The 72,089-nt window shown below is 38.0% G+C and overlaps 3 protein-coding genes and 1 non-coding gene across 5 annotated transcripts; 3 read left to right on the plus strand and 1 right to left on the minus strand.

Moving 5' to 3' along the window:
• Positions 1-34,967: 34,967 nt before the first annotated feature.
• Positions 34,968-35,074, plus strand: LOC141618090 (small nucleolar RNA R71). Its single transcript, XR_012531299.1, has one exon. It is a non-coding gene; the product is annotated as a small nucleolar RNA R71 (small nucleolar RNA).
• An 11,148-nt stretch (positions 35,075-46,222) lies between these two features.
• LOC141606267 (CASP-like protein 4B1) lies at positions 46,223-49,935 on the plus strand. Its single transcript, XM_074425333.1, has 3 exons — positions 46,223-46,735; positions 47,253-47,388; positions 49,521-49,935. The coding sequence occupies exons 1-3, from the start codon at positions 46,461-46,463 to the stop codon at positions 49,710-49,712; spliced, it is 603 nt and encodes a 200-aa protein (XP_074281434.1). The 5' UTR covers positions 46,223-46,460; the 3' UTR covers positions 49,713-49,935.
• Positions 49,936-50,221: 286 nt separating this feature from the next.
• On the minus strand, positions 50,222-54,624 carry LOC141606259 (putative WRKY transcription factor 26). Of its 2 annotated transcripts, none has more exons than XM_074425317.1 (5): positions 54,183-54,624; positions 53,925-54,059; positions 51,231-51,757; positions 50,811-50,972; positions 50,222-50,720 (listed from the first exon to the last, which is right to left on the minus strand). In XM_074425317.1, the coding sequence occupies exons 1-5, from the start codon at positions 54,462-54,464 to the stop codon at positions 50,345-50,347; spliced, it is 1,482 nt and encodes a 493-aa protein (XP_074281418.1). In that variant the 5' UTR covers positions 54,465-54,624; the 3' UTR covers positions 50,222-50,344. The 2 variants fall into 2 exon arrangements, with proteins under 2 accessions (XP_074281418.1, XP_074281427.1); XM_074425326.1 differs by having other exon boundaries at positions 51,231-51,753; positions 53,921-54,059; positions 54,183-54,577.
• A 4,327-nt stretch (positions 54,625-58,951) lies between these two features.
• On the plus strand, positions 58,952-62,448 carry LOC141648362 (protein FAR1-RELATED SEQUENCE 5-like). Its single transcript, XM_074456946.1, has 4 exons — positions 58,952-58,958; positions 59,773-61,712; positions 61,816-62,109; positions 62,422-62,448. The coding sequence occupies exons 1-4, from the start codon at positions 58,952-58,954 to the stop codon at positions 62,446-62,448; spliced, it is 2,268 nt and encodes a 755-aa protein (XP_074313047.1).
• Positions 62,449-72,089: the final 9,641 nt, after the last annotated feature.

The following is a 72,089-nucleotide window of genomic DNA, read 5'->3' on the forward strand; positions in this document are numbered from 1 at the left end:
ATTTCATACGAAGAACAAATCAATAGTATCGCTCGTCGGTTTATGTCGTCCAAAAAACTATGGCTTGCCCCCTACAATGAGAATATGTATGTATAGTACGTGATTATTGTAATGAATCACGGTTCTATAAATTTATTATTAACATGCTTAAATGCGTGTAAATGAACTAACAGTTCAATGTACCAAATTGAATAGGAAGCATTGGGTGCTACTGGCAATCTAAGTGGAAACAAAAACAGTGTACAGGATTGACTCTCGCGAAGGGAAACCCTCTGACAGTTGTGTAAGGATGATAACTGAGTAAGTTTACAACCTTCAATAATGTCATTTGTTATTGTATGACTTGAGACATATATATATGCAAATAATAATGGCATGTGTGTATATTTATGATTTAGTGTTTTTGAAGCAAAAAAAAGATAATGTCCACTTGGGAAATATGAAAGTGACGTTGTTCCCAATTTTATCACGCTATTAGTAAGTGTATTCTTAATAATTACTCGTATCATTTAATTAATGTTTATGCGAGAGGTTGATTATCTAATTCAGCTGATTTGTGTGTGATTTATATAGTAGTCTCCTAAAGCACCAGACGACAAACAAAGCGCCTTACGTTTGCCATCCATGTGGGAGGTTATCAACAGAAAACTATCTACCATTCCGATACGGGTTAGTGTGATTTAAAAACTATTTCAGACGTAAATTGAGTTCAATTCTGTATACTTCCATGTATTATATCTATTCTGATTATGTATATTTTGAATTGTAGTTTCCACTAATACTCAACAAAGCCCCAGAATATTCGCCAGAGGACATCAACCAGATGAGAAATATGTGGGCCAATTATGTTGTTTCATTAGCGGAGTCTCAATAGTTTTCTCATGCTTTATGTACGAGTGTGTATCTATAGATCCATTGTGTATTGGTTTCTTTTGTTTTCTCAATAGCAGTTGTGTTTTGGCTGTTGATCATCCTGTTTGTACTGTTTTTAAACTGGGTTTAATTGATTGCGAGGTGTAATATTTTGATACAGGACTGAATTTTTGCACTTTGCACACAATTCTTTGGTATGCTATTTTTCAAAGAAGAATTTGAAAAATAGCATTTCAAAGAAGAAGACTACAAACGCTCGCTTGAAAATATAGCATTTCAAAGAAATTTGAAAAAGCTAAAATCATTTTTTAAAAAAAAATTAAAAACAATAACGGTTAAAAATAACCTGTTGCAAACAATTATTTGACAACGGTTTTATTTAGATAAATAACCGTTGACATATTTTCCCTCTCATTCAAACCGCCAAAAATATAAGATAACGAACGATAACCGTTGCCGAGTTCAAAACTTTTACAACGGTTTATTTAAGCAGAACCGTTGACAAAATTTCATCAATATAAATAGATAACGGTTACATACCGTTGTCAACAGATGAATATAACAACGGTTTTGCACGCAATAAAGTCGTTGTTAAATTTTGACATTCAATTAAATAAGATAACGAACTGAACCGTTATCATATATACTCCCTCATATTCACTATATTCTTCCCCTTTCCTTTTTGCACAAGGAATAAGAAACCGATTTTGGACCACACAAAACACACTACTCCACATGGAATTTAATTTGGATCACACAAATCAACCCAAAAAAGGAAATAGGGAAGAAAACCCGAATAATCCGAATAAGGAAATAGGGAAGAAAATGATGAATAGGAGGGAGTAATATTAAAAAACGGTTTTGGAACGATAAGACGTTGTCAATAGTAAACTACGACAACAAATTTGAAACCGTTCTAAGATTTAACAACGGTTTCTTAAAGGATTTTATAACGGTTCTTGATGTTATATAACGGTCGCGTGTTATTTGTACAACCGTGGTATATATTTAACAACCGTCGTTGCAATAACGGTCCCGTGTTTCTATTTAAAAATGGCAATTGCATTATTTGACCGTTATTGGATGTCTTATTTGGCGTAATGTTCACTCCGTTTGGGTAAGGTTAGTACTCCTCTTCTACAAAGGACCTCAAACCTCATAGAATATGCATAATAGGAAGCTAAAGACAAGAAACGACCCTAATAGACACTCAAAAGCATAGGAACTAGGCTAGTTAAGGGACTAAATGTGCGTAAATATGAGTCACATCAAACATCCCCTGTCGAGTAAGTGTTTATGAGTGTCTTGATATTGGATTTTTCTAGTGGATAATATGTTAGTAAGACGAAGCTAGCTGTGTTGGTGGATGGTATTTGGAAGTGTATGAAGTTAGTGTCGACAGACTATAATGTGGTTGATACTATATCGTGAGCTATGCTGTGGAGGTAGGCATAGTTGGTGGAGTTGGTGTTAAGATTTCATGTTTTATAGGTTGGGTTTGAACTTCGGGGACGAAGTTCGTTTTAAGGAGGGAAGACTGTAATACTACGGTTTTCTATGCTTTTGGGTACTCTATCGAGTAAGGCTTACTCTGTCGAGTAAGTAAGTTTTGTTTACGAAACAGTGTTCTGCTGATGGGTACTCGATTGAGTAAGTTGGGGACTCGATCGAGTAAGGGTCACTCAATCGAGTAAGTTACTTACTCGATCGAGTAAGTTGGTGTTGCGGGTTGTTTTAGCCGGGTTTTGTTAGTAACGCGTGATTCATATTTAAAGCCTTCCGTCACTTTCTTCATCACTTTTATCTTTTCTAAAAACCTTTCAAGAGAGAAAACATGTTACGTTGCATTTATTCGCCGCGTTGCTATCAAATCCCAAAGGCTTAAGGTGTCGGATCCTCGTGTTCTTTACGCCGTTGAGTTTGTCGTGTCGTGGGTAAGATCCTTTTATAGTTTTTATACCTTTTCGTTGATTTTATTTAAAACCCTAATTGGGTATTTTGGGGGATTTTGGGAGTATTATGTGTATTAGATAGTGATTGTATGATTGTGTGATTATAGGAGGTGATTGCGTTGAAGAACGGTTTTGATTAGCTGATTGTGGCGATCTTGGTGTTTGTCTTTCCAGGTAGGATTTCCTACTCAGTTATTGGTTACATGTATGTTGGTTGGTAGATTAATTGTTGGTGGTTGTTGATTAATAACATTTGTCTATATCATTTTGGAATTGGTGATAGTTGATTTTGTAGTTGGTTGTGATTGTTTGTCTGTGGTTCTCGAGGTGCGTCCTCGGCTGAGTGGAGTCACTTGTGGGAGTGGCTTTACGCCTTGATTTGCCCTCTATGGAACCCGCCATAGAGGGGATGTGCACATTAATGAACATGGGTTATCGCTTGGATGAGATGAGCGGGGCTTAGATGGGTACGGCTGCGGTCCCCCACTGGCGGCGAGGAATATCTGTTGCAATGGGTATTCTGGTAAGACTACACACTTTAGTGTGTAGTCAGGTGTGTGGAGTTGTGACGGAGTTTGGGCAATGTGTGTGTTGTATCTTATATATTGTGTTTTGCGTAAACAGTAACTGACCCCGTTTAAATGTTTTAAAAACTGTGGTGATCCATTCGGGGGTGGTGAGCAGTTGTCTAGCAGGTATACTATGGATGCGCACGGGATTAGCTGGGGATGGAGTCGCCACGAGTCTGACAGTAGTCTTCCGCTGTGTTATCATAATACTTTTGTTACTTTAGTTGTAGTTTGGTTTTAGAACAGTTGTACTTATTTATCTAAAGTATGTTCTTTTATGGTCAATTTGATATACATTGCCTTGAGTAACCGAGATGGTAGCATTCGCATACATTAGGTGATCCTGGTAAGGCACTTGGTGTATGGGGGTGTAACATTACAATCTCGGTTTCCCGAGGTAGTGTTTCAAAACTTCAATCAAAGAAAATTTTATTAATGTAATGTATTAATGATTTACATAAACATAAACAAAGGAATAAAGTACAACTCATGACAACTATACTCTTCTAATCAACTAGACTCGTCTCGTGACTCATCAAGTTCGTCCCGTCTCCCGCATGCTATCCAAACAACGAGTACTTAACCTGCTCCCCATATGACCAAAGGATATCATATGGATCGACACAGGCCACCCCAGAGATTGGTGACAATTACACAGACACAACAAACGTCAGTTTTATTTAAATAAATAAAGTGTGACACGACTCGAGTGTGTGAACATACAACATTACTATAACATGAATGAACCACAGTCAAGCAACCTCATCCACGGTACCGGGACACGCCCAGACATACCGACAACCACACTGGTACCTGGACACGCCCAGACATACCGATAACCACAAACAGGTACCGGGCCACGCCCAGACGTACCGGGTCCGGAAGCCAACCGGATCCCCTGCCAGACGATGTCTCAACCACACGAGTCCCTCCGTAACTCAAGCCATTAATGTGCACATCCCTCTTGGAGTGGGAAGCTCCAAGAGGCGACTTAAGCGCAAGACGGTCTCCCAACCGTCTTACATTTCCAAAACAACAACAACAACAACAACAACAACAACAACAACAACAACAACACGAATCCTCAAACATATACGATCACAACCGTCACAATATGAAATGTATGACAGAACATATACACCATGACATGCCAAACATGTCATGGATACCAGTTCCTGAATATCCCGACTCGTCGAGTCGTCAAGACCAACAACATGAAATACGACTCATTCAATGCAAATGAATGATAAAAGAATCATTTTATAAATAAATGCAACAATGAAACTGAGTAGGATAAACCTGCCTAATAGCAAATCCGTATAAGCAAACCGTCACACAAGCTATGCCCGTCTCATAAAACCGTCTCACAAAACCCATTTCCTAAAATACAATAATAATACAAATACAAATACGTATAAATATACCAATCTAGGACATATACAAATACGTATAAACGTACTAATCTAATACGTATACAAATACGCATATAACTAATTAAATACCCGTCTTACACAATTACCCAAAACCCGACTCAAGCTCAAGCCACCACCACCATCCACTACCCACTGCCACCGTGGACCACCACCACTGGCCATGGTGATCCACGACAACAACAAACGGCAACAACAATGACCCCACACCCGACACCCTTCAACGTCACCACACAAACCACCAACCGTGGCCACCACCGGCCATGACTGACCACACCAGTATCCCCACCGTGTCCCCCACCATTAGATGACACCAGCCCCTATTGCCAACCACCAACAACCCCCAACGACACTAGCAATAACAAGCACAACAATGACGAGAAAACAGGCTGTACCACCCCCTTTTGGCCCTCGATTCCGCCACCTACAGCTACTCTACCCACCACCCAAGACCACTACTAGCTCCTCCTCACTACCCTCGATACAACCCACTCAAGGTCCGCCCAAAACAGCCATGAATGGTGGGTCAAAATACCGTCTTAAGACCGTTGCACAAAACAGCTATAACCATGTATATAGTCGGTCAAACTCAGATTTAGGGTGGTCAACGATGGTCAAACCTACGGTCAAGGGCGGTCAGAAACGGGTCAAGGTCGATGCGGGTCAATGGTATAAAATAAATAATATAAAGACTAGTATAAGACGGTCTTACCTTACGAACTCAAGGCGGAGGGTGAAATCTCCACTTTCTCTTCCTTTCTCTCTCTCTTTCTCTCTTTTCTCTCTAAAATTTGGTGAGTGAGGATTGTGTTGAGATTTTTAGGGGATAAGGGTGATAGTTGGATAAGGGTGGAGTATATAAGGTAGGTGGGTGGAAGTTTCTAGAAACCGTCACAATTACTACCGTCTCAAGTTAATTATTATCGTATATGATGATTATTATTATTAATTTTTTTTTAAAAAAAAATTCCACAAACTTTTATTAATCAAGAAAAAGTTGACAAGAAATTAGTGGGCAGCCGAGATACAATCTGGGCCCCCACTCCCTTAGCGATAACAAAGCTAAGTCTAGTAAAAATATAAGCGGCCGCGCGAGCCCCTGCATCCTGAGAAACAGAGAATTTCTGGATCCGCTTGAGCAAAGCCACAACATCAGTATCCAGCTCTCCCAACGAAGAGAAAGAGAAGGGTAGAAAACCCTAATCAGCCGTCATGCACAAATCCCGGTACTTGGCACACTTTCGCTAAGCAACATCAATAACAACCCGACCTGGCACAAAATCGGACAACCCAATCTGAGACAAGGGGGAAGACCCCGTCAGATCGACACACAAATCACCCCCCATGTCCCAGGAATTATTATTATTATTATTATTATTATTATTATTATTATTATTATTATTATTATTATTATTATTATTATTATTATTATTATTATTATTATTATTAAATACGAAGTATTACAATCTTCCCCCCTTAAAATAAACTTCGTCTCCGAAACTCTTCCATTTCCGACTATTCCCTCAATTCTCATGTGTACTCTCTTTTCAAAGTTCGGTGTTCCATTCTCACTACTTCCTCACAACTCTCACTATTTCCTCACAATTTGTACTTTCTTTTTCCTAAACTTCCGAATTTTTACATAACATCACTATACCACCATCTTTCGTATAACAAATCTCTTTCACTCACTCCTAAACATAACAGTTCATTTCTATTTCGGTTAACATCCCAATTATCAAACAACAAATCCGTCAACAAAATTTACCTGAACATTCATTCTAATTCTATCCTTAATTGTATCGTCACCCAACTCACCACCAAAATCTCATTTTGTGCAAATACTTTACCAACTTTTTAATTTCCTTAATTCCTCGAAACTCATGGCTAACATGTTGTCCTGAAATTCGTAAATAACCATTAACTTACACTCTCTCATGATGTTATCGTACATCTCCATGATTCCTTACTTTTATGCTCCTTAACTCTGGTCAACATTCTCCCAGCTTACTTCCATCCTTCTTTCCCGTTTTTACTCAATAATACCAATTAATAATTCATCTCCTTGCTTCTTCTACCTAACTCTTTAGTTATCCGGTTACCTTCTCGTTACTCCACAACTCAAATTCTATTAATTCATATCAATATATTCTCATTCTTTCTTAGCACCGATCCTCTCTCATCATGCTACTCACTCACACTTGTCACCATTAAGTCCACACAACCAACAGTTACTTTTCAATTAGTTGTATCTTCCTTTCGTATCCCTAGAAAAATAAAAATTCACCTCATACCATTAATTGCCCAAAGAATTACACACTAGGCTCACCTCTTAATAATCCAAATTCTCAAACTCAATCACTATCTACAAATCCACGTCGCGGCATAAGTCAATCTAAGTTCACTATATACCATTCTTCTCCATCCCTTTACAACGACCTTCCATTATATATATTCTTAACCAACCCAGTTATAACTATCTCCCTCCATAAATCCTTAAACATCCTGAGTTACCATCATTCGCATCCCTCATTTCAATCTTTCCATTCTCACGTTCCTTAGACTTACATCACCCCTTGCCCGTATTCACTTACCTTTACATTACTCAAACTCGCGATTATATCACTCACCACATCTCACAAAACATGCTCCTTGCCTCGATAAACTCACTAATCTTCCCTTTCCTTTTCCACTATCCCTCACAACCACATATAACTCATGTCCTCCCCACCAAACTCATAGCCACCATAAGGGGCCAGTCCTTATATCATAAGATTGGGTAACTTACGCATCAGGACCAACACATATGTAAAACAATGCATAAAGAAGCAAAAGAACATCTTTGAAATAATTATGACATGCAGGGAGGTCAAAAAGATAAGCATAAGACCAATATAGAGGTCACTAGATCGAATACGGCCTACTCGATCGAGTAGGTGAAGATCAGAATCACGTACAATAAATTGCCAGGGCTACTCGATCGAATACGGGGTACTCGATCGAGTACCGAGGGGTCTACTCGATCGAGTAAGGGGTACTCGATCGAGTACCCTACGCAGTTCTCAACACTGTCCAATTTTCGTAAAACGATCATATCTCACTCGTTTCTTGGTCATCTTGGGCGTGTGACCTATTGTTAGAATCGTAAGAGAACAAGCTATCACCTCCAAGTGGAATCACATCAATACCATATATGCATCTCAAGTTATAACAGTTTTAAGACAACTTCTTTATAATCGGACAACATAACTACTTGATTTTTCCTTCCAAACAACTTAAACATCAACAAAGTAAACAAAGCGACTCGATGCTTGTAAAACCAGTATCCCTAACCACATGTTACTATCTAATAAAGCCAAACAATAGCACCCATCATGCTCATACAATATTCAACTTATAAATCATGTACTACCCACATACTTTTATTGTATAACTTTACGTAAAAACAATAACATAATATACGACATCAAATCCTCTATTCACATGTTACTAACATAACAACATTATAAAATCCACTTCCATCACATAAACATGTTCTCCACAGGAATTTCATATTCTCACGCAATTACTTACTTCATCTTTTCCAACCAATTCATTGATCATATTCATCCAACGTATTCATCCAACATATTCGGTGGTGGTGTATGACGGTGGTGGTGTTTGTCGGTGGTCGGACTAAAGTTACGCTCATAAAAGGACCAAAGTTACACTTGTAAAGGACCAAAGTTACACTTGTAAAGTCCAAAAGTTACACTTGTAAAGTGCGAAAGTTACACTTGTAAAGGACCAAAGTTACACTCGTAAAGGACTAAAGTTACACTAAATTACATAAGCTTGGCTAAAATTACAATTTCAAATTTTTATATACAAAATGACCCAAAAAGACTAAATTTACACTCTTAAAATATCAAAGTTACACTCGTAAAGCAGCAAAGTTACACTTGTAAAATGTTAAAATTGTATAATTTCAAATTTTTATATACAAAATCGTCTTAAAAGGTCAAAGTTACACTCGTACAACATCAAAGTTACACTCATAAATATCTGAAAGTCAAAAGTCAAATCACTAAAAGACAACAGTTACACTCATCAAGCATCAAAGTTACACTTTGAAAGTATGTGGCTGAGAAGAGGAGTCAAATACTCAAAAAATATGGTGGACTCAAAAAAATAAAAACAATATATATATATATATATAATGAGTCCACCTCTTCCATTGAGTCCCTAAGTCCCTCTAAGGACCATTGGATGGACTCAATGGATGGTTGAGATGGATGGAGAGGAAATTGATTAAGGACTATTAAAAAGAAAAGGAAAAAAATGTGGATGGTTGGATTGAGATGGATGGTTGAGATTGAAAATAAAAAAATTATCACTAATCAATTTTCTATACACTTATTAAATTTTCTCTCTCTCTAGCCCTTAATTAATCAGTTTTGAGTTTCAGATTTTATGAGTGTAAATGTAATGTTGTATGAGTTTGATGAGTGTAACTTTGATTTTTTTTTGTGACGGAAACTTCGATTTTTTGGGTGACAGATTTTATGGCGGCTTCGTATGCAAAAAATTAAATTTATACAATTTCAACATTTCACGAGTGTAAATGTAATATTTTAAGAGTGTAATTTTGATTTTTTTGTGACGGAAATTTTGAATTTATATAATTTTAACAATTTACGATTGTAACTTTGATATTTTACGAGTGTAAATGTAATATTTTAACAGTGTAATTTTAATTTTTTTTATGACGGAAATTTTAAATTTATATAATCTTAACATGTTACGAGTGTAAATTTGATGTTTTACGAATGTAAATTTAATGTTTTAAATAATTTTGGTCCTTTCAGTGTAACTTTGGTCCTTTAAGAGTGTAACTTTGGTCCTTTAGTCCTTTAAGAGTGTAACTTTGGTCGTTTATGAGTGTAATTGTAGTCCGGCCACCGACAAACACCACCACCGTCCCCCACCATCAAACCACCCTCATAAAAAAGGTGACCTATTAAAAAAACCCTGAAAAATAAAGAAAAAAACTAGATCTGAAACCAAAAAAATAAAATACAAGTGTAACTCTGAGAAAATACGAGTGTAAATCTTAAACAATATAAAACAAAAAGAAATTTGAAAAAATATAAAACAAAAAAAAGATTTGAAAAAATATAAAACTAAAGTAATTTTAAGGAAATACGAGTGTAAAATTGTGAAAATACAAGTATAAATGTAAAGAAATACGAGTGTAAATTTACAGAAATACGAGTGTAAATGTAAAGAAATACGAGTGTAAATGTAAAGAATTACGAGTGTAAATTTAAAGAAATACGAGTGTAACTTTAAAAACACAGATCTGAAAACACCACATTTACACTTCATAATATGAGTGTAACTTTGATGGAGAGTGTAACTTTATGAAAATATGAGTGTAAATTTAAATAAATACGAGTGTAAATCTGGCAAAAAAAAGGATCTCGAAAAAGAACTAAAAAACCCAAAAAAAAATGAAAAAGGAACCCAACAAAACCAAATCTGAAACATAAATCTAATAAAAAATATATAACAAGACGATTTTTTATAAGACGGGATTTGAAAGAAAAAAAAAAGGAAAAAACAAAACACAAACCGTGTTTAAACAAAAAGGAAAAAACAAAACAAAACAATATGAAATATAAGAAAAATATATTAAAAAAAATGAAAGAACAATAACGACGACTACATACACACAACAATAACAAAACAGCCGACATAAAAGAAAGGGAAAAAAAAAAGTAAAACGAGATGGAACAACACCACCACCTCCACTGTACCAACAACGAGCTACTTCCGGCCACCATCATACAAACACCATCATACAAATGCAATTACATCTGCGTTTTTTTTTTATAAAAAAAACATGTTGAGGGACAGTGTTGGTGGGGAGTCAGATCTGGAAAAATAGGAGGATGTTGTGGTGGTGGTGGAGGAGGGCGGCAGCAAGTGTGGAGGTGGTGGGGCTGATAGAAAGGTCGTGGTGATAGGCGGTGATGATGGTGGTAGAAGCGGATGTGCGCGCATGTTGTGGTGTTTGTATGGCGAGGAGGTGCGGTGGTGTGGTCGTGGTGATAGGCGGCGCGTTGTGGTGAGACGGAAAGAGAATATGGTGGTGGGTTGTGAGAGACGGTGGTAGTGAGTGGTGGTGTCGGGTGGGTGGTGTAGGATGAGGGTGTGAGAATTGGGTTTTATTTATTTGGATTTTGATTTAATTGGATTTTTAATAGAGAAGGTGAATGATATTGTGTGAGATGAGTGAGAAGTGAGTGGAAAAATAAATTATATATAGTGGATTAGTGTTTGATTAGTGTGGATTCGTAAGGTAGTGAAAGAGTGAGTTTAATTATTCACTAATCCCTTACTTTTTGTCTTCAATCTCAGCCCTTCATCTCACTTATTCAATGGCCTAAAAGAGGACTTATGGACTCAAGGAATTTTGGTGGACTCACTAGATCCTCCTTATATATATATATATATACATATATATATATATATATATATATATATATATACATATATATATATATATATATATATATACATATATATATATATATATATATATATATATATATATATACATATACATATATATATATACATATATATATCCATCCCGTGATATGACACAATCATTATTACGTATATATATTACATCACATCTCATACACTCACATGTAAGCAAATCAAAGCACCAATCATGCGGACTCCATGAAACTATTAAGGCATGCCAAAATTGCTCGTCATGTGACTCAGTCATGTTCAACATTCCCATTTTCCGCATACGCCATGTCATGCATAACCCGCGCCAAATCCATCACACGATCACACACCGTTTCTATCCATAATCGACACTCCCGTTTATAAGGAGAATTACAATCACTCAATCATGCAAACGACCATTATGCGACACACAATTTGCACCCATCACATGATATGGACTTCGTTATCATAAAATAAAATTGCGGCAAGTAACATGTATCATGCAAGATTATCACATCCTCTTGTCATAAAATTACTCGTGTCACATAACAATTTTCATTAACCTTACTTATAAACAGCAAAATGTCATGTAGTATGGTCAAACATACACAATTCACAATATAACGCCCATGTAGGGTAATCATGCTCATCCAAACACAAGTCTACTATTATTAGTCATAAGGTAAGGGTATACGACTACTATTCGGTCGAATATTTACAAAACAAGAGTCAAAGCAAACCACTCGATCGAGTGGAATGGGCCACTCAGTCGAGCAGATGGCACTCGGCCGAGTAGATGGCACACTCGGCCGAGTGTCACCTGGGCAAGTCCGTGCCTTACTTGCAATTGCTGCAAAGTCGGTCTATTTTACTACCTAAATGCAAACAAGTGTCAAAGGATGACTAACACAATATCCAAAAACCAAATGTAAACAAGTCTTGGCCTTATGGCCATTATTACGACATCATAGGACAAATTATCCTAGTTACACTACTGACACAACATGATATTTCAAAATTCGCTTCGTAACATCACAATTGAAATAAATATTACAACAAGATCACAATGCATAACATGAATGTTTCACAGAATAAATAGAAGACAACTTTGCAAACAACATCTATGCTACCATTCATAGGGTCGGGGTCTCACCATAACCACTTCCGCAGTTGTACATGTGATGTGTGCATTTCATATAGTCTTTTTAAGCCTTATTTGCACGTATTTCTATGTGTTTTACGTAGTATTATGCTACAAATGTCCCCCGAGTCGTATACTTTGGTTTGCTTTGTCTTATTTGCAGGAATGTACCAAAGAGGGCGGAATTGAGCCTTTTATTGTCTCCCAAGCGTCCATATAGGAGATGAGTAGATTTGGAGCGGAAATATCTCTGCCTTGGGATGCGTGAAGACGTCTTGGAAGCAAATCAACGTCCTATGGCTGATTCAGTGGTAGTTAACTCGATCGAAAGCTTTGCTGGCTTAATTGCTCGATTGAGCCCTTTTTGATGGTGAAGAGTCCTCGATCGAACTCCTACTATGTTCGATCGAGAAGTGGATTTTTGGTGTTCCTCGATCGAGTAGATATTATGCTCGATCGAGAGGATTTTGCTGGAAGTTGTTCGATCGAGTAGTTTCATTGCGCTCGATCGAGTAGCTTGAGATCTGACGCAAGATTTTATTGCGTAAACTTTATTTACTTAATATCTTAGTTATCGTATTTAGGTTAATAAATATCTCTCTTATAAATAGGACAGACGTAATTAGGTTTAGGCATCGATTCATTAGCTTTTTGATCATTCATTAAATTCAGAACTCTTTAATCATTCAGTTTTAATCATTACTCTTGTTCGACGCTTGCTTCGCTATTTCTCGGAACTCGATTTGTGTAATTCCTTTCTCTCTTTAATTCATAGTATTAATTTCTTTTTGCAACATTCAATTCTCTTGTTTCTTAATTGCTGATAGTTCATCATTATACCATGTTTAGTATTGTTTTATCTATCGTTAGTTGTTTTATCATCGTTATGAGTAGCTAAATCTTAATTGCTGAGATTAGGGGAGCCATGATAGTAAAACAATGATGCTTTAATTAGTTTGGGAGGTTTTAATGTGAGAATTGTTTTATAGCAATATAACAGTAATTACTTGGTTGAGTGCACGCAACTACGTTAATTAATCCGGTTAAATTCAGACCTAGATCGGAAGATTGGAATGAATAGACCTGTTATGAACAATAGACTACCCTAATTAGAGCGGAAGCTATTTAGGAAGAATCTAGGGCGGATAGCGGACCGGAAGGACCTTTCCACTACTCTTCTCACATCAGACCGACTGACCTTAGCTTTAGCTGATTTGCGTAATATCATGGTGAACCGGCATCCTGACATCTTTCTCTCTATTTGATCACACTCTATTTTATTCTTGCTAGTTTTGGTTTTTGTTACTTTTATTGCTTTAAATTCAGCTCATTAGTTTAGCTAAATCAAATCAATAAAAACCCCCTAATTTGTGACCGTAGATAGACTAGATAACAAGTAGATAATGACCGCCTCCTTGTGGATACGATACCCTGCTTACCTCTACAACATAAGTTTAGGCCGATTAGGTTTATTTTGATAGGTTGCGACAGCCGTGTCAACATGCATACTTAAATTAGACGGTTATACCACACAATACAAGTGATCATAACACCTTAACGACGTAATTGAACTCCTATGCATCACGTATTACGCTCTCAATCTCACAAAATAACATTCCCCGAAAACCAACGTCGGTACAATAGTATAGCCACCGTTCCTTATATCACGCGTATACAACCGCTCTTTGGTAGCTTCATCGCCAAACTTTACTTGGAACTAACCTAGGTTCTTTCCACCCCTTATTATTTAGAATTGTCCCTACTTCATGTAATCGGTCGTCTCAACTATTCCTTCATCATTCTATAAATCCGAACCAAGCTATCTGTAAATCAAAATCCCCAAATCTTACTCAATAAAGGTCACCCTCACACGTCCTTCAACCTCCTTCACTAACTATGAGTCCAAGTAATTATTATATATCCAACCTTGAGTACACACCACTCGTCATACATAGCTTACCTCGTAAAATCAACTCACTCAACTCACGACTTGGTATAAGCTAAACCTTCTCTAGTACTTTCAAATTCCCACACTTAACGACCACATATGCAATTCTACACACCTCGGGACCATAGAGCTAAGGCTAGGATAAGAGAGGTGTTCTCCCTGGGCTCACGCTCAAACCCGATGCATGGATACTCCGGGACTTCCATCAAGGAAGGTGCTACCGGCTCTTGGTCGTCTTTCATGGTCGCTTCGGGAGTTCTTGATGGCCTCGACATGGCACATGACCGGTTCACACAACAAGACAGCGACTGGAAGAGATAAGGATCGAAGTAACTTGGAATAATGGAAAAGTTCCCCAACACCTTAAATTGGTAAATAACAATTGGAAATAAATTCTAGCATAGCGTCCTTAAATTTGGTCAAGACAAAGTTAACTTAAACACAAGCTTTCCGGAAAAATGGAGTCTTTGTGAAATTATACCAAGTCTAATTCCAATTAAAAGGAGGAGAAACAATTACCAAACTTTTGACTTCATTAATTCAAGAGTGAATTAACAATTAAAATTTTCGTATACTTTCACATTTTCGAAAATTTGGGAAACTTTAAGACAAATTCTCTAGTTCAAATCAATGCAACACATTATTGACAAGAATTTAAGAAACCAAGAGAGAATTCAAGTATGAATTGAACATGAAAATCAAAATCCGTGTACACTTATTACCCATTTTCAAAAAATTTGTGTCTTTAAGACGAAAATTTTCTCAATGTAAGGCTTCACAAGACATCATAATGAGGAATTAACACTACATGATACAAGTAAACCATGTTGAGAGCATAATAGTCAAAATTTTATCATTTGTATCACTATGTTTCGAAAATATTAATCCATTCGAGAACGGAATTTTCACCTTGAACCATATTTTGACAATACCCATTAAGATTATTGCCTTACAATACCATTGAACGATGTTTGAGTTGCAACAATTAAGATTTAGCCATGCACATTGAGGATTTCAAAAATTTGGGTCAAATTTTAAGGCGAAACTTTCGTTTTAAGATAAGGTATATCTTTACTTACAAAGAACGCAGTCTCACAACATAATTAAACCAAGTTTCATACATGAAAATAAACATTTGGGTATGAACACCCTAAAATCCGAAAATTAAGATGGGTTTTTAAAATGAAATTGTCACATGAAAGACAAGATCTATCACTAACAACAAAGGTTAGGCCTTTGTTGATCAATTAAATCCAACAATAAGCACTGATGAGGCATATCCTGCACCCGCTGACCGAGTCAACATATTGAGCAAGGTCAAAGATATCCAAAGCAAGTCAACACCTTGGACAGCCTAGCCGACGCAGCCTGTCGGCCTGTCACTTGGGTCTCGGCCATGCAACTAGCCAGCCAGGACACACATCCGCGTACTCACATCCAAGACCCCTCGGCACGGAGTCAACAGAGCCCGCCGGCCTGCCATGGGTCCCTCGGCCGGGGGTAGAACAGTCTTTCCACCTGCTCTGCCACTTGGCCACTACGTGACAAAAGGTAAAAGTCTATAAATACTCCTCAACCCTCAGTGAGGAAAGGATACGAAAATAATCAATTAAACATACTAATCTGGTATAAACTCCCTTATCTCTCTACAATATACTTGGCCAAGTAACACACAACTTAATCCCTTTAAGTTTACTGACTTGAGCGTCGGAGTGAGTTCGCTCGGTACCAAGCCGAGCCCTCAGTTTGTTCATTGTTTCAGGAGAGGCCGAAAGGAAGAGTCAAGCAAAGTCATCATTCTACAAGCTTACGTGGTAACAAATCTGCTCTGGAACTACACCCGGAAAAATTGGCGCCGTCTGTGGGAAGCCATACTAAAAGCTAGTTAAATCCCTTACAAAAAAAACACAAAACAAAACCCACCCAACAAGCTAAGAAGATGTCAAAACAGCCAGAAGTAATTGTGACTGATGAAACTGCATTCTACCAGGATGACACAGTCCCTAATTCTGAAATTGGGCAGTCCCCCACCGGCCGAGTCATTCAACCGGCGTACGGGATGCCGATAATACCAGAAACACCGCTGCCTGCCGGCCAAGTCACTGTCATGGGACACGTGGTCGATGCAGCCAAACTGAAGCTATTCCTGGACCTAATGGGTAGTACGCCGCTAACCCCCGTCGCAACGACGGTTACAGCAGCGCACCCAAAGGTGACCAGGGCCCCGAAGGTGACTCCGAACAACCTGTCCGGAGCAATGCAAGAGGTTGGGCGTACCAAAACGCCAGCGGTGCCCGTGTTGTCAGTGGCAGACCAAAGTCCTTCCCACACTCGCGGAAGGACAGCGTCGCCGCGGCGACAACGAGGCCACCCCCGAAGAAGTGAAGGAAGAAGCCCGACTTTCCAAAGTTGGACAACAAGAAGCCCTTCCCGACAGAGGGAGGCAAGCCGGACTAGAGGTGCGAGGAGCCGATCGCCGCGTGTCATTAGACACATGGTCAGACAACCCCTCAATGCCTATGTCCTCAACGTCACGGTGCCAACTAAATTAAAGCTGCAGCCATATCATACAAAGGGGATAGCGACCCCACCGACCATGCCGAGGCTTTCGAGTCGTACATGTCGGTGTGGGAGCAACCCGATGAGGTGTGGTGCCGAGTCTTCCCAACGACTCTCCATGGCATGGCTCAGAGTTGGTACAAGGGGCTACCCAATGGCTCGGTATACTGCTATGCCGACCTGAGAGATAGCTTCATAGCCCAGTACTCTTGCAACAAGCGAAGGGCCGTGGAGACATCAGATCTTCTGACTATCCGACAGAGGGAGGACGAGTCCCACCGGAGCTACGTCAAGAGATTTGACGCTAAGGTTCAGCAGATCCGAGAGCTGAATACTGAACTGGCAGCCTTCGCACTGATGAAAGGCCTACCGAGAGGCGATTTCAAAAATAAGCTCATCAAGTGTGAAGAACTCAACCTGGACTCCGCCAGAAAGATGGCCGACCGAGCCATCAAGGTGGAGGATTATCACAAGACTGGGTAAGCCACGCGAAGCCGGGCTCCCGAGAGAGAAGCAAACACGGGATAACATAGATGAAGGACGCCGTGATAATAATAGGTCACGGCCGAGAAAATTTAATAAAAGATGAACTCGGCGGGTGCGGGGAGTTCGGGACCATACACCCCGAAGCGGTGCAGCGCTCACCCCTCTGGCTAAATCACCGGCCGAGGTCTTCGCCCTGAGCAAAAATGAAGGGCAGAAGTGGGCAAGACCCCCCAAAACAAAGGCGGAAGGCGACGCAAACCAATTTTGCGATTACCACGGCCAGCCTGGCCATAAGACCGACAACTGTCGGCATTTGAAGAACGCCATCGAGGAGCTTATCCGAAAGGGGGCCCTCAGCAAGTACGTAGCCAGAGGCCCGGAAACGAGCTCCGACGGGGCGAATAGGAAATCAGTAAAGCAGAGGATGGGAGTGATCCAGGTGGTTACCGGGGGAGACGAGAACGGAGGGTCAGCTAATGGGCCCAAACGGCACCTAAATGAGCTTTACCAATCCATCAACTTTGTGCCCACCACAGCGATCCCCGCTTCCACCGTCCCCGATATAACCATCGGAAGGAAAGACTACGAAGGAGTCGTAGCCCCACACAGCGACCCGCTGGTAGTCCACCTGGACATATCCAACCACTTGGTTAAGAGGTGCCTAATTGATACAGGCGCCTACACCAACATCATGTTCAGGGAATGCTTCCTCAATCTCGGTCTGAAGATTGAGGACCTGAGCCCCTGCACCAACCCACTATACAGCTTCTCAGGGGCCGGCCTGGTACCCCTGGGATCAATCAGGTTGCCGGTGATGTTCGGCCAAGACGATGCGGCCAAGAACGTTTTATCTGAGTTCGTGGTCATTGATGGCTCGTCCGCCTACAATGTTCTGATAGGTCGGGTTACTTTGAGCGAGGCCGACGCTGTAATGTCCATCCGGGCCCTGACATTGATGTATGTCTCGGACCGGGGGGAGGCACAAAAGCTCGTCTCAAAGAACGAGAGAGACGAAGTTGTCAATATCCAAGTATCTGCCCATCCTTACGACAGGAGGGTGATCCAATGAGCACCAACAACGTCAGCATGGTCGAGGGGGCCGAGACCGAACAAATAGAAATTGACCCAGGACGCACCGTAACTGTCGGTGTCGGCCTGGAGCCAAAATTCAGAGCCGACCTCCTAGACCTGCTGAGGAAGAACAAAGACGTCTTCGCGTACTCAGCCGCCGAGATGCCAGGAGTGAGCCGAGAGGTGATCGTTCACAAGCTGAACGTGCTCTCCAACGCTCGCCCTGTCAAGCAGAAGATGAGGAACTCCTCGGCCGAGAAATATGAGGCCATCAAGGCCGAGGTGGACAAACTATTAGAGGCAGGCTTTATCATGCCTTGTACTTACCCCGAGTGGCTAGCAAATGTTGTAATGGTGAGGAAATCATCGGGGGGGTGGAGGATGTGTGTGGATTTTACAAATCTTAATAAAGCATGTCCTAAAGATTGTTATCCCTTGCCTCGAATAGATAGTTTAATAGACGCAACGGCAGGCTACACTATGCTGAGCCTGCTCGACGCCTTCTCAGAGTATCATCAGGTATTCATGGCCGAAGAAGACATGCCTAAGTGCGCATTCATCACCATACACGGCACATACATGTATAAAATGATGTCGTTCGGTTTGAAAAACGCTGGCGCAACCTACACTAGGCTGGTGGACAAAGTGTTTCAAGATCAAAAAGGGCGAAACATCGAGGCTTACGTCGACGATGCTATTGTAAAAAGCTAGTCTGACAGCGAGCACTTGGCCGACTTGAGCGAAACATTTTGTTCACTAAGGAAATACAAGATGAAACTTAACCCAATGAAATGCAACTTCGGTGTCCGGGCAGGTAAGTTCCTCGGCGTACTTGTCGGCGCCGGGGGAATTGATGCCAATCCGAGAAAGTCCAAGCACACTGGACTGCCGGAGCCGAGGAATCGAAAAGAGGTTATGATGTTGACCGGGAGGATGGCGGCTCTCGCCCGTTTTATCTCTCGGTCAGCCGACAAGAGCACCCCATTCTTCAAAGTGTTAAAGGGGAATAAAGACTTCAGCTGGGGGGAGGAACAGAGCACGGCTTTCGTGCAACCGAAAGCTCATCTTCAAACTCTCCCAACCCCGTCCCGCCGATCTTTGGGGAGGCGCTATATCTATACATAGCAGATTACCTCGGCCACGGTCGGTCCGTAATCGTCGAGAAGAAGACAAGCAAGAAGACTCCAATCCACTTTGTCAGCCATACATTGTTGCCCGCCGAAAGAAATTACCCACCGATTGAAAAAGCGACCTTTGTCTTGTCGTCTTTTGCCGCAAGGAAATCGAAACCTTACTTCGACGCACATCCCGTGACGGTCTTAACCGACCAACCATTGGAGAAAGCATTGGAAAAATTTGAGCAATCCGGCAGCTCATCAAATGGGCGTGCGAGAGCTATCCGGCCGGCATTCAATACAAGCCGAGGCCCTCGATAAAGGGACAGGCACTTGCAGACTTCCTGGCCGAGTGCACATATCAAGAAGAACCAAACCCCGGAGTATGGGAAGTATACACCGACGGGTCCTCCACGGCGAACAGCTCAGGAGCCGGCATCCTTATCATCAGCCCAAACGGGGACGAGTTTGAGTGCGCCATGAAATTTACCTTCTCGGCCTCAAACAACGAATCCGAATACGAGGCGGTGATAACTGGAGTCGAGCTAGCTAGAGCTGCCGGAGCAGAACACATTGTGTTGAAGACAGACTCACTATTGGTTACTAACCAAATCAGAGGAGAGTATGAGGCTCGGGACGACGGGATGGTAAGATACCTGGAAAGGGTAAAAGCTGACACAGCAAAATTGAAATCTTTCCAAATCCAATGCATTCCCAGGTCTGAGAACAACCGAGCCGGCGCTCTCTCAAAACTTGCCAGTTCAAGCATCAAAAATATCAGCCGAACCGTGCTAGTGGATATCAGGAATGCTAAAAGCATCACTGACACACTCTGCATGGTGGGCGACATAGAAGCCGAGACGACGTGGATGACTCCGATAATGAAATAAAAACTACCAAACGAGTTGCCGGGGGACCGCAGTCTGTCTCAGAAGATAAAGAGGATCGCCGCAAGGTACTTGGTGTTCGAAGGAGAATTATACAGAAGGTCCGTAATAAGACCACTCTTGAAATGTGTCGGCCCAGCCGACGCGGAGCTAATACTGACAGAAATACACGAAGGCATCTGTGGACATCACATGGGGGCAAGAACACTAGCCCACAAAGCTCTCCGAACCGGCTACTTCTGGCCTACCATGCTTGAGGATTCCAGAGCTAAGACCAAGAAGTGTAAAAATTGTCAGATGCATGCTCCGGTGATACATGTACCTTCCCGAGACCTGCAACCGGTGCTTAGTCCCCTTCCTTTCGCACAGTGGGGGATGGATTTATTGGGGCCATTTCCAACGGCCTCCGGAGGAAGAAAGTACCTGATTGTCGCCGTCGACTACCTGCCAAGACAACGGCGGCCGTAAGAAAGGTAATCTGGGAGAACGTCATAACTCGATTTGGGTTACCCCAAGTCATGGTGTTTGACCACGGCCGAGAGTTTTGGAGTGACATAGTGATGAACTGGCTAGAAGAGCTCGGTATCAAGTTTGCATACTCCTCCGTCTGCCACCCTCAGAGCAACGGGCAGGCAGAGGCAGCTAATAAAACAATCCTAAACGGGCTGAAAAAGAAAGTTGAAGATCTAAAGGGAAGATGGGCTGATGAACTACCCGGCGTCCTATGGTCCCTTAGAACCACGGAGAAAGAAGCAACGGGGTACAGTCCATTCCACCTAGTCTATGGGTCTGAAGCCGTACTGCCAATCGAAGCATCGGTCTGCCGACATTCGAAGGCAAACCTTTGACCCAGTCGAGAATGAGGAAGGCCTGAGAGTCTCCCTAGACCTGGTCGAAGAAAGCCGAGACACGGCACGGCTTAACTTGGCAGTATATCAAAATCGAATGAGAAGAGCATACAACCGAAAGGTCCACAAAAGAGACTTAAGAGTAGGAGATCTAGTCCTAAGAAAGTCAGCCGCCACCAACAAAGGAAACATCCATGGCAAGATGACGGCCAACTGGGAAGGACCCTACAAAGTAGTTGAAGAAATGAGGCCGGGTACATACCGGCTGACAGACATGGAGGGAGTGCCTCTAATGAGCCACTGGAACACCGACAATCTTAGAAAATACTTCGTATAGCGGTGGAGGTGTCCAAGACCATTGTGGGCACCCCAACGCTTGATTATATCTAAGGAAGAATGTTCCAAGTTTTCTATCAAAATGAAGTGTCCCTCCCATAGTCATACCAAGATATTTACAACAACAGTCAAAACGTAAACTCAGTTGCCTCGGCCAAAGCAGTGACGAGGGAAACGCGACTTGCCCCACAGCAGTTATCAACATGCTTAGGAACGTATAAGTGCGGTTGAGAAACGCAAATCGAACGCCTCGGCCAGACCGAGAGTGAAAGAGGAAGCGATCAACACGTCTACAGATACGAACGATGTCGAGCCGTTAACCCGATTGCCTCGGCCAGACCGAGAGTGACGGGGACACAACGACCGATACGCTAACATGTTCACAACGGTGGTTGGGATAGCAAATCTGACCGCCTCGGGCGGTGGAGGAAGCGACCAACACGCCAACATGTTTAAAAAACGTTAAGTACAGTTGAGTTACGCATTCTAACTGCCCCGGCTAGGCCGATGGTGGAAACAGAAAAGAAGCGCTCAATTAATAACGTAAGGAGACAACTCAGACAAGAATGAGAAAAAGACCTCGGCCAAGCCAGAGGCAAAATAAACAAACTCTTACTGAAAATGTTTACAGGTAATACAAGAAAGAAGTCGACGGCCGTCCCCATAGGGATAGCCTAAACACTACCTACCAACGTTTACAAAAAAAGAAGGAACAAAGAAAAGGGTACAGGACATAAGACATGAAGTGCAAAAGATGGCGGGAGGAAAGGCTTAATAATTGGCCCCCGAACAGTGAAGCTATCCGAGATGCCGGTGAACCCGGTGACGACCGCCCGTCTCCCTATGAATGTTGCTTGCTCGCCACCGGCGACATCGCACATCATCTTTGGTGGGCGACCCGTGCCGACTTGGCGCTTCAGCCACCGCCTTTGCCTTCTCAGCTTCCTCCCTGGCCGCCTTCGCCTTTTCAGCATGGGCCGCCTTCTCCGCAGCCTCCTCTTTCTCCTTCTTCACCGCTGCCTCTTTCGCAGCCTTCGCCTCCGCGACCTTCGCCTTAGCATCAAGCTTATCATCAAATAGCTCGTCAAATTTTTGCCATGGGAAGGAGCCATCAAGAAAGAGCTCTCCGATCACTTCCCGGGCGGCTTCTTCGGCCAGGTCCCGGTATTGGGCGCACATGTTAGGGAGGATGACGCTTTGGAGCGTCTCAATGTCCTCCTCCCTCTGGGTGAGGATTGCCTTTGTGTTCCTGTGTGACTTCGACTGAAGCCGATACATAAACTTCCATTCCTCCCTCTTCTTAACAGTGAAGTCGAAGGCAGCCTGAAGCTTGTCACGCTCCTCCAGCAGCTTAGCGGTATCAGCCTCCGTAGCCTCAACCTTGGCTCTCTCAGCAAGAACCGCCTTTTCAGCGTCCTCCCTAAGTTTTCACTCAGCAAGGACCGCCTTTTCAGCCTCAACCTTGGCCCTCTCAGTCTCCTTCTTCGCAGCGAGCCGAGCTCAAGCTCGAGCCGCTCAAGGCGTGGGGCGCTTCGCCATGACCTTTTCTTGCTCCATAATATGAGCACCGCCATATCACCCACTTCGCCAAAGATCTTTCTAATCAAGGGGGGGGAAGGCTTCGGGGAGGAGGAGACGACGGCGGCATCCTTATCACCCGTCTGCGCAGTCGCTTCTCAATACGCCGTTCGAGGGACCGGTAGACGACGGCGGTTGATCTACAAAAAATTCGGACAAAGCATCCATGTCAACGTTCATTGACATGCCAGAGAGCCTGTCATCAGGAACGCCTAATGAACCAGCTAAATCTGAACCACAGGTTAGATCTGTACCAGGCTTCGCCTTCTTGGCCGGAGGACCCATTTCTTTGCTGGCCTCGGTAGCAGCGGCAGCAGTTTTGATAGGACAAGAGTTGGTCGTCACACATCCAATCAAACACATTTATAATACTCAACAAACAACTAGTTAGCGGTAAGTCGAGGTCAATCCATGGGACAGTGTGCTTTGGGTTCTAAGTCTATCTATCTCAATTTATGCTAGTGTCACGATTTGTTTGGGTTTGTAGTTGTGTTCTAGACTAATAAAAGCAATAAAGTAAAACAAGCAATAAAAGGAAGGATGTAAACAAATGATTAAAAGTTCTAGGATATCATGGGGTCATAGGGGATTCATGGTGTTGATCATACAAACTTGTTTACAAAGTTGCAAGCAATTAATGTTGTGGAGGAACCGAGTTGGTTTATATCTTACGGTTCTTAGGAAGAGTTGGGTTCCGGAGCCGAATCGATTAGATTGTACAACACCTATAAGTCGACTTAATTTCCTCCTAATCAACTTCTATGCATGGTCTAACAAGACTCGAGTTGGTTTATATCTTACAAGTCAAGTTGAATAGATAAGAGATGGGTAAAAATGCAAGGATTCATAGGCTTAGCATTTCATCAAACATAACATGTGCATAGGTTGACATCACAACAAGCAAGGAATTTAATTATGAAAACATATTAGATTAAGCATGATTAATCCCATGTTGGTTTCCCCTAATTACCCACTAATCCTAGTTTAGTAACTACTCACTCATTATCAAGTTTAACATGCTAACAAGGTTGTCAATCATATTAACAAGGCAAAACATGATGAACAAGTAAGAAAGATTAACAATAATTAAAACAAGGATTAAGAGAATTATACTTATGGAGATTCCAAAATAATAATGCAAAGAATAATAGAAGTACTTGATGATTGATGGAAGGTTGTCAATCTCCCAATAAACCCAAATGATCTTCTAATTACCCAAAAGTAACAAACTTGAACAATAATTAAGGAGAGATTAATGTAGGATTTGTGGAAAGATTAAAGAGTAATCTATTCTAATCTACTCCTAATGAAATCTAAGATGAATTTCTAATGTGGAGGCTTGATCTAATCTAAAACTCTATGCCTTGATTATTTACAAGTGGGGTATATATAGTAGAGCTTCATTAGGTTAACTAAGGCTAAATTAGTAATTACATTTGTGAGTTCTAAGCAGGGAATTGCTAGTCTTTTCGGAGAGATGAGCATCTCAGCTGAAGACGCCACGATCCGTTCGTCCAGGAGGGGAATCCGCTCGGATTCTTGCAGGGGTGGACGAGCGTCTTTGGGCGAATCCGCTCGGATTGTAACAAGGGAATCTGAGCGTCTTCGAGGCTTGGACAATCGGATTATGCTTCTTGGACGGGCGTCTTGTGCCTTAGGCCGCTCGGATTCTGCTTCAGAATCCTTTTCTTCACTTTCATCTTATTCTTCTAAAATTGTCTTTAGTTCTTGCCTCCTCTTCATACTAGTCCATCTAATATCACCAATAAGCTTCCAAATATGCAAGAAAGACGGGAATTTCCGCCTTATTATCTTCTTTCCTACAAAACATACGAAATGCACTAGGAAAGCAAAATAGAAAGCATTTGACGGATAAAATGGCTATGGAATGTTATAATAGTATGCAAAATAGGCTCAATTAGGGGACTAAATGTGTGCAAATAATGTTCACATCATATACTAACAATCTCTACCCGGGTTCATTTTATTAGACACCCTACGTTCATTTGGTTCATTAGTTCAGGTTCCAAGATCGTCTCTCTGATACCACTTTGTAACACCTATTTACCAAAGAGCCTTACCAAGGCCTACCTTAGCAAATGGAAGCATTACCATCTCGGTTGCCCAAGGTAGTACATATCAAATTGACAATAGAAGAACAAATATAACTTTATTAATACAAACTTAGAACTACTGATACAAGTCGAGTCTCAAAACTAGAGATACAAAACTATTGATACAATATAAACCAAAACCAAAGACCGTCTAAACTATGTGAACTCAGCGGTGACTCGCTCCCTCCAAGGTTTCCAGCTAAAGTTCAGCAATCATCAAAACCTTATAACACTACCTGCTCACCATTTGTCGGCAATATCAAATGGATCACTGCAGACACATAATAGAAAGGAAACCACAACACAAAACCACACAAGGTCAGTCAACTATACAATCAGTCATAAGCCAGCAATAAATAAAACCAATTCAATCCAATCCTGTAATAGCCATAAACCTCTAACTCCAAAAGCAAGTAGTATTACACAATCGGTCCCTAATCGACCATGTAATAACCGGATATGTTGGGACCCGCAAAGGACACTCAGGATGCGTAAGAGGACCCTCGGACTTGATGAGAGACTACTTGGGAGTAAGGGATGACCGTACACTAGACCAAGAATGACCTAAAACAGACCTAGTTAGTGTGTAATGGAGCGAGTGGAGGCTATAGTGGACCGAGCAGGTGCCACTCGGCCGAGTACATGCGGTACTCGACCGAGTGGGTGATACTCGGCCAAGTGGACTCAGTACTCGACCGAGTGCAACTCATTAGTGGGCGATAAAACCTATGACAGGATCTTATTTCACCTAATAACCCTAAATCATTTCATTCTTTCTCCTTATCACTCCAAATCTTTTCCCTTCTCTCTAAAACCCTCCTAAACACCTCTCCATAGATGCTAATCTTGGATTATAATATTATGTACATTATCTTTCTTTTTTTCATCTTGTAATTAAAGATCTATCAACCCTAACTTTTGGGGGTTTTGTTGGGGATAATTAATTTGTGATTAATATGAGTAATTGATCGGGTCCGTTTTGTGTTCACAATTAAAGATGTGGTCGTTGGGTCACGGTCGAATCAAAACACAATTTATAACTTCACAAACAACTCTACAATTAGTAAAGAGGCAAGTAAAGGTCGGATCCCAAGGGACGGGAGTTGAAATGAGAGTTCTATTGCAACTAGTGGTGTCTAAGGGGTGTCACAAATTGGGTTGATGTAGAAGGTCACTAAACTAAAATAGCAATGAAAATAAACAAGCAAGATGAATTAAAGGGGGTGTAAACAATTGATTAAAAGCACTAGGGTGTCATGGGATCATAGGGGAATCATGGGATATGATCATACAAACATGTTCTCAAATTATAAGCAAGCAATTATTGTTGTGATGGATTGAGTTGGGTTATATCTTACAATCCTAGGAAAGTTTGGGTCCCGGAGCCGAATCGATTAGATTGTACAACACCTACAAGTCGACTTAGTCTTCCCTACTCAACAACATGCATGGTCTAATGAGACTCGAGTTGGGTTATGTCTTACAAGTCTCATTGAAAAGATAGGTGATGGTGGTAAATGCAAGGATTCATAGGCTTAGCATTTCATCAAATATAACATGTGCATGAGTTGAGATCAAAACAAGCAAGCAAATAAAACATGAAAGCATATTAATTTAAGCATGAATCATTCCCCATGTTGGTTTCCCCTAATCACCCATTAACCCTAGCTAAGAGACTACTCACTCATTATCATGTTTATCATGCTAGCAAGGTTGTCAATCATACCAACAATATGAAACATGATGAATAAATGAAAGTAATTAACAATAATTAAAAAAGGGATTAAGAGATTATACCTACTAATGATTCCAATAATAAAGAAAAGATAAAAGAAGTACTTGAATGCTTGATTGAGAGGTTGTCAATCTCCCAATAATAACCCAAATAATCTTCAATTACCCAAAATAAAGGATGAACAAAAGAGAGATTAAGGAAATAGAACTTGTATTAGAACTTGATTAATTGTTGATTACAATACTAAAGAGAGATTTGATTGATATTAACTACTCTAATTATTGATAAGAAGAACATGCTCCTCTAATTAGACTAATGGGGTATTTATAGTGGAAATTAGGGAGGATGTATTAGGGTTAACTAAGGGCTAAACTAGTAATTACACTTTTTAGATTGAGCAACGAGGAGCCGGTATTTTTCGAAGGAAGGGCTTCTTTCTTCGTAGCTTGGAGAAGAGGAAATCACGCTGTGCTGGAATCCGGGCGGAATAAGGTCGGGACGGGCGGATTCTGGTGATGGGGTCCGAGCGGATTCGAGGGAATCCGGGCGGATTGTGGAGGTGGAATCCGAGCAGATTATAGCAAAGCCGCACGGATTCTGCAGCTTTGGGACGGCCGGATTGGGGACAATCCGCACGGATTGTCACTCAGCAAGACATCTTCTTCTTTTCTTCCCTTTTCTTCATAAATTCCTTGGGGATTTCCTTGGGGACTCAAGGATCCTTTCTCAACATTGCTCTTCTACTATAATATGTACAAAGGCCTTCTAATCTTGTCTCTCCTTGATGCTTGGTCATTGAATTCGATCAATTTAGTCTCGTTTTGCCATGAAAATGCAAGATTCTTACTCCTTTCCTACCAAGGGATCAAAATCTCAAAGAATATGCAAAACAAAGAACTAAAGATAAGAAATGACCCAAATATGCACTAAAAAGCATGGGAACAAGGCTAATTTGGGGGCTAAATATGCGCTAATTATGGTCACATCAAATATCCCCAAACCGAACCTTTGCTCATCCCGAGTAAAGAGGTGACAAAGACTAGGACCAATACTAACCTATCCTAATAATATAGCCGATATGAGACAATTAGCGGGTCTCACTCCGCCCCTTCAACTCACAACAAGACAACCATGAGGTAAGATGCCCTCTTGCAAGGCAAGGTGGGTCTTGCCAAAATGGCGACATATCCAAACATTAAGCACACAAAATCACATAATGGATGCATCTACAAAAAGAATAGCCACTTCCTCATCAAGTGGCGGAGGCACTAAAGAGGAACAAATTTAAGAGCATGTAATCCTTCACAAATACTAGTTCAACAAATTACTAAGGCTAAGAGGATGGTACTAAATCACCTCCAAATGGTGTTAAACCAGACTACTTTCGTCCTCAATTTCCAAATGCTTTCGTCAAGAGCGATCGGATGGTGGTGGAATGATGATCCCTATGATGCCAGTAGCATATGACATGACAAGTCTCGAATTCTCTACAAAAGTAAAGGTCATGGATCGTCCCAAGCTCAACCAAGTGGCTTGACAAAAAGGCTTTTTGGGAATGAAATGCTCAAATCTTTATTCACAACGGGTGGATATGACTAGTATTCAAAATTGTCCTCATTTCACTTTCACATTTCAAAAATTTAAGATGGGGTTTGTCCCTTCCGGGCTAGTGTCCTTTGCTTTCGCCAATCGCTTATTAGGCAACCGGTTAACCTCTAGATAATAGCTTTTCGGGGTGATAGTCACTCTGTCTCTGGGCGGCCGAATTCACAACCGTATGGGGGCCCAATTCAATGGATCCCGCACCAAAGCACATCGAAGTGGTACACCTCCATCAAAACAACTTAAATTTCTCAACTTTCAACAATTCATAACATTTGAGGTTCCTTGGCATTAGATTACTTCCACATGACAAAATTTCTTTGAAATGAGCACTTCAAGCTTATTGATAGAAAATATTTTTGGGTTGCCTTACCACAAGGTCAAACAAGGTCACCTAGACAAGTTAACCAAGTCCACATCGCATCACGGGGTTGGATAGGTGACTCACATGCAAACCCTTGACTAGGCTTTGGGTCATGGGTCAAAAGACACTAGTATGACACTATCTAGGGTGTTTTACAACCATTCTAGTAGGCAAAGTCTTAAGTTGAACAAGTATTTGTAATGGCTTAGTTGCTCTTGTCAAAGTTCCTAAATAGACATTTTTCAAAACATTTCTAACATGCAACTACATGCCATGATGCAACTAATATAAACATCCTAATGCAAGTGATTCTATCAACTAATATGACATATAAACTAAATGCAAGTCCTAAGCTCACATTGTTATACCGCATCAATCAAAATAGAGCCACATAGTCATTAACATAAAGAGGAAAAAGGAGATTGGAAAGATCATACCATGCGGTCTTCATGATCCTCATGTCTCGGATGTGGCGTAGTCAATCAATGTGAACAAGGATAGAACAAACACAATATATACAAGACAATATATACAAGACTATAAAAGGAAATAAATATGTTTTTGGGTTTTCAATTTTCAAATTTTTATGATTTTTGAAATTTTTCAATTTTTTGGATTTTTGAATAAGAGTTAAATGTTAGAATTCCCATCCCCACACTAATATGGGCATTGTCCTCAATGGCCAAAATGATGGAAATTATGCAAAGATGATGCATGATTTCTACACTAAATGCAATCTACACTAAGCTACACTACATGATGCATGGTTTTTGTTATGACGGAGAGGATAATTTAGATTACCTCCCGTTGTGTATGCATTAACTTCCCCAAACCGAGTGAGACACTATTGCTAATGTCCAAGCTAAGGATGGGTGTAGTTCATGCACATATTATGCAATGCATGAAACTAATTTGTCATTTTGGATTTTGAAAATGGGAACAATAAAATGAGAACACCTCAATGGTACCGAGGTGTGAGTCCTATATGGTTCTAGGACTACTCCAACAATGATCAAAATTATAATTAAAACAAAGAGAGAAATAGACAAACCATGAGAGGGTAGGAGTCTCCAAGGCTTGCTAATCTTCCATCATGCTATCACCATCACTTTCCTCATTAGAAGTGGTCACATTGCCACTTCCCTTGTCATTTGCTTCTTCACTTTCTTCCTCATCTTGCTCATCATCATCTTCACCATCCTTTTCTCCTTCTTCACTTTCTTCTTCATCAATGTTATCATCAACTTCTTCATCATTACCAACAACCTCATTGTCACCCAAAACGACCCTAGATGCACCCGGAAATAGGACTTCTCTATCCGCCCAACTAGGCAAGGACAAGATGGATCAAGTAGTCCTTGCCTAGCTAAGTGTAGGAGGGGTGGATATTGAGCCAAGTAAGCATTTTTCCGATCTTCAAAGGCTTGCTTGTGCATTGCTTGCATGAGAAGAGTCACATAATCATTCCTAGCTTCAACTCCTTTCGGCTTGAACTCTTCATACTCAAAGGGGTAAGGTGGTATGACAATGGAAGAGGAGGGAGTTTCAAGATCACCCTTTTGTTGTTGGATAATATACTCAGCCTCTTTAGAAAGGGGAAGTAGATAATTGGTCCGGTGGATGCTTAGACGACAAATCTTTGAAGGCAAGGTGAACGAGCTAGCTTCACTAGTGAGTCATCCATACTTAGTGTAAAGGGGGTTATGGGCAACCCACTTGTACTTGTGTATCATAGTATGCAAATCAACAAGATGACCACCCTCCTTTGCTTTGTACTTGTTATCCTTATTGAAGTTAGGATCAAAGTGCTTAGCTAGGATAGTGACTAGGCCGCCATTGACAATAACGGTAGTGCCCTTCTTCCCACAATCAATGTTTAGCCATCTATCTACCAAGAGCATCAAAGAATTGTAAGGCTTGGTGTGTACTCTTCCAATGTTCAAAGCCGATTCAAGGAGAATAAAATCAAGTTTGGTGAAATGGTTGGTATCTTTCCTAGCAATTATGGTGTTTCCCATGACCTTGTGCCATACTCTTATGCCCGGATGGTGGACCAAAAGAGCACGACTCGCATGAAAGTCCTCAAATTTCCTCCCGGAAATTTCCTCCCAAAGAGGTTCGGGGTCATACTTTCCATAATTCTTAAAATAACGCGGTTCATCACTAAGACCCAAAATTTCACTCAATTCCCTAAAGGAAATGCGTCTACTAACATTAGCTAGACGAAACTCGAGATTCTCCCTATTCTCAACTTTGGTGACTTTCAAAGAACTCAAAAATTCCAAGGTAAGGGAGGGGTATGTCAATTCCTTTGTTTCAAACAATTTCTTCAACCCCATGGCTTTGAAAAAGGCTCTAGTTTGCTCAAGAACACCCAATTTTTCTAAGGTATCTTCACATATAAATTTGGTGGATTGTAATGACTTTCTAGCAAACTTGACAAAGGTATTTCTATGGGTTTCGGAAATAAAAGTTACCTCCGGATAATGCAAAAGTTGATCAATTTCCGGAGTAGAAGGTGTTGTTGCTCCCATAGAAGGTTGTTGTTGTTGTTGCACTTCCAAGTTTGGTGTTGCTACCACCATAGCCAATGCTTTCTTTGTTTGAAGAGCCTTTTGCCTTTGTGAGAGTGCCTTAGCCTTTGGTGCCTTTGTTGCTTTTGTTGCTCCCTTAGTCCTTGCCATTGATGAACTAACCAAGAAAAGAATGAAAAATCTTCAATTTGTAGTATACCCAAATCGATTTAAAGGTGAAAGGCTTTGCCTTTATGAAATCAAAAATCGACTCAAAGGTTGAAGATTTTGTGCTTGGTTTTGATTTTTATTGAAGAAGGAGTGATTGATTTGTTGTTAGAAGGATGATTTGATTTGTTTTTGGTGAATGTTGTTGAGGGATTTTGTTTTTGGGATGGAGAGGGTGAGGGTTTTAATGTTGTGGGTAGTGTTTATGAATGAATGAATGAATGAAGGAAGGTGGGGGGGATTTTATAAAGACCGAAATTTTTGAACTGCAGGGGCAATCTGTGCGGATTCTGCCCAATCCGTGCGGATTCTGCTCTTTCTGGGTTGTATAAAACTCGCCTAAAGACAGGCGGATTCAGAAGAAGACGCTCGGATTTTCTTGATGCGGGACGGGCGGATTTGCCTAAAGACGGACGGGTTTCAGTCCAGGAAATTTTTCTTGTTTTCCTCAGCTGCAAAGACGGGCGTCTTTATTTCAAGACGAGCGGATTCTTCAAGACAAAGGATTGCTTTCTCAGACGCCCGGATTCAGATCCACGATCAAGAAATTTTCAAAATTCAGCTCAGTTCAGGACGGGCATCTTTTCTGCAGTACGCTCGGATTACTGAAGACGGGCGGATTCTCCTGAATCCGCGCGGATTCTTCCCCTGTGTACTCGGATTCAGTTCCACCCGTGCACAATGCATTTCCCTTACCATTCTTCTATTCTTTCTTCAAATCTTGTGTTCTTCATTGTGGGGGCACTACTAGGCATGGATAGCCTAGGCAATTGTCATCCCCACACTAAGGTAAAGCACTACACATCAATTGAAATTGTTAGTCCCTCCCTTACTTCTCTCAAACATGACAATTATCTTGATCAAAGTAAATAAGAATCCAAAGATGACAAAAAAAAATGCAATACAAGAATTGAAATGTAAGTTTAGGGAGTTAGAAATATTTACAAGTGGTGGTTTAGGGAGGACTCCACCAAACTCTCATTCTTGATGAGATGTCAAGGGGGCATGTCCAAGGTGTTGTTGATGTTGCTCAACACCTTGAAAAAGTAATCGAAAGCTTGTTCATTATCATGGTAGAGATCTTCAATAGACCTTGGCCCTTGTTGTCGATCTTGATCGATGGCATTACCAATGTAGGGATTAAAAATCCCTTCAAATTCGTTGTCCCAAAGACCACAAACTTCATTAAGTTGATCATTGAAAATCTCTTGCTTTGATGGAGACAACTCTCCCAATTTCTTCTCTTGGCCAATGAGGCCATCCTCTTCTTCCTTGATTGATTTTGTTGAGCTTTGCAAGCTCTCCTTGTCACAATTCACTTGCTCTTTGAATGGAGCATATTCAATTTTCTTCTTCCATTGGAGTTCCGATTTCTTCCTTTCATCCTTTCGGCTATAATGATCAATCATGAAACATGGTTCATGCAAACGAGGAGCTCTCATAGTCTTGTCAAGATTAAAAGTTATGCTTTCATCTCCCACTTCTAGAGTGAGCTCACCATGTTTCACATCAATCACCGCACCCGCGGTGTGTAGGAAAGGTCTTCCTAGAATGATTGGAATGTTGGAATCTTCCTCCATATCAACAATGACAAAGTCCACCGGGATGAAAAACTTCCCAATTCGCACGGGGACATCTTCCCATATCCCTAATGGTGTCTTCGTCGATCTATCGGCCATTTGAAGTGTGATGTTGGTGCATTTAAGCTCTCCCATCCCCAACCTTTTACTCACCGAGTACGGCATGACACTCACACTAGCCCCTAGATCACATAAGGTTTTGTTGATCGTCGTGTCGCCAATGGTACACGGTATTGAGAAGCTTCCCGGATCCTTTAACTTTGGAGGTGAACTCCCTTGAAGTATTGCACTACTCACCTTAGTGAAGGCGATAGTCTCAAGCTTCCGGATCGACTTCTTCTTTGTGAGGATATCTTTCATGTATTTCGCATAGGCCGGCACGTGATTGATTAATTCTGTGAAAGGAATTGAGACTTCCAAATTCTTCACAATTTCCATGAACTTTCCAAGTTGATCATCAGATTTGAGCTTGGCTTGACGACTTGGAAAAGGAAGTCTAATCACAATGGGCTCCTTCTCCTTGACCTTGTCTTTATTTTTCTTTGAACTTTCTTCTTTTGATGATTCTCCATCTTTGGAGCTTTGCACAATTTCTTCCTTTTCACTAGCTTCCACAACTTCATCCTCAACTTGCTTCTTTGGTGCTTCATACCTTGTACCACTTCTCAAGTGAATGGCACTAACCGTTTCATGTCTAGGGGGATTACTTTGAGGTGGTAATTGCCCCTTTTGCCTTTGTGAGCTTGAAGATGCTAGTTGAGTCAATTGTGTTTCCAACATCTTGGTGTGAGCTAGAATGTTGTTGATGGTGGTTTCCTTTGCTTGGCTATCTTTTTGCATTTGAGTGAAAAATTCTTGTTGATTCTTTTGCATTTGGAGGACCGCTTTTTGGACATCAAAACCTTGGTCATTTTGGTGATTGTATGGATTTTGATTTTGGTAACCTTGGTTTTGATTGTAAAAGGGTCTTTGATTTTGGTTTCTCATGGGTGGTGGAGTGTATGTTGTTTGAGGGTTTTGAACATTTTGGCTTTTGTATGAGAGATTTGGATGGAATTTGGTGTTTTCATTGTAAAAATTGGAATAAGGGGTACCACTCTTGTATGCTTGGAAAGCATTCACTTGTTCATTTGTTCCCCTACATTCACCTTGGTCATGTCCCAAAGTTCCATAATTCTCACATATCCCACTTGGGATTGATGAGGATGTCGTCATGGCATTAACATGATGCTTTGATGATTTTGAGTTTTCTTCAAGTCTAGCCATAGCTTGTTCAAATTTCAAGTTGATTGTGTCAATGTGAGCACTAAGTTGAGCACCCAATTGAGTAACGGAGTCCACTTCATGCTTTCCTCCTCTAGTAGCCTTGCGAGGTCTACTATATTGTGAGTTATGGACCGCCATTTCCTCAATCTTGTTCCATGTTTGATTGTCATCAACTTCGGTGAACATTCCATTCGATCCCATATTGAGAAGGTTCCTAGAATCTTCATATACACCATTCCAAAATTGTTGTACCAAAAACCATTCGCTAAGTCCATGGTGAGGACATGAGCGACAAATTCCCTTGAACCGCTCCCAAGCTTCATACAAAGACTCTTCATCCCTTTGCTTAAAACCCGTAATTTGAGCTCTTAGCATGTTAGTCTTTTCCGGTGGGTAGAATTTTTTGTAGAAAGCTAGAGCCAACTTCTTCCAAGAATCTATTCCGAGGGTGGCCTTATCAAGGCCCTTCAACCATTGCTTCGCGGTGCCGATTAAGGAAAAAGGAAATAAGACCCATCTAATTTGGTCTTGAGTCACGCCCGTTTGAGAGATTGCATCACAATAGTCGCAAAAGGTTTCCATATGAGAATGAGGGTCTTCACTAGGCATCCCCCCAAATTGGCTCCTCTCAACTAATTGGATGAAGGCGGACTTGGCAATAAAATTTCCGGTTAGATGTTGCGGTGTAGGAGTACCATTTGGTAGATTCTCCTCGGTGGGTACGGAGTGTGACGAGAATTTAGGCATTGTAGATGGATTTTGTGGGGTATTGTGTAATGGGTTCTCCTCTCCTTCTATTGCGAAAGGATTGACGAACTCACTAGTGGGTTGAACAACTTCACTAATACCTCTTAAATTCCTCCTAACAAGTCTCCTATTGTTCGTCAAGGTTCTTTCGATTTCACGGTCAAAAGGTAACAAATCACCTTGTGACTTTCTAGACATGCAAAATATCAAACAACTTGAAAACAATTAGAACAAACCTTGAAGAGTTTTACTTCCCCAAGGCGAAGAAAGACACAACTAATAACAATAAAAAGAAATCTAAATCAAACAAACACCGTCCCCGGCAACGGCGCCATTTTTGATCGGGTCCGTTTCGTGTTCACAATTAAAGATGTGGTCGTTGGGTCACGGTCGAATCAAAACACAATTTATAACTTCACAAACAACTCTACAATTAGTAAAGAGGCAAGTAAAGGTCGGATCCCAAGGGACGGGTGTTGAAATGAGAGTTCTATTGCAACTAGTGGTGTCTAAGGGGTGTCACAAATTGGGTTGATGTAGAAGGTCACTAAACTAAAATAGCAATGAAAATAAACAAGCAAGATGAATTAAAGAGGGTGTAAACAATTGATTAAAAGCACTAGGGTGTCATGGGATCATAGGGGAATCATGGGATATGATCATACAAACATGTTCTCAAATTATAAGCAAGCAATTATTGTTGTGATGGATTGAGTTGGGTTATATCTTACAATCCTAGGAAAGTTTGGGTCCCGGAGCCGAATCGATTAGATTGTACAACACCTACAAGTCGACTTAATCTTCCCTACTCAACAACATGCATGGTCTAATGAGACTCGAGTTGGATTATGTCTTACAAGTCTCATTGAAAAGATAGGTGATGGTGGTAAATGCAAGGATTCATAGGCTTAGCATTTCATCAAATATAACATGTGCATGAGTTGAGATCAAAACAAGCAAGCAAATAAAACATGAAAGCATATTAATTTAAGCATGAATCATTCCCCATGTTGGTTTCCCCTAATCACCCATTAACCCTAGCTAAGAGACTACTCACTCATTATCATGTTGATCATGCTAGCAAGGTTGTCAATCATACCAACAATGTGAAACATGATGAATAAATGAAAGTAATTAACAATAATTAAAAAAAGGGATTAAGAGATTATACCTCCTAATGATTCCAATAATAAAGCAAAGATAAAAGAAGTACTTGAATGCTTGATTGAGAGGTTGTCAATCTCCCAATAATAACCCAAATAATCTTCAATTACCCAAAATAAAGGATGAACAAAAAAGAGATTAAGGAAATAGAACTTGTATTAGAACTTGATTAATTGTTGATTACAATACTAAAGAGAGATTTGATTGATATTAACTACTCTAATTATTGATAAGAAGAACATCCTCCTCTAATTAGACTAATGGGGTATTTATAGTGGAAATTAGGGAGGATGCATTAGGGTTAACTAAGGGCTAAACTAGTAATTACACTTTTTAGATTGAGCAAGGAGGAGCCGATATTTTTCGAAGGAAGGGCTTCTTTCTTCGTAGCTTGGAGAAGAGGAAATCACGCTGTGCTGGAATCCGGGCGGAATAAGGTCGGGACGGGCGGATTCTGGTGATGGGGTCCGAGCGGATTCGAGGGAATCCGGGCGGATTGTGGAGGTGGAATCCGAGCGGATTATAGCAAAGCCGCACGGATTGTGCAGCTTTGGGACGGCCGAATTGGGGACAATTCGCACGGATTGTCACTCAGCAAGACATCTTCTTCTTTTCTTCCCTTTTCTTCATAAATTCCTTGGGGATTTCCTTGGGGACTCAAGGATCCTTTCTCAACATTGCTCTTCTATTATATTATGTACAAAGGCCTTCTAATCTTGTCTCTCCTTGATGCTTGGTCATTGAATTCGATCAATTTAGTCTCGTTTTGCCATGAAAATGCAAGATTCTTACTCCTTTCCTACCAAGGGATCAAAATCTCAAAGAATATGCAAAACAAAGAACTAAAGATAAGAAATGACCCAAATATGCACTAAAAAGCATGGGAACAAGGGTAATTCGGGGGCTAAATATGCGCTAATTATGGTCACATCAGTAATATGGGTAATTAAAGCATAATAATAAGGGGCTATATATTATATAAATATATAGAATTTGTTGTCATAATTATTATATGATTTTATGTAGGATGAGGCGGTTTTATGAGACGGAGTCTTGTTTGTCTCGGATTTGCTTATGGAGTATGCTAAAAGGTAGGCTATCCTACTCGGTTTTGATAATGTGAATACTTGTTGGTGTTTCATTTGTCATTATTTTCATGGTATAAGTCATGTTGCATCATATTGTGATATTTGGGGGATTATTGTGGACCTCATGTAGTTGTCGGAAATGCATTATAACATGGTAGTGAGTTGTGACGACTCGAAGAGTCGGGATATTTGAGAAAGTGACTTTCATAATATGTTTGGCAAGTTTATCTCATAATGAGTCGTATTTTGACATATTGTGATGCATATTACGTCATTGTGATTGTCGTATACGTTTGAGAATGCGGTTGTTGTTGAGGAGACGTAATTCATTAAACATATTAAACATATGTGATCATGGGCCGAGACACGGAGTCGGAGTTGAGTTGTTTAGTCGTGTGATAGTTGCATAGATGTGGTAGTAGTCATGTATAGAACTCACTTGTATTAGTGATTTATTCATTTATAATTCATTAAAAATCTTAATTATATAAAGAGTTACTTAATTGTAGTTCCGATTCACTGACTCGGAAAACCGAGATGATAACATCTCCCGGTTACCCTGGCCGGGTAAGAAGGGGGTGTTAAAGACTTGATGAGCTATGCTCATTGACAAACACAACAAGAAACAACCCAACACCAACAACACAAAACCGACAAAATTAAAGACGTCGAAAAAAATATGATCGAAAATAAAAATTTCGTTCAAATCCAGAACGCTGGCAAAACATGTGATATAACGGGTGAGGTCAAAAAATGGGTCAAACGAGGGAGGATATGTGAAGGATCGCCGGAGAAGAGCCTTGGGATGGACCCATCGCCGACGATCGGGTAGGAGAAGAAGGAGAAAGTGTGTGGACAGTGGAGGCGGCGGATTATAGAGAGGCTAGGTTTTTTTTTTGTGTTTTTAGAGAGAGAGGGAGAGGAGAGAAAACTTAGAGAGAGGACAGTCCTTAAAAATAATTTGGGACATATAAAGTTGTCGCTTTTTCTACCTTAATCTTGATCTAAACAATGGAAGCAAATGAACTTGTTTAAGTGGACATAGTACAAGTTAGTTGGAGACTATTGGACATAGTACATGTTGGACCTATAAAGTTGACGTCTTTTCTACCTTAATCTTGATTTGTAATTGTTTCATTAAAGATACTCCTTAGGACGTTAAAGTGCAGCGCATATTATAGGGAGACAAATGGGTGGGGCGATTGATTAGCAAATCTCGGGGTTTCGTAGCCGCAACATCTTGTCACGTGGGAGGAGAAAAACAGGACCTTAGCGGAGTTGTCTGACCTCGCGTTGTTCCGTCTCCTGATGTTTAGTTTGTTTCTAATTTAGTTATTTTTCATTTTTTGGGGTGAATTCCCTCTTCGTTTGACCAAAAAAAACCCGTCGTCTTCTGTTTATACTTGTATATACTAGTAGAAAAACATCGATTGGAGTGTTGGTCAATCGTAACAGTTGGGCTAATTGTCTTTTACTTTTTATTTGCTCGATATTATTTATTCACGTATTTTGTCGACGCTGCGAAATATTTGGAATACTCTCTTTACTTATATTTATTTGTCATTTCTAATACACATATGTTGCTAGTGTTTCAGTATTGAAATTGTTCCGAGTTGCGAAATGTCGTCGACGTTTTATAACGAATAGTCGACGTTTAAAAAAAAAAAATAAAAAAAAAAAAAATACCTTTACCCTCTCTCTTTCACTACTCCCTCTCTTACTCTTACTCTCTAACACTCCCTTACCCCGCCGCACCACATCACCGCACCACCACCGTCATTGCAGCACCTCCACCACCATCGCAGCAACACCACGGACGACGGTAGCACCAACTATTCTTGTTTCTCTTCTCAATTTCCTTCTTTATTCTCAAGTAAGTCAGGTTTTTTTTTTTAATTATTTTATATTTCGTTGTATAATTTTATTTTAATTAGGCTAGTATTGTATGTTTGTCTTGATTTGTATGAATTCTCGTCTCAATTTCGTTCTTTTTCTTCATTCTCGTTTCTCTTCGCAATTCGGTTTATATTATTGTCGTATTTGTTGTTGTTGTTGTTGTCGTCGTCGATGGAGTTGTTGTTGTAGTTGTCGGGTTTGTTAAGGAGGAGGGGACGTTGAATCCCATTGTCTGATAGGGGTAGGGACGAAAAAAATGGACGTCTAATACGAGTAGGGACAATCGGTTTCATCGTCTTAGAGTGGTCAGGACGATGAGTTTCATCGTCTGGTAGGGGGCAGGACGATGAGCTTGGATGTTGGTGGTGGCTTTGACGTGGCTTCTGGTCGTCTGATATGGCAGAGGACGTTGAGTTTCAACGTTTTACCTGGACCCAGACGTTGAAACTCAAAGTCTTGGCCATGGTCGGACTTTGAAATTCAAATGTCCGTCCATGGTTCGGACCTTTTTATTTCGTTTTAACCGTATATTTTCAATTGTAATGAGTAATTTATATTTTTTTTTTAAAAAGTTGTTTATTTTTATTTATAATGGGTAATTTATAATTTTTTTGCTTTAAAAGTTGATTATTTTTATTTATAATGGGTAATTTATATTCTTTTTGTTTTAAAAGTTGTTTATTTTTATTTATAATGGTTAATTTATATTTTTTTGTATTAAAAGTTGTTAATCTATAAATACTATTAAAAGACATCCTAAAAAATGCCAACTAGACAAAGCCACGTAGGATGTGGAAAAGTCACATAGACATTCACATTACCACCTTGGTTAAGATTGACACACGCCTACCCAACCATTCTCCACGCAGACATCTATACTATATAGTTAAAAGGCTACTTATACCATTTAATTATATTCCACATATCATTTTTAGATTGGTTAATATTAATTAATTTTAATTTATATTGCTTGATTAATGACAATTGACAACATAACATTAACTTATAAAATTAACATTTTAATTGAATCTTTTGTAATAAAACATGTTAATGAATTGATTAAAGTTTTTCATAGTTTTTTTTTTTAATTTATTTTCATATGATAAAATATTGGTTGAAAATGTTGTAAATTTTTTTTTTTTGGTAAAAAATTAAATTTAACTTTCCTGAAATTGTACCACTTAAATTTACACCTACATCTATTTATTTAAGATCGTTATACAAACCCTTTTAATTAAAACTAAAATAATTGCGAATTTTAATAATATTCTTAAAAGTAAAGGTATGACATTTTATTTCAACCACTATTTAAGATCAATAATAATAATAGTAATTTTCATTAATATTTTTTTCTTATTTGTTTTACCTCTTGAGCTCCTCGCTAATGAATTATCTTATTTAATAATACTCATAACTCAAAAATAAATGAAAAGGCAAATTAAAAGATGGGAAACAGTAGTTTATAATGGCTATTAAATCCACAACAATTTTCATTCACTAATCTTCCATTTAATAACTATTACTCATAAACTTCCAAATTACAAACTATATTTAATGGTTGAATTAAAAAATTCCAAAAAAAGGATGTAACTTACCAAAATTCACATCAAAATTTCTTAATTTACAATTAAAATTCCCATTTTACAATAAAAAGAAATGTTAGTGAATCGCTTAACATTTTTCATAGTAATATAGCTCATAAAATTTATACATTTATTTATTTATTTAAAATTACACAAACTTGAAAAGAAAAACAAATAACAAATGAGTAGCTTAATAATATTCTTAAACATAAAATTATGTCATTTTATATTCAACCATTATTTAAATTCAACCCACGATAATTTTCACATAAGTCCAATGATTTTCTTAAAGGCATCGTCGAATTTTCTCACAAGTCTCTTCTAATTCCCTACCCTAGCCTAACCGTTAGTCCATTTAACTCTCATACTAATTTTGCAATAATTTCTACCACCATAAAGATTGTATAAAGCAACCCACTATATACAAAAATATAACCCTTTGAATGCTTTTGTTTTTTTCCTAATTAATATTTATGTAATTTAAAGTTTATGAACCCTAATTTTAGTGTACATTATTTAACTTCCAAATTAACATTATTTAGCCTCTCCTATGTAAGAAAGTCTCATTTGTTTTCCTCCAAAATAATCATTTGTGGGTGGTAAAAATTTGGATTATTTTTCCTTTAACTTGAATTTGGAATGATGAAATACTAATTTGTGTATTATTTTTTGTTGTACTTTTGTTTTGTAGATAGGCAGTACGAAAGGAAGACCTTATGGTGAATTTCTATGGTTAGCGGCTAACTCTTGATGCCATGCACACTCCACAGTTAAATTTTTCTTTTTATACAACTAATAATTTCAATTTGGTTTTAAAGTTTTCTAATTCGTACATAATCAAATTCTAAAATTTATGAATCTTTATTAGATGATGATCAAAATTAAAGAATAGGCATATGATCAATGATGAAATAAGTTTCGATTTCATTTGATATTCACAAAAAAAAATCAACTATCTAAATTTTTAATTTTCCTAGAGATAATCCGTGAATCCGTGATTTTCACGGGTAACAAAACTAGTTTTGAATTTAAATGGGTAATTTTGAATTTGTTTGTATTAAAACATTTTTTTATATTTATCTAACGTATTAACATCGCAAATGCAGATGTCGGATATTGAAGATAACATTAGGGCATTAGAAATTGATGAACCTCCAAGAGGTTTGTTGTCATACTACATAAGCTAATATACAAACCCATCTACCTACAAACCCCATCCCAACAATAGATAAACCTTTACAAAGTTCATAACGTGGCTCACATTATTATTATTCCCCTCACACTCTCTCTATAAACCAGCATACAATCTAGTAACCCTTCTTAACTACAAACCTCAACACCTATGTCTAGCAATAGAAGGTTTGTAGAGAAACCTCAAAAATAGAGGACATGTCATCTTACAAACCCTTGACAAATCTCCTATTACTAGTGCCCTTATGACTACCTCGGGCCGTACGAGAAACCGAAGATTGACGTCATCTAAGCGGCGGATCCCCTTACCTTTACCGCCACATCGTAGTCGGGCAAAAGGCGTCCACATTAACCCCACTCCCTGCCCTTCTCCCGATCCCGTTACGAGCGAGGCTGATTTCCCGAGTGTGCTTTATAGGGATGGTGTAGCCGGTGCCCATTCTGATAATGATGAGGAGGAGGAACATTTTGATGTATCGGTTCAGGAGGAGGAGGACGAGGATGACTCTCAGTTTTTGGACGAGGAGGCTGCCGAAGCACCACCTAAAAAGGTGGTACGAGATGGTAAAGTTCGATATCGGCCTTATGTTGAGGGTTCATCTAGTAGCGCGGGAGGAAGAAGACGAAGAAGACGGATCTATTTTGGCATCTTACAGATCCGGTTCAGGGTGGACCGCAGTCACATTAGCGTCCTATGTAGCTTTGGTGGCCACGTAGCTTATACTAGTTGGACCGAGCCGGAAAGCGTGAGAGCGTGGCTATGCTGCTACGAGAGGCCGGGTTTTTTAGAGACGATGAAGAAGTTAAAGATGCCTGATGGTGTTTCTCAGAGAGTAAGTTAGAGTGGGCTTGGTCATTTGAGGAGTTGTATGCCGACCGGTTTGGATGAGAATTTGATTAGTGCTTTTGTAGAGAGGTGGCATCCCGACACCAACACTTTTCATATGCCTTTCGGTGAGATTACTATCTTGTTGCACGACGTTGAGCGCATCCTTGGGATACGAGTGGATGGCACGAGGGTGTCTGTGGAGGGTATGGCGCAGGAGGAGGAGGGTGTTACGAGGGAGGAAGTCGGCTTGAAGAGGAAGGTGGCAGTCTTTTTCGGAGTGCCTGAGAGAGATGTCAAACCACCGTTGTATAAGGGTGGTGGATTGTTGGTTAAGAGGTTGAGGGAGGTTGTGGACTCGGGTAACCCGCATGACTCGCTCAGGGCTTACATGATGTTGTTGCTAGGACAGACTTTGTTCATGGACAAGTCTGGTGATAGAGTCATCGCCTGTATGTTGCCGTTGTTTGTTGATTTGGGTGATATTAGCAAGTATGCTTGGGGGGTCGCGACATTGGCCAACTTGTATCGACAGTTGGGGATGGCTTCGCGACGCGAGGCCCAGGGTCTTAGCGGTTGTTTACCATTGCTTCAGGCAATTGAGAAGAGGAACGAGAATGAAGAAGAAGAACGAAATTGAGACGAGAATTCATACAAATCAAGACAAACATACATTACTAGCCTAATTAAAATAAAATTATACAATAACTAAATCTAAACTAATTAAAAAAAACCGACTTACTTGAAATAAAGAAGGAAATTGAGAAGAGAAACAAGAATTGTTGGTGCTGCCGTCGTCCGTGGTGTTGGTGCGATGGTGGTGGAGGTGTTGCGGTGGTGGTATAGGTGTTGTAATAGCGGTAGTAGTGCGGTGAAATGGTGCGGCGGGGTAAGGAAGAGTTAGAGAGTAAGAGTAAGAGAGGGAGTACTGAAAGAGATAAGGTAAGGGTAATGAGTATTTTTTTTAAAAAAAAAACGTCGACGATTCGTTACAAAACATCAATGACGTTTCGCAACCCCTAAATTGTTTTAAATTCTATCGGAACTTTTGTCAAGTACGGGGTAATAGCTTTCGAAATAAATGGAAACATGAAAAGCGTAATTAGAAGTTTTGTACGCAACACCAATCCATACCTGATACCCTACGGCCTACACGTTATTTGGAGTATTTGGATGTTCCTAGTCATCACAAGAAACCTCCTTTTCTTACCCTTTTTGCCACTTTATTTCCTCTTATCTTCTCGAATAATAATTACAGCATTTTGCTTTCTAGCGCCATCTTGAACAAGTTAGTTATTATTTCAGAAATTGTGGGACCCTCTTCCAATCATCCAAGCTGTCAGATTAGTTTACAATCACAGGAGAAAATACTCAATTTAAAAATACGTTTTTTAGGTGTGATTGTTTTATGCATACAATACAATCAACTATTGAGTAATATATTTAGGGAAATGATAATATTAATACTAAATCACTAATGTCACTAAGGGGATGTTGGTTCATCCAATATAGGTATGAGTTTGGAATGAATCAAACTCATACCATATGTTTGTTTGACAAAAATGAATGTTTCATACTCATACTTCAAACCCATGAGGTATGAGTTTATCATACCCAGGGAGGGGTGGGTATGAGATTGATACTCATGGTATCAAATTAGAAATATTAAAAAGTGATAAAAACAATTGTAAATAAAATCTTTTTATATATTTATATGATTAAATTATTATTAAAAATATTGTATTTTGATGATTTTTTAGTTTTGATTGATTTCTAACCTCATACCCCCCAAAATTGAACCAAACACAAGGTATGAGGTATCAAGTTCCAACTCGATACCACTCAGGTATGATTCCCGATTCCAAACCAATACACACGCGTGAACCAAAGACCCCCTTAAAGGTGGCCAAATACGGATTTGGGCTGGACGTGGGCCAAGCTAGCATGATAGTTTTGGCCCACATACATGTGGGTTCGCGGGTTTTGGGCGGGTTCGTGGGCCGAGACTTTGTAAATTTTTGAAAATACGTTTTCCAAGTGTTGTTAGCGGGCGCACGAGACTGACCTAATGGGTCGTCCCTAGACCTGGCAAACGGGTCAGCCGGGTCGGGTTCGGGTCGGGCCAGTTTGGGTCGGGTCATTTCGGGTTTCTCAAATTTGCGGGTTAGTTCGGATCGGGTCAGTTCATTTCGGGTTACGGGTCTATTTCGGGTTTGTTGGTCGGGTGTGTTTCGGGTCAAGCGGGTCGGGTTAATTCGGGTCAGGCCATTTTCGGGTCAAAGATTAAGAGAAGAGAGACATTTCAAGTCTATTAGGGTCAATTAAAGTTTTATTTTGTCGGGTAATTTTCGGGTTGAGTGGTTTCGGATTGGTCATTTCGGGTCGGGTCTGTTACGGGTCCATGAAAGCTCGGGTCATTTTCGGGTTGGGTCGGGTCACTTCGGGCTTTGGGTGTCATTCGGGTTCAGCAATTCGGGTCGATTTCGGGTCTCGGGTCATCCTTTTCGGGTCGGGTCAATCGGGTCGGGTTGATTTTGCCAGGTCTAGTCGTCCCGTCCATGAACAGCTCTAATGTCACTCATGTTTATGAGGTAGTGAATAATATCGTCGTATACTAATACTTAGCTTGTATGTTTGTGCCATTAACTAAAAGTGCATATGTTTGTAGCATTAACCAAAATTGTAGTGATATTATCATTTCCCTGTATTTATAGAATAGGACAAATTACAACATCACTTTTACTCCCTTATAGCATAAGAAGTATATCATTTTCGAGTAATTTTTGTATAAGATCATTTCATATCACAGGTGGTTTCATTTTATTTATTTTTGTACTTATTGTGATACAAATCATTAAAAACTAATTTTATGCGGCGGCATTTTAATCAATTAATATACAATATTCATAAAATTGTCACATACTACCATACTTATATTATATATTAATACAATATAGACACCGTAACAAATCATCCTAAAAAAAAACTTAACAAACTAAATAACTACCACATACAAAATGGACACCACAGCCAAATCATCCTTGAAAAACTCAACAAACTAAATAACTACTTTAATTTAATAAGAACTCCGTATATTATTATTACATCCCAAATAAACACCAGCAAATCCACTCTGTTTTCCTCTTCCTTCCTTCTCTTCCACTTCACTCCAACCTCCAAATTCTTACCCAAAGAATATATTCTTCCATTTTCTGGTCAAATTTTAACAATTTTCCTACCCAAATTCAATAACCCATTTACCCAAAATGTCGAACCCAGCCCCGGAATCAGAGAAAAAGGCATTACCGCAACCGCCACCGGAAACCGACGTAGAGGGCGGAGAGCCGGTGGCGGTGACAGTTAGATCTTCAGGGTTCGGGGTAGGATCGGTGCTCCGGCGGTGGAAAAGAGATGATTACTTAAGAAAAGGGTCATTGGGGTTAAGAGCACTTGGTTTGTTCTTCTCCTTACTTTCATTTATCATTATGGCTAGTAACAATCATGGTGATTGGAGAGAATTTGGCAAATATGAAGAATATAGGTAATTGTTACAAAGTTTTTCCTCTGTGCCAATCATTTGTTTACTTTTACTAAGTAGTCCTCCCATTCACTATAATGTTCTCTCTTTCCCAAAACGGATTATTCAAGTAATGTTCCCCTTTCCTTTTTTGATAACTTTTTCTGCTATTTTATTTATCCCCCTCTTCTATCACCAAACCCCACACAACTCTTTTACCCTTATTTTATTACTTTCCTTAATGTTTTGACCCCATAATTTTTTATTTAATTCCTAATTATTCATCCCTCTCTCCTATCACCAATCCCCACCCAACCCTTTCCTCATTTTTTTTATAGTTTTCCTAAAATATTGTGCTCATATGATATGGGAACATTATAGTGAATGAGAGCGAGTATATTTTATGTGACGGATATTTTAATCAAAGGTAAACAAATAATTGGCACGACTCTGTATTATTTTTGGTTATTTTTGCTATTCTTGAATGGGGTTTGTTTGGTTTAATTAAATTAAATTGTGGCTGGGTTTTTGTTGGAAAAAGGTATGTGTTGGCCATAGCAATATTGTCAACCATTTATACAGGAGTACAAACATATAAGCAAGTTCATCAACATTCAACTGGCAAGGAATTGCTTGCTTTTAAGAATTCAGCTTTGATTGATTTTGTTGGAGATCAGGTACACTTAAATTAGCTTTTACTAGACCCAATTTCATTTAAGTTTTTTTATCTGTAATTACAGTTATTTTTAAATTACTTTGACAAAAAAAATCATGATGTAATTAGTCTGTTAATTGGAATTCTATAATCCAAATTTTGTACTTCCTCTCTCTGTCCCAGTATGGAATTTACACATACTTTATTTAATAAGGTAAAAATAAAGTAAACTTAAACTATTGACTCAGACGGATGGAGGATTATCTTAATGTTGCTAGAGTATGCATATGAAATACTTAGCTGATTTAAGTATGTTCTACTATGTTCTACGGAGTAATATATCAAGATCTTTGTGATGACCGCTAACACGATTTTGTGACTTTGATTGAGCTCTTTGATTGAAACCAAAATACATCGAAATGTTTGTAAGCATGGTGTTGAATCAAATTTATCATAACCAATTTGCGAATTGTGATGCATCAATGTTATGACGGATGCGTTTAAGGTGATATTTAAATTGAAATATTTCTGTGGGATGCAAGATAAATCATCTGAGAGAGTGAGAGGTGTATCAAACATTAAGTAGTGTAATATTGAGAACATTGTTGTCAGAATCCCTCGGATCCTACGATTCTATCATGTTTGTATAATCTTACGATCATATTTATTTGAAATTTTCTAGAAGTAGGATCATAATACGATTCTACGATCTTACGATCCTACGATCCGACTCCCTAGTAAAGATACTAAAATAAATTTTTATATAACGACATCGTAAAATCCAAATTTCATGTCATTTGTAGAAACATGTTCATGAAATGATACTAAACTCATTAATTGTCAATATTTTGGGTATAAATAAGTGTTTTGATCTTCAATTATATATTTTTACCAAATAAAAAACTATATTTAGTGAATTTGTAGAATCTTACGATTCTACGATCCGATTCCACCGATTCGCTCCTAACCTCCCATCGATTCAAATTAGAATCCCGATCCCGATAACATTGATTGAGAAAACAATCTGAGGTATCTTGCCAAGAACTAGATAAGACCGAGACAACAGATTTCGGATCATTAAACCTATATTTATTCTCATGTATGTAGGCATGTTTGAATTTCTTAGGTCATGAGTCATGACCTATGAATCTAAGGCACATTAGAAATATATTAGTCTCTTCAGTTGAATGTAGAACTAGTCTTAATATTAAGCTCTCATTGTTTTACTAAGTAGTCAACATGATTGTTGTATGTTGTTACAAATTCTTTAGCTATGTGGTATCTAATCATATTATTGTTTGCTTTTATACAATTCCGAAGCTGAATTTAGAAAAGTGCCAGACTCTAAGTGAAATTGATAGTTCAGCATCCGTATTTTATCAATTCTTAACTATGCCATTACGAATTCAAAATCTTACAAGTTTAATAGTATTGTTGACTTGAAACATGTTTCTGGTAGGACGATCTCTTATTAAGGTATCTGTACAACCTACGCTATTAACTTTGAGTGTCGTGTTTCAACACAATAGTCCTTTCGACGTGACATAATACTTCGTTTTAGGCCATGAAAATATTCACTAACTATTGGATTGTCGAACGTTTGTAGCTGAGTTTGAGTCTTACACATCAAGCCAAGAGTTTGAAAAATACTCACAAAATTATACTCCCTCTGTATCGGTCATTTGTTGTCCTTTTCCATTTTTTGGTGTCTCAGTCAATTGTTGTTCTTTCTATTTTAGGAATGCATTTGATAAACAATTTGGTCATTCACACTCAATTTGGTCCACATGTCATTTAGTAATTGGCCCTCTCCTTTTTCCTTGGTCTTTGTGCCAAAACCAAAGGACAACAAATGACCGGGACGGAGGGAGTAGATGTTTACATTTGTATCCGAGTCTGAGTAACAGAGCTTACACATCTCAATACGAATTGAAAATTTTCACCAAAGTATAAAAGTGTAGTATTTTGCCAAATCTGAGCTGAGTAACAGAGGTTTATATATCTCTAACATGCAGGTAAATTAATGTGTGATGAAACCTGAAACTGTATATTTTGCTGATAATGGCCTGCCTGCAACTTTATCCAAGTCTAAGTTTGGGTAACAGAGAATCATAGAACTCTTATTTGCAGCTAAATAAAGTGTGTATTTTGCAGATAACAGCGTACCTGCTATTGTCATCAGCATCATCCGCAATTCCACTCACAAACAGAATGAGGGAATCATCAGACAATATTTTCACAGATTCATCAGCAGCTTCGATCAGCATGTCTCTTCTTGCGTTCCTCTCGCTAGCATCTTCATCTGTAATAGCGGGATATAAGCTCTCTACTCAATCTTCCTTATAACTTTGTTCTTATAAATTACATCATACTCCGTACATGTATAGATATAAGCATTTCATTCTTTGCTAGGCTTGCTGCCAGCTCATTCAAACCCGGTCGATTTTTTCCCGCCTTCTTTCATTTTACACAGTGTAACATAAGTGAAGACAGGAAATGAGGATTGTATAACTGTTTGCATATAAAAATATATTTTTGATGGAATGTAAAAAAATTGTTATTTGCATCTGTTTTTTTTTTTGCTCACCCTCTGTTGTATGTTGGCCTATACTCAGCTTTTTCGCTGAAAATCACAGGGTTTTTCGTACACAAAAACTATGAGACATCCCTAAACTGAAACTTTGAAACACACAACTTTGTTATTATGATACATGCCTAAACGGATACAAAAATATTAAATACTGAAACTTTTAAATTTCAGTGATACATGCCTAAGCTACTAAAATTATAAGCCAGCGAAGCTGCAAGGGACTTTTAAGAAATAAACAAATTATCTAACTATGCTTACAGTTATTTAATGAGCTATAGGGTGTTTTGACAATCAATGAATGGCTAACAGTTTCTGTACAGGAAGCAGTACAAGATTCTAACCAAAGCTATATAATCAACATGTTCCTCTTGAGGAGGTGTATGAAAATTCAGTGAAAAAACGATTCTGAAAATATGTTGTCCATTGGTTCTGCCTTGGTTGCAGAGGGATTTCCAAACCCGGAAAACCCGAAGCTGCCAGGGCTTTGCATTATCTGTAAGGTGAATGGTGTCTGTGTTTCTGATCTTGATGTGTTTGTATTGTTATTAATGAGCTTCAAGCTGTTTGAGTGATTTGGTTGGCTAGGAATGGCAGATGGCCTCACAGGACCAGACCCATTGTTGTAGGCGCTGCTACCACGGGCTGCAGGGACATCGTGGTTGTGCTTTCCCTCATAGGTGGTGATCACGGCTCTCATGTCGTGGGATGCTCTCTCAACGTGCTTCCTCACGGGACAACCGGTACTGGTACATTTGTAGTAGCTCCTGTGACGTACATCAAATTCAAATATTAGCACTACGAGGATTGGAGTAAAATCAAAGCATTTGTTAGTCCTTCAATTGTAGCATACTCACCTAGGATTGGGGTTGCCCTTGACCACTTTCTGGCCATATTTTCTCCATCTGTATCCATCGTCAAGAATGTCAATCTCGGATGTTGTTTGAACAATAACTCTTGGTTCCTTAACTGTTTTGCTACCATACCCAGACATCACTTCTGCTTCATTTTGGCCTTTCCTGCAATATAATGACAGCAGAAATCAGAACTGGACTCCTAAACCTTTATTTTGTGAAATAAATCAGAGCAAGTCTCCTATGAGACGGTCTCATGTAGAAGTAAAAAATGAGACAAGGCACAAAACACAAAAACAAGTAACGCGAAAGGTAAAATGAAATAAAATCAAAGAAGTATCGGTCTCAAAATAGCATTGTTAAGAGGCCGTCTCATTGGAGAATTAGTGAACATATTATAGTTAACAATTAAAGGTAAATTACCATCTTTTGAGTTGAGGTTCATTGTCTTCATCCATGCCAGATTTACTCAACCCTGAAGTCTGATCAAACTGATCATCATCATGATCGTCTAATGAAACCGAGGAAGTATCAGGGGTAAAAGTGGAATTATGCTCTGTGTGGGGCAGCGCAAGTGACCCAGAGTTTTGGGCCGATGATCTTGGGCCGGGTTGAGGCTTGGGATGGTTATGACTCCCCTTGTAAACAATTTCAGTCACGTGACCTTCAAGTGATCTCTCAACCTTTTTCTTAGTCGGGCAATTTGGGTAAGAACATTTGTAATAACTCCTTGGATTTTCACTTGCTTTCACTTGTTTTTGACCATATTTTCTCCAACAATATCCATCTTCAGCCCTCTTTTGTGCTCTATTCATGTGTACTATTGGTTGTTTTGTGGTTGTTTCTTGATGATATATTTGATTTGATGAAAATCCAGTTTGCGAATTAGCTTGATCATTGTTGGTTGTCTCATTTTGTTTCTCGGGTTCGACTAAATTACTCCATCCTTCCTGTAATTACAGTTCGATAAATATTAGGATGACTCTTGTTTGGTAACAAAGTCACAATATTATTTTTATATTACATTGCGAGACATACCAAATTTGTTAAAGTTATAAGACCATCCACATTGGAGTTCTCATGCATTTTCAAGAGAAATGTGAGAATTGAAGGGACAATTAAAATGACTAAAAAAATGCAAAAGAGGAGAGAGGGTGAGTGAAAATTTTAGCCGAAGATTGGTGAAGAGGCAAAGTAGGCCCACAAGTGAATACAAAATTACATGGATAGGAAAAGTGTGGCTTTCGTTGACCAATAGGAGTTTGCCACGTGGTGGAGCCAGCTCAACAGCTATTTTGCTTCACAACGGATATATACTAAGGCTATTTTTGAGTATAATTAATTTATTTATTTATTTTTTACAAAAAATAAAATAACCATAATCCATATTTTTTTACCCTCTATAAAATGAGCCTAATATCTATATATTTCCTCACACTTAGGGGGTGTTTGGTTGGCTCTCTTGGAATGGATTTGCTCCATTCCAATGTTTGGTTGGAATCTTTTGGAATGTAGTTAGATACCCAATGAATTCTAACTTCATTCCATCCCCCTAGAATCTCATACCCAACTCCCACCCTTGGTATCAAACTCCATTCCACCCTTTTACAATTTTAAGATATACCAAACAAGTTTATGAAGGAATGGATTTAGAACCCCATACCATTATGGATTCATATTCCAATCCATTCCATTCTATGCTATTGAACCAAACGCCTCCTTATTCTTTTATTTTCTCTCTACTTAATCTCTCCAAATTACATTCGTGTTTTGTATCTTTATTTAAAATAAGAAAACATTCATGTTTAGTGAATACAAAAAGAGATAAAATTAAAAAATGATTCGAGATTAAAGACCGTAAAAAAACCGTAAAAAAAGTAAGAATTTTGAATTTACCTTAATTTATATGAAAAAAACGTTTCAAAAAAAGAAATTCGAATTTACAATAATAACGATAAAAATAATAAATTATAAAACCAAAAAAAGTATATGATTGCAAATAATGATAATGAATTAAAAATAAATATAATAGGGGAAATTTGATGTAGATAATGTGAGGTATAGTAAAGTATGAAAGAGAAGGAAAATTGAGTATTTGTTGATGTGGGCGTTTTTTTGATGTTTTTTGGTGAATTTTGGTGGTGAGTGGAAAGGTGAGGTGGATGGTGAATTGAAGAGAGATAAGATGAAAAAGTGTAGAGTGAAAATTGGTGAAAATTTCACCATTGCAGATGGTCTAATATATACTTGTATAATTTTCATAATATAACGAGATTCACAAATTCTTATTTTAGATGGGCTATTTTCCCGTCTTAAATAAAACCGATAAAATGTTGCCATTTTTTAAAAGAATGTAACCATTTAATCCCAAAATGTTATCACTAGAGGTGTCACTTTTGACCCTGAAAATGATTGTGAAAAATAATGGTAACATGTTAACAGAAAATAACAACATTTTATTGTAAAATGACAACATGTTACCCGTCTTATTTCAAACGAGAAACAGCGGTCTGAAACGAGATGCGCTGAACGAGATTAGACTAAAACATTTCTTTGATGGGTAGTCTAGAATCACTTTGGATTAAAATATTAAATTATTTAGTTTCTTGTTGTTTTGTGCATTGACTTGACTTTGTAAGCCGTGTGAGACGACTTAACACAATGTCTTCCAAGTGGGCATTAATATTCCACCTAGTATTGCATAGTGGATGATTTCTCAATTCCTTGAACTTTCTTTGCAAAATACTTTCACCAACTCATAGCAACCAATTTTACTACTATCATCCAACGAAATCTATATACGGAGTATTTATTTATCTAATTAGTGATTAATAAGTTTGAATTTTCTGGCGCTTTTTGTTTACCGGACCTTGTCTTATCGTTAGTCTTCAAAAGAAGATTACTCGATTGTGATATAACCTCTCTATTTATACACCGTATCATTTTTATTTGTTCTTTTAAAATATGTAAGAGGAACTTTGAACAAACGAATGGAATAATGGAAATCAAATGAACGAAGGAGTATTATTTAAGCAACGCTAATATGTGTACCTCCTATATATTCTAATTACTCCGTACAAGTTTACAATTGCAAGGAAAATGAAGTAAAGGACGTACTGTAATGTTTGGAGCATGATGAAATGTAAAATTATTGTTTTTTTCTTCATCCTTAACACCGTGTTTGCTTTCATAAGTGCCACCCCAATTATAATTCTCACCACCAAAAGCTCCTACAGTTGGAGATGGGAAGTTCTGCATTAAAAACAAACATTTTTTATCGCTTGTCAGTATATATTTAGCATAATTAATAGTAATTGTAACATCCTACAAGAAGAAAAAAATGTATACTGCGAAAATGAGGCTAAAATGACTTACATAAAGGTGGGGTGAAGCCAAGAAGATGGAAGGACTAAACGAAGTGGGGCCCGATGTTGCAAATGAGTTTGGTTCAGAGACGGATAACGAGGTGGGTGCCTTGGACTTGAACTTGGGGGCTTGGATTAGTTGGTCGAAGCCTCCCCAAGTACTATGATTAATATTATCATTATTATTGTTGCTTGCGAAGAAATCTGTGAATGGAGAAGTCATAAGGTTAGTGAAAGAAAGGCTAGTGTTGTTCAAGGAATTTGTGTCTAGACTAGCAACTGAGGAAGACATTTATTTGTAAGGAGAGGAATTATGTCGGATTTGTTTTAGGAAAAAGATAATGAGGAGAGGAAGGGTATTAAGGGGAGGGCTGAATTGATAGAGAAAGAGGCGTGGGAAAGAAGTCTATTATGGTTTATGAATGAAATATGATGATGAGTTGAAAATGAAGGTCTTTCAAGGGTCTTTCTAAGAAGGTGTTATATGCAAATGTTTGACCGTGGAAAAGTGCCAACTTGGGAAAAAATTTAGAAAAATATGAATATATACTATTATATTAAGGAATAGCACCAAAAAAACGGAAATTTTTCATGGTACCACTTAATTTTGTCAGATTTTCTATGGTACTCCCGCTTTTAAGAATCTGTCCCAGATATCCCTAAGTTACAACAAAAGAAGTACAAGAAGCTAGACAATTGTTATGCCATTACAATTCACCACCCAAAAAATTAATAAGGTTATGAATTTAAGAAGAGATTATATAGAAAATGAATCCTGACTTACTTGGCTATGTTAACGTAGTACAAGAAGCTAGACAATTGTTCAACATGGCTATGTAATTTGAAAGAAAGATTTGAGAAATTAAGTAATACAAAGGTACCATGGGAAATGCCAAACTTTTATTTTTATTTCATATTTTTTAATTAATTTTTAATTTAATAATTATTGCCACGTCATTAGCCGTTAACGTTCCGTTAACGGCGGTTACATTAAGGGGTACCACGGGCACAAAAATGGAACCTTAATGATACCATGGGTGGATTCTTAAAAGAAGGGGTACCATGAGAAATCTGACAAAATTAAGGGGTACCCTGGGAAATTTCCGAAAAAAAAAAAACTATTATATTAAGGTAAGAGTTGGCGAAAAATGTCACTCGATATGCTCGATGTTGTTGTAAACCCTATAAACAGAGTAAAGCCCTGTTTTTTTTGGCTTAACTGAATTGAACCGAACTGAATGGATCTAAACCAAACATAACTTAACTTAACTGAAATGAAGTAAAGAATAATTTGTGAAGAAAAAAGCTGAACTGAACTGAATAAAGCTGAACTGAATTAAGTTGAAATTAAATTCAAAAAAACAGGGCCTAATACTTTGTTTAACGGTCATTGTTACTCAAGTAATAGTCTGTATAAATTATAGTAAAAGACTAGTACATCTATTATGACTTTGTCGAGTAATACAAATTCAAATCAAAAAATATTATTATGCCTTATTCTTTGGGGCTAAATAAAGTTAAGCTGAACTGAATTAAGCTGATTTTGAGCTGAATTAACAAAGTTTAGGTGAACTGAATTGAACTAAATGAAACTGAACTTAGTAGAGTTAAAATGAGTTAAATTGAAATGAGTTGTAACGAACTTAAATGAGCTGAATAAGAGTTGAAATTAAGCTTAAAAAACTGGGCCTTAATATAATATCACAAGGGTTATAAGCGTCTTTTTTATTGAGATTAATATTTCTATTACACCCTATAGTATTATTTTCGAAAATTTCCCATGGTACCCTTTAATTTTGTCAGATTTCCCATGGTACCCCTATTTTTAACAATCTGCCTATGGTATCCTCGAGGTTCCATTTTTGTGCCCATGGTACCACCCTAATGTAACGGTCGTTAAATGGAGGTTAAGTTTTGATGATGTGGCGATAAATTAGTAATTAAAAACTACGGAAATTTTATGTGGTACCTCTTAATTGTGTGAGATTTCTCATGATACCCCTGCTTTTTATTTGTATTTCATATTTATTAATAAATTTTAATTACTAATTCATTGTCACATCATCAAAATTTAACGGTCATTTAACGGCCGTTACATTAGGGGTAGTATGGGCACAAAAATAAAATATTAAGGGTATCATAGGCAGATTCTTAAAAGCAGGGATACCATGGAAAATATGACAAAATTAAGGGGTACTATGAGAAATTTCCGTATTATTTTTATGTTAATAGGGTGGATTTTTTTTTTGAAAGAAAAGAACAATAATTCATTAAGAGAACGCCTTACGACCACTTATGCATAATCGCAAATCAATCAAACGGAAAGTTGGAAACTCAAGAAAAATAATTCTCTTATAAACTAGGGATCTCAAAACATGATCTAACAATTTGGCTCGTACTGGTATCGTTATCTTCATGCAACTTTTGAGGAAATCCTTCGTTTGATTCATTATGAGAGAAAATTTACCTCTTACTGGTTTCAAAGATCGTTGACAAAAAACTTGTATAATATGAAAAAACTCACGATGAACCATAAACAAACTACTTTTGTTTATATTACCGATAAAATTAAATCAACGAATAAATGGAGAACCCCCCGAAATAAGGGAGTGAAAAACGATTCTCATAAAACGGGAGACTTTTATTGACTAAAAGATAAATATGAATATTATTGATTGATTGATTGAAAGATGAAACTATTTTGAGGCTTACCATCAATTTAGTATTGATATAAGCCCCGCTTTTATTTGATTAAGGCAGAGTTTTTAAGAGAGTTTTTTCTCTGGTAATAGGGTGATATTGAGTTAAATATTATCGTATTGTACAAGCACACATACCTAATGAAAAATATTCTTTACTAACTAGGTAGTATCCCGCGCTTCGCGCGACCTGTTTTAATATTTTATGATTATAATTGAAGATAAATTATATAATTCATATATGACCTTCGATATTTTCTCTTAGAAATATTTTTTTCTCAAATTTAATATTTTCAGGTTTAACTTCAATGTTTTAAAATAAAATACATAAAAGTTTTAATTAAAACAAAATAAGTGATAATTAATTATGCATGATCAAAGTTTTATAAATAAATTTGTGACTGGTGAAATATCATATTAATCAAAATAAAATTTATTCAAATAATACAACAATCAACAATAAGTTCTCAAATTATATCATTTCACGATACTTTATGTCTCAAATCAATTAATATTTATTCAAAATAATGTGAACATAATTTTATGTAATTTTTAATTTTGTATGTATAACACATGACATTTATCTATCAAACATATAGGGTTCAAACTCAACTTATTCAAATGTTTTGATTTTATCTTGCATGTGATATGTGTCAAACATATCTATGAGAAATTTGCACCTTTTGTTTTTTTTTAAACAATTATATATAATGATGTTTAAGAGTTTATTACCTGTAAATATAATAGGTTGAACTTTCTCAAATAGTATTTTTTGATGTTTAACTTCAAAGTATATATTTAAAAGATAACATAAAATATTTAACTAATAATACGGAGTATTTGGTTAGTCATAATCAATATTTTATATTTGACTTATACATATTTAATTAAAGATATTAAAGAAAAATGTAACGTGTTTTCTACTTTTTCATGTCGTTTATAATACTATATTACTTAATAATCATTACTTTTGTTTTGATTATTCAAATGCACTCACGATCACTATGTACATATAAACTCGTATACATACTTGTTATCACACTATTGAAACCTATCAAAATCTCATATGTATTCAATTTGTCCAATATAATTTTTTCATTCCCAGACTATAAAAACTTATCTCTTAGTAGTTTTTTTTTTTGTTTGGGGGGGGGGATGTAAACTTATCTCTTAGTAGTTTTTTTAAAGTTGTGTTTTTAATATATATATAATGACTCTTCTAAATATATTTTTCTTAATGGATTTAATAGTCTAAGTTTTATAACTTTCTCAAAATGTTTTTTTTTACGTAAATGTAAAACACTGTGAGACACTCACTTTAATCATCTCTACATATCAAAATAAATATTTCAATAAATATAATGAAAATTATACTCAATTAAAAGCATTTTTCACAATAAACGTAATTATTTACATTTTAGAATTTTTATCAAAATAACTTTTTAGTAAATTTTGAATCAAATTATCATAATTATTTAATATAATTTTATAATAAAATTTATTAAACTATAATTAATATTTTGCTGAGATTTATACAGCATTTATTATGTTTGTATTTAATTTCAGTTGTAAATAATATGTGTATTTAAGGCTGGGTTGACACGTGGTGCATCCACAGCGTTTCAACCTCAGATTATATATATATATATATATATATATATATATATATATATATATATATATATATATATATATATATATATATATATATATACACACACACACACACACACATATATAGAATTAGGATCACATGAGTCTACCTTCAATTTTTGAGTCCATGAGTCTCACTTTCACCGTCGATTATAGGCACCGATGGTTTGAGATCTGCGCTATAGGAAGGGTAGAATTGTCTTTTCACAGCTTATTATATATACTCCCTCCTCCTGCCTTTCTGTCATTCTAATTCTTTTTCCATCTTTCTTCTCTCTCTCTCTAAAATTCAGCCGTCTTTAATTTGTTCTTCAGCTCCTGATCGTCGATTTTTGCAATCAATCGCTTGAATTCTTTAGCTCTTGAACATCGCTTGAATTTTGCAATCAATCTAATCGATTTTAATTTCTCCATCTATCCTACTGCAATGTCAGGTATTTCTTCATGTACGATTCCTTTAATTTTTGTATTTTCGTTTTGTCTTTTGTCTCAATTCCTGAATTCTAGTCATCTTTTCTGAGTTTTTATTAACTGCTGTTTAATTGTAATCGGTTTTCCGTTTTAATTTATGTTTCAATCATCTCGTGTTACCTGATTTAGTGTTTTTTTTGTTTCAATATGTGAATTTCAGTTATCTTTTCTTAGTTTTATCAGCTTGATCATCTCATGTATATATTGCTCATCACTATTACAATTATCGCTTTATTTCGTCTTCTCTTTTTGCGTACTGTTTTGAATTCAATTGTCAATGATTGTTTTGTTTATTGCATGCTTTATTCAGATTTACAATTTGAGTCATCTTTCCTTGTTTACACGTTAATAGTTCTAATATTACATGTTAACAGTTCTCTGCCTAACCTTATTGTTGTCGTTTGACCTAATTTTGTTTACCTACTTCATTTAGTTTAGTATCACAACATATCTTCATTAGTATCACTCGTACTCTTTACAGTATCCTAGTTTAAAATATAGTGATGATATACTATATGTTTACCTAATTAGCATATCACACTTTGTCTTTGATAATATCACATATCCTTCACAATAGTATCATACACTAGAATATCTAACAATACATGCTTGTGTAAATTAGTATCCCACACTATGCTTTACTGTAGTTACTTAATGTAAATCAAGATCAGTAGGTATGCTTAATAGTATCACATGTTATCCTTAATAATATCACAGCCTGATTTACTCTAATTAACTTTTTCCTGCTAGAATTTGTTCCATCACCCTGTTTTTAAGAGACTTCTTCTGCTTCTCTTGTACCTGCTTGTACTCCACAATGCATACAAGTTGATGATGTGCATGGTGGAAATCACCTTTCTTTGATTGTCACCCCTGGAGGTTCTGAGGAGTGGATACGGAATGTTGCCACTCAATTTACACCTAGAATAGGACAAAGTTTTGCTACCTTAGATGAGTGTATCCAATTTTATGAAACGTTTGCGGACGCTTGCGGATTTGAACCAAGAAAGTCTTCAACTAAAAGGTTTCGTGGTAATGGTGATATAAAGACAAAACTGATTGTCTGTAATAGAGAAGGGTTTAGGGATAGTCAGCCGAAAGTGTTACCCTCTAATGGTGAAGAGGAGAAAAGGATCAAACCATATGATCCTAAGAAGACCAAGATTACTAGGATTGGTTGTAAGGCCAAGATTTTATTCAGATTTGTCATCAAAGAAATTGACCAAGTTAAAGTCCCACTCTTTGTTGTTGATCAGTTTCATGCTGCCCATAATCACCTTCTTTGTCCACTAAAGTATAAAGAATTTCAGAACAAATCCAGACACCTTAATTTACATCAGAAACAAACAATCATTGATAATTGCAAGGTGAATATCGGGCCAACGACTACTTTCAGGTCTTATAAGGAGTATGTTGATGGTTATCAAAATGTGGGAGCTTGTTTGACCGACTTTAAAAATTTTGGTAGGGAAGTCAAGTGTTTTATCGGGCAGCGGGATGCTCAAATGTTCATAAATCAGCTTGAAGTGCTTTCTGAAACTAGGCCAGGGTTTTATTATGCATATGAGGTTGATGAGAATAAGTGTTTGGTTCGTGTTATTTGGGCTGACGCAGAGGCACGTCGAAACTACTCACTATATGGTGAGGTGGTGACATTTGACCCGACCTATTCAACCAATAGGTATGACATGAAATTCTGTCCTTTTATTGGTGTTGATCACCACAAGAAGTCGGTCACCTTTGCTGCTTCACTTGTGGGTAGGGAGAACGACAAGAATTTCAATTGGGTTTTTCAGAAATTCTTAGATTGTATGGGTGGAAAGGAACCCAATTGTTTATTTACCGACCAATACCCGGCAATGAAAGTTGCAGTGCCTGCTATTTTTAAGACTGCTGCCCACCGTTATTGCATGTGGCACATCATGCAGAAATTACCTGAAAATGTAGGCACGACAGTGACCAAAGAGACAGATTTTGTAAGCCGTATGAATTCTATTGTCTGGGATTCTGACCTAGAGCCTTTTGATTTTGAAGAGAAGTGGTCTGCATTGATCAAGGAGTTTCATCTGGAAGATAATGGATGGTTGACATATATGTTTAACAAGAGGCAACGTTGGATTCCGGCTTATTATCGTGATATTCCTCTTGGTTGTCTTCTCAGAACAACCCAACGTTCTGAGAGCATGAACAGCTTCTTCAAGCGGTTCGAGAATCCTCGCGGCACACTTGTGGAATTTTGGTTGCGCTTCCAGAGTGCTATGGATCAGCAAAGATACACCCAAAAGTCCCTTGATAGAGACAGTGATCTCTCTCTACCTGTAACCAAAACCATGCTTCATCTTGAGATTCATGCATCCACTGTGTACACACACGCACTCTTTTACGAATTCCAAAAGCAGTGTGTCTCTTCTTTGAATTCATGTAGCGCTGGAGATTCTTCAAGGGATTCCACTACAAGGTTTCTTGATGTTGAAGATGCAATATTGCCTACTACGTACACTGTAGCATTTAATCCCACAACTTTTGATGCAAAATATTCATGCAAGATGTTTGAGAGGAAGGGATACATCTGCAAACACATTATTTGGATTTTATCAGGTAAAGGGGTGAGGAAGATACCTGAACAGTACCTTTTGAGTAGATGGACAAAGAACACCAAGAAGATGCCTCTTTATGATGTGCACGGGCAGTTGATCGGTGATTTTGATTCCTCAGATGTGAGTAAGTCTGATTTCAAATGTTTGGTCGAGTTCTACTCAACGCTGTCTCGATAAAATCTCTGCTGAAAATCACGTAATCGAATCGACTGATTCTATCAAGGCATTTAGACAGAAATTCAAGCCCGACCCTGAAACAATGACAAAACAACAAGAGTTAGAGATGCTTCTTGGGGTTAAGTGTTCAGATGAGGTCCATATATTACCACCAGTTAAATCCAAAAACAAGGGTAGTGGCAAGAGGTTGACCTCTAAGAAACAAATGTCCATTGAAAAGGCACAAAAGCCGAAAAAGTTTTGTAATAATTGTAAACAAATGGCACATCATGATAAGCGCAACTGCCCTAACCCAGCTGCTGAGACATCTGAGCACTCGGGTGATGATAATGAATCTGATGTAAGTGATTTTGCTAACTACATTCATTATGATTAATTTCTTACTTACATTATTTAATTTTTTATTTCTGACTTGTTCTGTGTGTTTTTTGAGAAACAATATCACATGCACCTCTAAATAATATCATGCTGTATACAAAATAATTTCACAAATATAAACGATTTATTATCATCCAATTTTGTCTTCTTGTGAAACAATATCACATGTACCTCTAAATAATATCATTAGTCATTGTATACAATATCACAGTTATTTACATGTACAACATACTGCTGAAATATTTTTTTGTGTTCTTTGTTTTGCTTTTTGCAGACTTCTTCACTTGCGGATGTTGATTGAGAGCTTGAGTACGTGCTGATGAAGTCTATATTACTCGTATATACAATTTTTGTTTGTTGTTAACCAATACAATATCAAAGTAGGAACATTGTTTTTTGTTTTTTTATAATTTTATTCTACATGGCCTCCTATTTTGTATTCTTTTTCGAATTTTTTGTAAAAACCTCAGTATTACTAAGATTTTGCCTTGTGAAGACTTGATTGTAAACAATATCACGTTTACTAAAGAACAATATCACTATTTTCTTATCAATAGTATCAGAGTTACAGTACTTTTATGAAAGAAAATCTAATTGATTGTGTTTGTCCACCAATAGCGCAACAATTTAAAAAATAAGTATCACCCAAATAATATCAACCTGTCTCTATAACAATATCAAATCTCATAACAAAAAATATCACATTATTGTGATATTGGGATTTAATCTCTCTAGAATTTTTTAAATTCTGTAACACAATATCACCATGTTTACACAACAATATCAAACTCTAAACAAAAAAATATCAAAGTAAAAAGGATATTTAAATCCCTATTCAGTTTTATTGTATGTTGAGAAGCAATATCACACCAATCGAAGAAAAATATCACATCACACTTGAGACAATATCACACATTTTTGTGATATTGGGATTTAATTTCTCTCTAGAATTTTTAAAATTCTGTAACACAATATCACCTTACTTACACAACAATATCAAACTCTAAACCAAAAAATATCAACGAAAAAAGGATACTTAAATCCCTATTTACTTTTATTGTATGTTGAGAAACAATATCACACCAATCAAAGAACAATATCACATCACACTTGAAACAATATCACACATTGCCAATACTTATATCAGATCCAAAATGGTTAGTCATAACTACTTTTGCAAACTTTAGAATCAATATTCAAAATGTCTACCATTAGATTCATTGTCCTACCAGCTTTACATCCATCTTTTTTTAATTACATCTTCGTGCCAGTAAATCTAATTTTAATACATCACTATTGTTACTTGTCTTAATTGCTTCCTCTACCAACACCTCTTCCCCTGCCTCGATTCTTAGGATTTGCAACAGTCTTGAATCTTTTGTATCTCTTTATAAGTGGTTCTCCATCATCTTCAACATCTTCTTGGCAATCATTGACCCTGTAAACCAAATATGTTATAATTTATATAATTTTTTGTGTGCATCACCATTTTCTACCTTTTTCAATTTTCCAAATAAAACCAAATAAAAGCCAACTAATGTAAAAGTCAGGTTATCGATTTTGTACCTTTTCCGAAGAATGGGTATTTCTGTGTCAATGTTCTGTCTCCCACTACCATCGACCTTTCCTTTTGCAGTAACTTTTACATTTGTTATTACCTCCTCGACAGTTGTTTCCTTCTCAGCAGCTTTATCCTTGCCCTTTCTATTACCACACTTCTCTTTTGAAACATCAGTGTTTTTCCTCTTTTGTTTTAATGTCTTCAAGAGTTCCTCCTTGCCTGCTACAAACTCTTTAACCTTTTCCATCAAATCTGTCCTATTCTAATTTATATCAGCTAAAAGCAATGCTGCTGCCATTTCTGCCCAATAGTAGCGCCTATACACTTTCGCGGTCAAGTCGGCTTCAAACAGCTGGCCCTCATACCGAATCATGTACAACATTAAGAAGTTCCCAGATTCAGTATTGTTTATCTCGTTTTTCTGCCAATCAAAGGTGATGTTGGCAACATCAAACCCTATTATCTCTTCAGCTCTTTCGACCTTCTTCGCTTCTAGGTAGTCACTCATGTCATTAGCCTACAATGTTAACCAAAACCATTACTGATACTTGCACAAACAAATTTATTTTTCCAATGTTAATTTCAGAACTATCAATAAAACATACCACCAAATCTGCAATTTTGTGTGTCTCAGCTTCCTCCCAGTCATCGTACTCTGTATTGTCCAGTACTTCAACCGTCTCGGTTTTGAAATTTATATAGACACAAAAATAATGTTCTTTCCATAACATTGGAATAAAAATGAGATCTGCTGCCAGGTTACAGGGAACCGTGTTCTTTGTAATAAATTCATCCCATGCTGCATAAATCTTGTCTTTATTCCTTTCTTTGTATTCAGTTCCTTCCACTATTACGTCCTGTTGTGTGTATAAATGTTAAAAAGTCGTATTCGTTTTAAGAGTCAATACATTTTATTGAAAGTGTGAATATATATAAATCAAACTAAAACAAAAGCTTACCATGTGTTGAATTCCAAAAAACATTAAACTTGTATCACATTTTTCTGTGTGCTCAATGTGATTCAGAATTAACGCCCAACATTCAATCACTTTGCTATTGACGTGCACATTTGGAAGCAATGACAAAATATCCTCTCTGACAAGGTTTTGATTGTCACTGAAGCTGGCAACAACCTCACTGTACCAATCATTAAGACAAATGGTTCATATCAAAAATGAAGAATATTACATATAATATCACACCATACTAAATATAGTATCACATGCCTAATGAAAAAGTATCACAAAAACATAGTAGCACTTAAGCTGGCAAAAACCTAACTGCTTGTTTAAAAAAAATGTATCACATTCAATAACACCCTACTCTAAATATAGTATCATAGCACAAATGAAAATGTATTAAAGATTTAAAAAAAAAACATACTCTAAGGGGAAACTGTGGTCATCCAATAGGCAGTAATCAATCACTTCTTTCCTCTTGGTCAACATCTTTGCAAACTGTGATTTGTTAGCCCTCATAAACTTTGAGACGACCTTCAATTTAGGATCTGCCAAACCACAGTTGTACGTGCTTCCTAGTCCATCTGATTTCCCCTTCCTTCTGCTACCCACGACACTGGCAGAACTATCTTCTACCATATCTACATAAATATAGTCTATGTTATTCATTGCATACTGAGTATTAAAAATAAAAATAATTAGTAATGTACAAGATAGTATTAACAAATGTAACCTTTTTTTTGGTTACGGGCGTCTGAACATTCTTTTTAGAACCTTTTGTTGTCTTGCTTTTTTTGTTTCCTTTTTGCCTTTCTTTCAGCAATTTAGGAAAGAGTGTACGTTTGATGGCATTAAGGTTTTCCGCCTTCCTCAGGACCTCACTCCTTTTTTTATTTATATCACTCAAGATGAGTGTAGCTGCAATCTCCGCCCTATATAACTCCCTCTTCTTCTCATTGTCCAGTTCACAACTAAAACACTCACCAACGAAAAACATCATGTGAAACATCATGAATACGCCACAGTCCAGGTTCAAGTCTTTCGTTTGCCAAACAATTGACACATTTACCAAATCGTAGTCCTTTACTTTTAGCCCTCTTTCATAACCTTTACTGTTGATGTATTCACCATAGGTACTACCATGTACATGTTTATAGTAAACAACTAATCAATCTCAAACTTATCTAACAAAATAATTATATCATTAGTTTTTATTTTCAATATAGTACTTACAGCAATATGAGCCAGGTGTACATGTTCTTCGTCTTCAAAATCATCATATTTTCTGTTGTCCAAGTAGAAAATGATCTCCCTATTGAAATCAATACAAACTTAGACATAGTGCTCTTCATAGAGCAAAGGTATGAATACCTATGATTTTCAGAAACAATATCAGAAACAATATCACAATTGACAAGTAACAATATCATAAAATATATTAAACAATATCACATCTAAATATGTAATTTAACTTTAACAATATCAGCAATAACTACCAACAATATCACACAGTATAAAAGACAGGGTCACAGCTAAAAGTAATTTAAATGTCTTACCATATCTGAAGTTAAATTCAAAGGTTCGTCATAAACAGTTGACCACGTATCCCATGAGACATACACATCTGCCTTAATTCTTGACACTTCATCAACATCATCTTCATCTGCTTTCAAGAGTTTCTCTAGATCACCCTGTTGTTCAAAAGGACATTTTAATTAGTCTCAATGAGACATTTTTAAAGTACCTTATTTAAATAATGATAAACAAACAGTTTTTTTCCATACTGAGTGGGCAAGGTTGTAAAAAATCCTTGTCGGCATGTTGTTGTCCTTTTGCGCCTTTTGAAACTTATTGAGCAATATTGCCCAGGACTCAATGACCACTGCTTCTATCATAGTTTCAGGCAGCAAAGACTCAATATCGCTCTTTTGTATACAATGGAAAGTTCCAAAGTCGCACACCACTTCTTTGTAAAATTTTGCAAAAAAATTAACATATTAGATTTCTTGATATAATATCACTATTATCATGTAATAATATCACACTGTTTGTAAAAGAATATCACAACTAAAATATTTATTTAATTTTAAGAAACAATATCAACACTCAGTTCTAAGAATATCACGTAGTATACACAACAGTATCACAGCTAGTATGGATCATTGTTATAGCTAGTATGGATCAGATTAAGTCATGTCTTAAATATTAAAAAAATAGTTTAATGGGGGACTTACGACTTGGTAATTGTATGATCGTTAAGAAAGCAATAATCCATGACCTCCTTTTGATGCTTCAACACATTCTCAAATAAATGGTTGTTTTTAAACATTGATTCCGAAACAAGCTGAGCATCCTTGTCCGGTGAACCACAGACCAAAGTACAGCCCAAATTATGAGGTATCATATCTGCTGAAGAAGGTACTTTGCTCGTTACTTCTTTGCTCGTGTGCAACAAATACTCATCGATGCTTCTCATTCTTGTTTCTGCCAATTGAACATTTGTTACAACTGATGCGATCCCGCTAAGTGTTCACAAATTAAGATGTGGTCGTTGGTCACGGTCGAATCAAAACACAATTTATAGCTCCACAAACAACTCTACAATTAGTAAAGAGGTAAGTAAAGGTCGGATCCCAAGGGACGGGAGTTGAAATGAGATTTCTATTGCAACTAGTGGTGTCTAAGGGGTGTCACAAATTGGGTTGATGTAGAAGGTTACTAAACTAAAATAGCAATGAAAATAAACAAGCAAGATGAATTAAAGGGGTGTAAACAATTGATTAAAGGCACTAGGGTGTCATGGGATCATAGGGAAATCATGGGATATGATCATACAAACATGTTCTCAAATTATAAGCAAGCAATTATTGTTGTGATGGATTGAGTTGGGTTATATCTTACAATCCTAGGAAAGTTTGGGTCCCGGAGCCGAATCGATTAGATTGTACAACACCTACAAGTCGACTTAATCTTCCCTACTCAACAACATGCATGGTCTAATGAGACTCGAGTTGGGTTATGTCTTACAAGTCTCATTGAAAAGATAGAAGATGATAGTAAATGCAAGGATTCATAGGCTTAGCATTTCATCAAATATAACATGTGCATGAGTTGAGATCAAAACAAGCAAGCAAATAAAACATGAAAGCATATTAATTTAAGCATGAATCATTCCCCATGTTGGTTTCCCCTAATCACCCATTAACCCTAGCTAAGAGACTACTCACTCATTATCATGTTGATCATGCTAGCAAGGTTGTCAATCATACCAACAATATGAAACATGATGAATAGATGAAAGTAATTAACAATAATTAAAGAGGGATTAAGAGATTATACCTACTAATGATTCCAATAATAAAGCAAAGATAAAAGAAGTACTTGAATGCTTGATTGAAAAGTTGTCAATCTCCCAACAATAACCCAAATAATCTTCAATTACCCAAAATAAAGGATGAACAAAAGAGAGATTAAAGAACTAAAACTTGGATTAAAACTTGATTAATACTTGATTACAATATTAAAGAGAGATTTGTTTGATATTAACTACACTAATTATTGATAAGAATAACATGCTCCTTTAATTAGACTAATGGGGTATTTATAGTGGAAATTAGGGAGGATGCATTAGGGTTAACTAAGGGCTAAATTAGTAATTACACTTTTTAAGTTGAGCAAGGAGGAGCCGGTATTTTCTGAGAGAAGGGCTTCTTTCTTCGTAGCTTGGAGATGACAATCCGTCTTTGTGCTAGAAATCCGGGCGGAATGGGGTCGGGACGGGCGGATTCAGCGTTGGAATCCGAGCGGATTCGGGGGAATCCGGCGGATTGTGGAGGGGAATCCGAGCGGATTGTGGCAAAGCCGCTCGGATTGTCTTCTTTGCGGGACGGACGGATTGGTGACAATCCGCTCGGATTGTCGATCAAAGAACAAATCTTCTTCTTTTCTTCCCTTTTCTTCATAAATTCCTTGGGGATTTCCTTGGGGACTCAAGGATCTTTTCTCAACATTGCTCTTCTACTATAATATGTACAAAGGCCTTCTAATATTGTCTCTCCTTGATGCTTGGTCATTGAATTCGATCAATTTAGTCTCGTTTTGCCATGAAAATGCAAGATTCTTACTCCTTTCCTACCAAGGGATCAAAATCTCAAAGAATATGCAAAACAAAGAACTAAAGATAAGAAATGACCCAAATAAGCACTAAAAAGCATGGAAACAAGGCTAATTCGGGGGGCTAAATATGCGCCAATTATGGTCACATCAAATATCCCCAAACCGAACCTTTGCTCGTCCCGAGTAAAGAGGTGACAAAGACTAGGACCAATACTAACCTATCCTAATAATATAGCCGATATGAGACAATTAGCGGGTCTCACTCTGCCCCTTCAACTCACAACAAGACAACCATGAGGTAGGATGCCTTCTTGCAAGGCAAGGTGGGTCTTGCCAAAATGGCGACACATCCAAACTTTAAGCACACAAAAACACATAATGGATGCATCTACAAAAAGAATAGCCACTCCCTCATCAAGTGGCGGAGGCACTAAAGAGGAACAATTTTAAGAGCATGTAATCCTTCACAAATACTAGTTCAACAAATTACTAAGTCTAAGAGGATGGCACTAAATCACCTCCAAATGGTGTTAAACTAGACTACTTTCTTCCTCAATTTCCAAATGCTTTCGTCAAGAGCGATCGGATGGTGGTGGAATGATGATCCCTATGATGCTAGTGGCATATGACATGACAAGTCTCGAATTCTCTACAAAAGTAAAGGTCATGGATCGTCCCAAGCTCGACCAAGTGGCTTGACAAAAGGCTTTTTGGGAATGAAATGCTCAAATCTTTATTCACAACGGGTGGATATGACTAGTATTCAAAATTGTCCTCATTTCACTTTCACATTTCAAAAATTTAAGATGGGGTTTGTCCCTTCCGGGCTAGTGTCCTTTGCTTTCGCCAATCGCTTATTAGGCAACCGGTTAACCTCTAGACAATAGCTTTTCGGGGTGATAGTCACTCTGTCTCTGGGCGGACGAATTCACAACCGTATGGGGGCCCAATTCAATGGATCCCACACCAAAGCACATCGAAGTGGTACGCCTCCATCAAAACAACTTAACTTTCTCAACTTTCAACAATTCATAACATTTGAGGTTTCCTTGGCATTACATTACTTCCACATGACAAAATTTCTTTGAAATGAGCACTTCAAGCTTATTGATAGAAAATATTTTTGGGTTGCCTTACCACAAGGTCAAACAAGGTCACCTAGACAAGTTAACCAAGTCCACATCGCATCACGGGGTTGGATAGGTGACTCACATGCAAACCCTTGACTAGGCCTTGGGTCATGGGTCAAAAGACACTAGTATGACACTATCTAGGGTGTTTTACAACCATTCTAGTAGGCAAAGTCTTAAGTTGAACAAGTATTTATAATGGCTTAGTTGCTCTTGTCAAAGTTCCTAAATAGGCATTTTTCAAAACATTTCTAACATGCAACTACATGCCATGATGCAACTAATATAAACATCCTAATGCAAGTGATTCTATCAACTAATATGACATATAAACTAAATGCAAGTCCTAAATTCACATTGTTACACCGCATCAATCAAAATAAAGCCACATAGTCATTAACATAAAGAGGAAAAAGGAGATTGGAAAGATCATACCATGCGGTCTTCAATATCCTCATGTCTCGGATGTGGCGTAGTCAATCAATGTGAACAAGGATAGAACAAACACAATATATACAAGACAATATATACAAGATTACAACAAGAAATAAACATGTTTTTGGGTTTTCAATTTTCAAATTTTTATGATTTTTGAAATTTTTCAATTTTTTTGGTTTTTTGAATAAGAGTTAAATGTTAGAATTCCCATCCCCACACTAATATCGGCATTGTCCTCAATGGCCAAAATGATGGAAATTATGCAAAGATGATGCATGATTTCTATACTAAATGCAGTCTATACTAAGCTACACTACATGATGCATGGTTTTTGTTATGACGGAGAGGATAATTTAGATTACCTCCTGTTGCGTATGCATTAACTTCCCCAAACCGAGTGAGACACTATTGCTAATGTCCAAGGATGGGTATAGTTCATGCACACACTATGCTATGCATGAAACTAATTTGTCATTTTGGATTTTGAAAACGGGAACAATAGAATGAGAACACCTCAATGGTACCGAGGTGTGAGTCCTCTAATGGGGCTAGGACTACTCCAACAATGATCAAAATTAATATAATACAAAGAGAGAAATAGACAAACCATGAGAGTGTAGGAGTCTCCAAGGCTTGCTAATCTTCCATCATGCTATCATCACCACTTCCCTCATGAGAAGTGGTCACATTACCACTTTCCTTGTCATTTATTTGTGATGGAGAGGATGAGGGTTTTGATGTTGTGGGTAGTGTTTATGAATGAATGAATGAATGAAGGTGGGAGGGGTTTTAAAGAGACCGAAATTTTCCAATCTGCAGGGGCAATCCGTGCGGATTCTGCCCAATCCGTGCGGATTCTGCTCTTTCTGAACTTTGCAAAACTCGCCTAAAGACGGGCGGATTTGTGACAATCCGCTCGGATTTGCTGAACACGGGACGGGCGGATTTGCTTAAAGACGGACGGATTTCAGTCCAGAAAATTTTGCTTGTTTTCCTCAGCTGCAAAGACGGACGGATTCTTCAAGACGGGCGGATTCTTCACAGGACGCCCGGATTCAGTCACAGTCAAGAATTTTTCAAAATTTAGCTCAGTTCAGGACGGGCGTCTTTTCTGCAATACGCTCGGATTCTGTAAGACGGGCGGATTCTCTGGAATCCGCTCGGATTCTTCCCCTGTGTACACGGATTCAGTTCCATCCGTGCACACTGCATTTCCCATACCGTTCTTCCATTCTTTTTTCAAGTCTTGTGTTCATCATTGTGGGGGCACTACTAAGGCATGGATAGCCTAGGCAATTGCCATCCCCACAGTAAGCTAAAAGCACTACACATCAATTGAAATCGTTAGTCCCTCCCCCACTTCTCTCAAACATGACAATTATTTTGGTCAAAGTAAATAAAAATCCAAAGATGACAAAAATGCAATACAAGAATTGAAATGTAAGTTAGGGAGTTAGAAATATTTACAAGTGGTGGTTTAGGGAGGACTCCACCAAACTCTCATTCTTGATGAGATGTCAAGGGGGCATGTCCAAGGTGTTGTTGATGTTGCTCAACACCTTGAAGAAGTAATCAAAAGCTTGTTCATTATCATGGTAGAGGTTCTCAATAGACCGTGGCCCTTGTTGTTGGTCTTGATCGATGGCATTACCAATGTAGGGATTAAAAATCCCTTCAAAATCGTCGTCCCAAGGACCACAAACTTCATCGAGTTGATCATTGAAAATCTCTTGCTTAG

This window comes from Silene latifolia, chromosome 1 (genome assembly GCF_048544455.1).
Source record: "Silene latifolia isolate original U9 population chromosome 1, ASM4854445v1, whole genome shotgun sequence".
NCBI classification, from domain to species: Eukaryota; Viridiplantae; Streptophyta; class Magnoliopsida; order Caryophyllales; family Caryophyllaceae; genus Silene; species Silene latifolia.

Bases quoted from the DNA above. Each gene is read 5' to 3' on its own strand.
- LOC141606259 (XM_074425317.1), bottom strand. From the start codon at position 54,464: ATGTCTTCCTCAGTTGCTAGTCTAGACACAAATTCCTTGAACAACACT. The intron at 51,758-53,924 runs GTACGTCCTTTA...CTGTAATTACAG, and splicing joins ATCATGCTCCAAACATTACA to GAAGGATGGAGTAATTTAGT. The intron at 50,721-50,810 runs GTGAGTATGCTA...TGTACGTCACAG, and splicing joins AAGGGCAACCCCAATCCTAG to GAGCTACTACAAATGTACCA.
- LOC141606267 (XM_074425333.1), top strand. From the start codon at position 46,461: ATGTCGAACCCAGCCCCGGAATCAGAGAAAAAGGCATTACCGCAACCG. The intron at 46,736-47,252 runs GTAATTGTTACA...TGTTGGAAAAAG, and splicing joins GGCAAATATGAAGAATATAG to GTATGTGTTGGCCATAGCAA. The intron at 47,389-49,520 runs GTACACTTAAAT...TGTATTTTGCAG, and splicing joins TTGATTTTGTTGGAGATCAG to ATAACAGCGTACCTGCTATT.
- LOC141648362 (XM_074456946.1), top strand. The intron at 61,713-61,815 runs GTGAGTAAGTCT...GATTCTATCAAG, and splicing joins GTGATTTTGATTCCTCAGAT to GCATTTAGACAGAAATTCAA. The intron at 62,110-62,421 runs GTAAGTGATTTT...TGCTTTTTGCAG, and splicing joins GTGATGATAATGAATCTGAT to ACTTCTTCACTTGCGGATGT.